General features: G+C 49.2%; 1 protein-coding gene across 1 annotated transcript; it reads right to left on the reverse strand.

Moving 5' to 3' along the window:
• Positions 1-4921: 4921 nt before the first annotated feature.
• On the reverse strand, positions 4922-54209 carry LOC115081394. The gene is made up of 11 exons (XM_029585845.1): positions 53601-54209; positions 53387-53516; positions 51230-51480; positions 49012-49146; positions 41800-41908; positions 31652-31784; positions 25036-25155; positions 24548-24702; positions 14674-14819; positions 10063-10173; positions 4922-6946 (listed from the first exon to the last, which is right to left on the reverse strand). Exons 1-11 carry the CDS (start codon positions 54207-54209, stop codon positions 6806-6808), a joined length of 2040 nt encoding a protein of 679 aa, XP_029441705.1. The 3' UTR covers positions 4922-6805.
• Between the last annotated feature and the right edge of the window lie 9258 nt (positions 54210-63467).

A 63467-nucleotide genomic window follows, 5' to 3' on the forward strand; every position in this document is an offset into this window, starting at 1 on the left:
CTCACCCATCCATTCTCCTGCACATGTACGTGACAGCGCCTGTATCCCACCTATTACCCTCACCCATCAGACATTCTCCTCACACACAGCCTTGCACATGTACGTGACAGCACCTGTACCCCTATTACCCTCACCCATCAGGACATTCTCCTCACACAACAGCCTTGCACATGTACGTGACAGCGCCTGTACCCACCTATTACCCTCACCCATCAGACATTCTCCTCACACACAGCCTTGCACATGTCCGTGACAGCGCCTGTACCCACCTATTACCCTCACCCATCAGACATTCTCCTCACACACAGCCTTGCACATGTCCGTGACAGCACCTGTACCCACCTATTACCCTCACCCATCAGACTATTCTCCTCACACACAGCCTTGGCACATGTACGTGACAGCGCCTGTTACCCACCTATTACCCTCACCCATCAGACATTCTTCCTCACACACACAGCTTGCACATGTACGTGACAGCACCTGTACCCACCTATTACCCTCACCCATCAGACATTCTCCTCACACACAGCCTTGCACATGTACGTGACAGCGTCTATACCCACCTATTACCCTCACCCATCAGACATTCTCCTCACACACAGCCTTGCACATGTCCGTGACAGCGCCTGTACCCACCTATTACCCTCACCCATCAGACATTCTCCTCACACACAGCCTTGCACATGTCCGTGACAGCGCCTGTACCCACCTATTACCCTCACCCATCAGACATTCTCCTCACAACACAGCCTTGCACATGTACGTGACAGCGCCTGTACCACCCTATTACCCTCACCCCATCAGACATTCTCCTCACACACAGCCTTGCACATGTCCGTGACCAGCGCTGTGCCCACCTATTACCCTCACCCATCAGACATTCTCCTCACACACAGCCTTGCACATGTCCGTGACAGCGCCTGTACCCACCTATTACCCTCACCCCATCAGACATTCTCCTCAAACACAGCCTTGCACATGTACGTGACAGCGCCTATACCCACCTATTACCCTCACCCATCAGACATTCTCCTCACACACAGCCTTGCACATGTACGTGACAGCGCCTGTACCCACCTATTACCCTCACCCTCAGACATTCTCCTCACACACAGCCCTTGCACATGTACGTGACAGCGCCTGTACCCACCTATTAACCCTCACCCATCAGACATTCTCCTCACACACAGCCTTGCACATGTCCGTGACAGCGCCTTGTACCCACCTATTACCCTCACCCATCAGACATTCTCCTCACACAACATGCCTTGCAACATGTCCGTGACAGCGCCTGTACCCACCTATTACCCTCACCCATCAGACATTCTCCTCACACACAGCCTTGCACATGTACGTGACAGCGCCTGTACCCACCTATTACCCTCACCCATCAGACATTCTCCTCACACACAGCCTTGCACATGTCCGTGACAGCGCCTGTAACCCACCTATTACCCTCACCCAGCAGACATTCTCCTCACACACAGCCTTGCACATGTCCGTGACAGCGCCTGTACCCACCTATTACCCTCACCCATCAGACATTCTCCTCACACACAGCCTTGCACATGTCCGTGACAGCGCCTGTACCCACCTATTACCCTCACCCATCAGACATTCTCCTCACACACAGCCTTGCACATGTCCGTGACAGCGCCCTGTACCCACCTATTACCCTCACCCATCAGACATTCTCCTCACACACAGCCTTGCACATGTACGTGACAGCGCCTGTACCCACCTATTACCCTCACCCATCAGACATTCTCCTCACACACAGCCTTGCACATGTACGTGACAGCGCCTGTACCCACCTATTACCCTCACCCATCAGACATTCTCCTCACACACAGCCTTGCACATGTACGTGACGGCGCCTGTACCCACCTATTACCCTCACCCATCAGACATTCTCCTCACACACAGCCTTGCACATGTCCGTGACAGCACCTGTACCCACCTATTACCCTCACCCATCAGACATTCTCCTCACACACAGCCTTGCACATCTGTCGTGCCGCCCTGTACCCACCTATTACCCTCACCCATCAGACATTCTCCTCACACACAGCCTTGCACATGTACGTGACAGACGCCTGTACCCACCTATTACCCTCACCCATCAGACATTCTCCTCACACACAGCCTTGCACATGTCCGTGACAGCGCCTTGTACCCACCTATTACCCTCACCCATCAGACATTCTCCTCACACACAGCCTGCACATGTACGTGACAGCGCCTGTACCCACCTATTACCCTCACCCCATCAGACATTCTCCTCACCACAGCCTTGCACATGTACCGTGACAGCGCCTGTACCCACCTATTACCCTCACCCATCAGACTTCTCCTCACACACAGCCTTGCACATGTACGTGACAGCGCCTGTAACCCACCTATTACCCTCACCCATCAGACATTCTCCTCACACACAGCCTTGCACATGTCGTGACAGCCGCCTGTAACCCACCTATTACCCTCACCCATCAGACATTCTCTCCTCACACACAGCCTTGGCACATGTACTTGACAGCGCCTATACCCACCCTATTACCCTCACCCATCAGACATTCTCCTCACACACACCCTTCACATGTACGTGACAGCACCTGTAACCCACCTATTACCCTCACCCATCAGACATGCTCCTCACCATCAAGCCTTGCACATGTACGTGACAGCGCCTGTACCCACCTATTACCCTCACCCTCAGATATTCATCCTCACACACAGCCTTGCACATGTACGGTGACAGCGCCTGTACCCACCTATTACCCTCACCCATCAGACATTCTCCTCACACACAAGCCTTGCACATGTACGTGACAGCACCTGTACCCCACCTAGTACCCTCACCCATCAGACATTCTCCTCACACACAGCCTGCACATGTACGTGACAGCAACTGTACCCACCTATTAACCCTCACCCATCAGACATTCTCCTCACACACAGCAGCTTGCACATGTCCGTGACAGCGCCTGTACCCACCTATTACCCTCACCCATCAGGACATTCTCCTCACCACAAGCCTTGCACATGTACGTTGACAGCGCCTGTACCCACCTATTACCCTCACCCATCAGACATTCTCCTCACACACAGCCTTGCACATGTCCGTGACAGCGCCTGTACCCACCTATTAACCCTCACCACCCATCAGACATTCTCCTCACACACAGCCTTGCACATGTCCGTGACAGCGCCTGGACCCACCTATTACCCTCACCCATCAGACATTCTCCTCACACAACCAGCCTTGCACATGTACGTGACAGCGCCTGTACCCACCTATTACCCTCACCCATCAGACATTCTCCTCACACACAGCCTTGCACATGTACGTGACAGCGCCTGTACCCACCTATTACCCTCACCCATCAGACATTCTCCTCACACACAGCCTTGCACATGTCCGTGACAGCGCCTGTACCCACCTATTACCCTCACCCATCAGACATTTCTCCTCACACACAGCCTTGCACATGTCCGTGACAGCGCCTGTACCCACCTATTACCCTCACCCATCAGACATTCTCCTCACACACAGCCTTGCACATGTCCGTGACAGCGCCTGTACCCACCTATTACCCTCACCCATCAGACATTCTCCTCACACACAGCCTTGCACATGTACGTGACAGCGCCTGTACCCACCTATTACCCTCACCCATCAGACATTCTCCCCACACACAGCCTTGGCACATGTCCGTGACAGCGCCTGTACCCACCTATTACCCTCACCCATCAGACATTCTCCTCACACACAGCCTTGCACATGTACGTGACAGCACCTGTACCCACCTATTACCCTCACCCATCAGATATTCTCCTCACACACAGCCTTGCACATGTCCGTGACAGCGCCTGTACCCACCTATTACCCTCACCCATCAGACATTCTCCTCACACACAGCCTTGCACATGTCCGTGACAGCGCCTGTACCCACCTATTACCCTCACCCATCAGACATTCTCCTCACACACAGCCTTGCACATGTCCGTGACAGCGTCTATACCCACCTATTACCCTCACCCATCAGACATTCTCCTCACACACAGCCTTGCACATGTCCGTGACAGCGTCTATACCCACCTATTACCCTCACCCATCAGACATTCTCCTCACACACAGCCTTGCACATGTCCGTGACAGCACCTGTACCCACCTATTACCCTCACCCATCAGACATTCTCCTCACACACAGCCTTGCACATGTATGTGACAGCGCCTATACCCACCTATTACCCTCACCCATCAGATATTCTCCTCACACACAGCCTTGCACATGTACGTGACGGCGCCTGTACCCACCTATTACCCTCACCCATCAGACATTCTCCTCACACACAGCCTTGCACATGTACGTGACGGCGCCTATACCCACCTATTACCCTCACCCATCAGACATTCTCCTCACACACAGCCTTGCACATGTACGTGACGGCGCCTATACCCACCTATTACCCTCACCCATCAGACATTCTCCTCACACACAGCCTTGCACATGTCCGTGACAGCACCTGTACCCACCTATTACCCTCACCCATCAGACATTCTCCTCACACACAGCCTTGCACATGTACGTGACAGCGCCTGTACCCACCTATTACCCTCACCCATCAGACATTCTCCTCACACACAGCCTTGCACATGTACGTGACGGCGCCTGTACCCACCTATTACCCTCACCCATCAGACATTCTCCTCACAACACAGCCTTGCACATGTACGTGACGGCGCCTATACCCACCTATTACCCTCACCCATCAGACATTCTCCTCACACACAGCCTTGCACATGTCCGTGACAGCACCTGTACCCACCTATTACCCTCACCCATCAGACATTCTCCTCACACACAGCCTTGCACATGTACGTGACAGTGCCTATACCCACCTATTACCCTCACCCATCAGATATTCTCCTCACACACAGCCTTGCACATGTACGTGACGGCGCCTGTACCCACCTATTACCCTCACCCATCAGACATTCTCCTCACACACAGCCTTGCACATGTACGTGACAGCACCTGTACCCACCTATTACCCTCACCCATCAGACATTCTCCTCACACACAGCCTTGCACATGTACGTGACAGCGCCTGTACCCACCTATTACCCTCACCCATCAGACATTCTCCTCACACACAGCCTTGCACATGTACGTGACAGCACCTGTACCCACCTATTACCCTCACCCATCAGACATTCTCCTCACACACAGCCTTGCACATGTACGTGACAGCACCTGTACCCACCTATTACCCTCACCCATCAGACATTCTCCTCACACACAGCCTTGCACATGTCCGTGACAGCGCCTGTACCCACCTATTACCCTCACCCATCAGACATTCTCCTCACACACAGCCTTGCACATGTACGTGACAGCGCCTGTACCCACCTATTACCCTCACCCATCAGACATTCTCCTCACACACAGCCTTGCACATGTACGTGACAGCGCCTGTACCCACCTATTACCCTCACCCATCAGATATTCTCCTCACACACAGCCTTGCACATGTACGTGACAGCGTCTATACCCACCTATTACCCTCACCCATCAGACATTCTCCTCACACACAGCCTTGCACATGTACGTGACAGCACCTGTACCCACCTATTACCCTCACCCATCAGACATTCTCCTCACACACAGCCTTGCACATGTACGTGACAGCGCCTGTACCCACCTATTACCCTCACCCATCAGACATTCTCCTCACACACAGCCTTGCACATGTACGTGACAGCGTCTATACCCACCTATTACCCTCACCCATCAGACATTCTCCTCACACACAGCCTTGCACATGTACGTGACAGCACCTGTACCCACCTATTACCCTCACCCATCAGATATTCTCCTCACACACAGCCTTGCACATGTCCGTGACAGCACCTGTACCCACCTATTACCCTCACCCATCAGACATTCTCCTCACACACAGCCTTGCACATGTACGTGACAGCGCCTGTACCCACCTATTACCCTCACCCATCAGATATTCTCCTCACACACAGCCTTGCACATGTACGTGACAGCGCCTGTACCCACCTATTACCCTCACCCATCAGACATTCTCCTCACACACAGCCTTGCACATGTCCGTGACAGCACCTGTACCCACCTATTACCCTCACCCATCAGACATTCTCCTCACACACAGCCTTGCACATGTACGTGACAGCGTCTATACCCACCTATTACCCTCACCCATCAGACATTCTCCTCACACACAGCCTTGCACATGTCCGTGACAGCGTCTATACCCACCTATTACCCTCACCCATCAGACATTCTCCTCACACACAGCCTTGCACATGTACGTGACAGCGCCTGTACCCACCTATTACCCTCACCCATCAGACATTCTCCTCACACACAGCCTTGCACATGTACGTGACAGCGCCTGTACCCACCTATTACCCTCACCCATCAGACATTCTCCTCACACACAGCCTTGCACATGTCCGTGACAGCACCTGTACCCACCTATTACCCTCACCCATCAGACATTCTCCTCACACACAGCCTTGCACATGTCCGTGACAGCGCCTGTACCCACCTATTACCCTCACCCATCAGACATTCTCCTCACACACAGCCTTGCACATGTCCGTGACAGCGCCTGTACCCACCTATTACCCTCACCCATCAGACATTCTCCTCACACACAGCCTTGCACATGTACGTGACAGCACCTGTACCCACCTATTACCCTCACCCATCAGACATTCTCCTCACACACAGCCTTGCACATGTCCGTGACAGAGCCATCTCTTATCTCACCTCTTTCTGCTCTGTGTAGGAGGAGGCTTGTCAATGCTTACCTTGATGGGCTCGTACTCTGTCACTGATGTATGATCTTGAAGGTTTCTGTAAAACAGAGGAACCAACAACTGGGAAATCTCTGGGCGCATCCGGTGCTGAGGAGACCAAAAGAGAGGGTACAAGTTTACCATGGCTCCCCCTGTGCCGCTTCACTCACCTGGGCACCTGAAGAGACTCTGAGCAGTGGCACAGGCAGGCCCTAGAGAGGGCACTACCCAGAGAAGGCCTTAAGTCAGGGGGCAGTCAGAATGCAGAGAATACGCTTTGGTTTTCTGACATATATTTCAGCTTTCCATCATCCCTGTACGTGCACACTCAACCAGGAAGGCAGCACCTCAGGAGCCCTGCTGGGCTGGCCATGACCAGTGCCTCTGTGCGGGACACTGTGCGTTACAGTACGACACTGCCGTACAATGTGCACTACATGTTCCACGCCGTAAATCAATCTGCAGCCTGGTCGCCTCTCAGGAAATGGAGAAATAGTTCAGCTTTGGGATCCCAGCCAAGAAGAACATTGACTCTCCACCACCCAGCCCCCTCTTAACCTTCCCTGCCTGGCTGGCTGACATGACCCACGCTGGCTGATTAAATTGTTTATATCTTGTACTATTGCAGCCCCCTCGATGGCTCCCTCTAGGCACCTGAGGCTTATTCTTTATTTGTTGTATTATTTTCTATAATATCATTGCATTCCTACCTTTATTAATCAATGCTAGCGTGAGATGTACTCTTGTGTGCTTTGTGTCTGGTTTGTGTAATCCTGTAACCTCCTGCGTCCAAACTCTGACGACCGCTGTGGCCCCTGTACACCCTGTAAAAGTCCTCGTCTGCTGTAACAGACTTCCAAGTCCATGGCTGAAAAGCAGGAAATAAACAGCGCGTCCTGTCCCTGTCACGGGCGTTCCTGCTCAGGCAGAGTCTCCAGCTGGAAGAGAGCCCTGTAACAGGGACATAGGGAGTGTTGCCAGAAATTAAAAGGGCTTTATAGCGACTGCCAGAAGAAGAGCCCATCCACACCAGCTACCACCTCCGAGGTCACCTGTGCTTGTCCCAGGTTTTCCAGGATTCAGGCACGGTCCATGTCACCCCCCGCCTCTCCTGGGAGGCCGTTCCATGCATCCAGCGTCCTCTCTGTAATCACATATTTCCTTAGAGTACTCCTGAGTTTATCCCCTTTCACCCTCGTCCCGTGACCTCTCGTTCTAGAGCCTCCTTTCCATTGAAAGAGACCTTGGAGGTACTTAAATGTCTATCTCTTGTCTCCCCAATCTCCATCCCATGTGGGTCTTCACCTGGATACTGCCCCTGCTGTATAGGTCCCTGGTGAGCCCTCACTCTGAATACTGAGTACAGTTCTGGAGACCCCACCTTCAGAAGGATAGAAACAGGATGGAGTCGCTCCAGAGGGAGGCTGCTGAAACGGGCAGCGGTCTTCATCGTAAAGCACATGGGCATAGAGTTAAAGATCTGAACGTGTACAGCCTGCAGGCAAGGCGGGGTGCGGAGATGTGATGGAGATACATAAATGCGTAGGAGGTAGGTCTTGTTCAATAGAACGGAGGCTCTGGGACGAGGGTGAAAAGGAGTGGATTTGGGATTAATGTAAGGAAATATTTCTTTTTCAGAGAGCGTAGTGGATGCACGGAGCGGACGAGGACAGGATCTGAATTTAAGAAAGCCCCGGGGAAAGCACAGGGGAGCTGTGAGGGGTTGAAGAGCTGAGGTATCGGGTGTGGATGGCAGCCTGGACAGGCCGTACGGTCATTCTGCCCTCTTGTTTCTGGAATGAGGCTGCAGATCCAGTCCTGTGAGATGATACTTAAGGCCCTTTGAGGCCAACATTCAGCGCTACGCAACCAGACAGGTTCGAACGTATCCGGCTGAGCGGCGCTTTCTGAGGGGGTGTTCGTGCACAGCCGTGTGCCGCTGAATACCCCACGCACGTTAGCCGGAGAGAAGTCTTAGCTGAACGCTCGGCTTTCAATACTGTGTGTGTACACCCTGGGGAACAGGAGAGGCAGGGGCTAGGACAGAGACATAGCTCAGCGGTATCCGTGAAATGCAAGAGGCAAGCCGTTTCCTCTACCACGGGAGGCTACGGTGAGAGGCTGAACGAGGGCAGGCACATGGAGAGCATTTCTTCACGGGAAGAGCGTGGTGGTGGAGGTGAAGACGGGAAGCGAGGGCCTGCGAACAACTGGGATCTATGGTAACGCAGCAGAAATTACACCGGGCAGATCAGATGCGCCTGACGAGCCTTATCTACGCGCTCGCTCTCCCCCTCTGTCTATAGATAGATATATATATATGTATAATTTTATATCCATCACCTTCCCGGGTGCGTATGACCGTACAAAGTCGTGAGGAAGTGCAGTTAAGCTGCCTGCGGCCTGGCACAGGAAGGCTGGTGGGTGCACGGCAGAGCCTCCCAGCGGCCGCGGTGCAGGAAGGCCGGGGAGAAGCACAGAGGATCCCTGGATGCAGACAGTCGGGGGGACAGGGCAGGGATGAGCAGGCTGCACGGGCCTTCAGACTGGAAATGGGGGGGTGCATCGCTACGGACCATTCCGTATTTATCTTGCAACGTGGGAGCCGCCTCCCCCCCCCCCCCCCCCCCCGGGGTAAAGAACCTGGAGGGCGGGTCTCGGTGCTGGGGCCCCCAGACTCGTAAAGAGTCTCCAAACGGCCGAAAGAAGGGCCACAGCCCTGATACAGGGCCCGTGGGGGCCGGGATCTGCTGAATGATTCTTCACATTGGAGCTGTTCACATGTGGAAGAACACGTTTAAGAGGAAATTTAACTGTTGAACTATATCAAAGGACCCTACACGGGGTCTGGCAGGCGACCCACGAACAAACTCTTCAGGTCGGCAATGAAATTACGGAATATTTCTCCAACAGACGTTGTGTTGTGGCTGTGACTCTCTCCATTCATAAGCAAGCGCTTAAGGAGAAGACATGGGCGGACGTGACGATACCGTGAGGGAAAGGCGCTAATCCAGGAATTCTGAGCCGACCGCCAGGTTTGGTGTCAGGAAGGGGATATTTTTCTGTGCTTGCAGAATTGTTTCCCCCACCCCCCCTTTTCCCAGGGTTTGAGACCTCTTATCGGCCCAACCAACGATGTCACTGGAGGATGTCATGAAACAGCTGCCTCCCTGCCAGCCTCTCTCTAGGATGCAGGATCGGCTCGCTGCACGAGAGCCACTTACCTGATACTGAAGCTGCACGAAGGGGATTTTATTGTTAACCATTCGCTCAAACAAGGAGATGCCGAGGTGGTACTTCTTCTCCAAGGTGTAATCTGCAGGCTTCGGTCTCAGCTGGAAGACAATGATCCATTTCAGGGACATGGGTTACTCAGCGCTGTTCTGAGAGCATTAAGAACATAAGAACATGCCATACTGGGTCAGACCAAGGGTCCATCAAGCCCAGCATCCTGTTTCCAACAGAGGCCAATCCAGGCCATAAGAACCTGGCAAGTACCCAAAAACTAAGTCTATTCCATGTAACCATTGCTAATGGCAGTGGCTATTCTCTAAGTGAACTTAATAGCAGGTAATGGACTTCTCCTCCAAGAACTTATCCAATCCTTTTTTAAACACAGCTATACTAACTGCACTAACCACATCCTCTGGCAACAAATTCCAGAGTTTAATTGTGCGTTGAGTAAAAAAGAACTTTCTCCGATTAGTTTTAAATGTGGCCCATGCTAACTTCATGGAGTGCCCCCAAGTCTTTCTACTATCCGAAAGAGTAAATAACCGATTCACATCTACCCGTTCTAGACCTCTCATGATTTTAAACACCTCTATCATATCCCCCTCAGCCGTCTCTTCTCCAAGCTGAAAAGTCCTAACCTCTTTAGTCTTTCCTCATAGGGGAGCTGTTCCATTCCCCTTTATCATTTTGGTCGCCCTTCTCTGTACCTTCTCCATCACAATTATTTATTTATTTATTTATTTATTTAAATAATTTATATACCGGAGGTTCCTGTATAATATACATATCTCCCCGGTTTACAAGGAACAGTAACTATCGCTACATTTAGCGGTTTACATAGAACAGAATAAAAAAATGAAGTTTTTACATTGAACAAATGAAGTAAACAAGTATTTTACATTGAACAAACTAAGTAAACAAATTTTACATTGAGCAAATTAAGCAAATTAAACTAAGTAAGCAAAAAGAGAATTATATTAAACCGTTAATAAACATGTAGTTAATAAATCCATAAATTAAACCGTTAATAAACATGTGGTTAATAAGTCAATAAATAACATGAGTATGTGTGTGTCGTATGTATGTGGTCAGCATGAATATGTAAATTTCTGAATTGACTAAAGGAAGAATATACAAGATCTGAATATATCGTTGTGGGAGTGAAAAGACTTTTCTTCCTGTTCTTGGCTCTAGGGGAAAGCTTGTTTGAACAGCCAAGTCTTAAGTTTCTTTTTAAATGTAGTGTGGCATGGTTCCAGCCGTAGGTCTGGAGGGAGCGAGATTGCCGCAGCACACTGAGCCGACGATTTCAATGTGTTATCCACTATGACACCTAGATCTCTTTCTTGAGTTGTAGCACCTAATATGGAACCCAACATTGTGTAATTATAGCATGGGTTATTTTTCCCTATATGCATCACCTTGCACTTGTCCACATTAAATTTCATCTGCCATTTGGATGCCCAATTTTCCAGTCTCACAAGGTCTTCCTGCAATTTATCACAATCTGCTTGTGATTTAACTACTCTGAACAATTTTATATCATCTGCAAATTTGATTATCTCACTCGTCGTATTTCTTTCCAGATCATTTATAAATATATTGAAAAGTAAGGGTCCCAATACAGATCCCTGAGGCACTCCACTGTCCACTCCCTTCCACTGAGAAAATTGTCCATTTAATCCTACTCTCTGTTTCCTGTCTTTTAGCCAGTTTGCAATCCATGAAAGGACATCGCCACCTATCCCATGACTTTTTACTTTTCCTAGAAGCCTTTCATGAGGAACTTTGTCAAACGCCTTCTGAAAATCCAAGTATACTATATCTACCGGTTCACCTTTATCCACATGTTTATTAACTCCTTCAAAAAAGTGAAGCAGATTTGTGAGGCAAGACTTGCCCTGGGTAAAGCCATGCTGACTTTGTTCCATTAAATCGTGTCTTTCTATATGTTCTGTGATTTTGATGTTTAGAACACTTTCCACTATTTTTCCTGGCACTGAAGTCAGGCTAACCGGTCTGTAGTTTCCCGGATCGCCCCTGGAAGACGCGTGTCTGCACCCTCCCGCAGCGTTTTGTACGAGGGAATCCAGGGCCATCGGTCAGGGATGTATTTGAGACTTGCTGGAGCCCTTATGTAATGGTTGCAGTCCGGTACCCCATGGCCTCCCCTCCAGCCACTTTCAGTGTCGGGGCGGAGGGTGGCACTGAGATGAGCACAGGATGCAGTGTGAGGTGCAGCGCAAGCTTTTTCCTGTTGGACAGGAAAATGTTTACATTTTGTCTCAATAAACTTTAAATTGAAAAAAGAAAATTGCTTGGAGGGAAAGAGCCGGGTTTGAGGGAGGAGGAGGGGGAATAACAGGGAAGGGGAAGCTTGGGGGTAGAAGAGCCGGGGACGCAGGGACTGGAGGGGAGCGCAGAATTTGGGGGAGAGCAGGGACTTGGGCTATTGCGGTCAGGGGGCAGGGGGCAGAGTAAGGACCTGAGCCAAGACTCAGGGGATCAATGGGGACTTGGCAATTGGCTTAGGTATTAGCGGGGGGGGGGTATTAGATTGGCCGGGGGTGGGGGGAGAATGACTCAGGGTGTGAGATGGGGGTAGGAGAAGGGAAGGATTGAGAGGTGGTGCGAATGGCCTGGAGGGCTAGGGAAAGAGTGAAAGGCAGTGGGGAGGGATTTGGGAGCTGTGGAGAGATGTGAGAGGATGGGTCTGTGAAAGGGGTGAGGGAAGGTGGGAATGTGGCTGGGGAAGTAGAGCGAGGGGGTAAGAGACAGAAGAATGGACAGGAGGCCAGGGAGGGAATGAATGACAGGGAAGGAGTAAGAGCGGGTGGGCGTGAGGATCGCCTGGTAACCTGACTGCCTGGTGAGAAGGTGGAGGACCTCACGCGTCACCTAGATAGGATTTTAGACAGTGCAGGGGAGGAGCCGGCTGTCGTGGTACATGTGGGCACCAACGACATAGGAAAATGTGGAAGGGAGACTCTGGAAGCCAAATTTAGGCTCTTAGGTAGAAAGCTTAAATCCAGAACCTCCAGGGTAGCATTCTCTGAAATGCTTCCTGTTCCATGCACAGGTCACCAGAGGCAGGCAGAGCTCCGGAGTCTCAATGCGTGGATGAGACGATGGTGCAAGGAAGAGGGATTCAGTTTTGTTAGGAACTGGGGAACCTTTTGGGGAAGGGGGAGTCTCTTCCGAAGGGATGGGCTCCACTTTAACCAAGGTGGAACCAGACTGCTGGCGCTAACTTTTAAAAAGGAGACAGAGCAGCTTTTAAACTAGAACAAAGGGGAAAGCCGACAGTCGCTCAGCAGTGCATGGTTCGGAGAGAGGTATCTTCAAAGGATACTAATGATGCATTAGAATTAGGGCATCCCGACAGTGAGGTTCCAATAATTAGAAAAGTAGTCCATGTACACTGTGGGGGATATGATAGAGGTCTGTAGAGTCATGACAGGACTAGAACAGGTAAATGTGAATCGGTTATTTACTCTCCCAGATAATACAAGGACGAAGGGGCACTACTTCACCTTAGCAAGTAGCACATTTACAATTAATTGGAGGAAATTCTTTTTCACTCATGGCACAATTAAGCTCTAGAATTCATTAACAGAGGATGTGGTTAGTGCAGTCAGTGTAGCTGGGTTTAAGAAAGGATTGGATAAGTTCCTGAAGGAGAAGTCCATTACCTGCTGTTTATCAATAGGGAATAGTCACTGCTTGTTGTCATCATCAGTAACATGGGATAGACTTAGTTTTTGGGTAATTGCCAGGTACTTGTGGCCTGGATTGGCCACTGTTGGAAACAGGATGCTGGGCTTGATGGACCCTCGGTCTGACCCTGTATGGCATTTCTTATGTTCTTGTGAGAGTGAGAGTGTGAGAGTGAGAGTGAGAGAGTGAGAGTGAAAAGGTGGTAGAAATGCGGACTAAGGAATGGTAAAAGACAGAGAGGGGGAATAGGATGCTGGGGAAGGACTGAGAGATGGAAGCTGATAGAAGAGAGGTGAAAGAGTGAGACAGGACTGGAGGGTTAGAGAGAGGGAGAAGGGGGGTGAAATATATGAGTGGATAGAAAGGTAAAGAAGAGAGAAATGGAGAAAAAGATGAAAGGGAAGGATCGATGTCTGGGACAGATGTAGGGATGGAAGGGAAGCAGACAGGAGGAGAGAAGAAATGCAAAGTGGGAAAGAGACTTTGGAAAAAAAAACCTTTGGAGAAGATTGAAAAGAGACCCAGTATTAACTCAGCCACAAAAATGAAAGGCTTGAATAAGAAAGGTAGAAGAGATTTTACTTTCAGTTTTTAGAGAGTGGATTATGGGTCGGTTTGTGTTCTGTGTGTCTGAGACGGAGGTGAGGGGCTCTGCTAGCTTGTACCGTCGGGCTTGTTCTGGTTTTCAGAGGAGGTGTATTGGTGTTCTAGGGCCTGTAGTTATACATGCAGATGAGTACTGAGAGTTATTGTGTTATGGGGGGGCAGGTTTGTTGTACGGGTTGTGAGTGTCTCTCCTGCACGGTTTCTGACAGCGGAAGGCGTTTTGTGCGGCTGCTGCGGAGGCGACCTCAGGGGGGGCGCCTGGGAGCATGGCTGTTTACCTGTTGGTGATCTCCGATCATGATTAAGTGCTGACAGGATGTGGTGAGCGTGGTGAGCACGTGAGCCTCCAGCACCTCCGCGGCTTCCTCCACCACCACTATCCTCGGCTTGATCTTCTGAAGCAGCCTCCGGTACTTGGCGGCCCCTGCGTAACAAGAGGAAAGGAACGCAGCCGTTGGCCTCTTCATCTTAGCGTGGTTTCTCCATTGTTATAAAGCAGTGGCTGTCATCCAACAGCGCCAACATATTAAATAAAAGCCTTTCCCAGATGCCAGCAAAGCCTCGGCAGCTTTTCTGAGTGCGCACTCATATTCCCAGGCAGCCAACACTACCCAAAACCCCTGTAGTCTTTTTTTTTTTTTGTCTGCTCATGTGAGACAGGAAAATTGGTCCTTACCTGCTAATTTTCGTTCCTGTAGTACCAACGGATCAGTCCAGGACAGCTGGGGTTCTGCCTCCCTTCCAGCAGATGGAGACAGAGAAAAACCTCGAGAGCGCTCCCCTCTTAAGGCTTAAGTGGTACCTGCGTCCCTTCGGTATAAAAGTATCAGAGCAAATAAAATACGTAGAACATTGAACGGTCTAAGAACAGATCAGCAACGGACAAGAATAACTAACATGTGTAAATGTATACATTATAAAAGAATTACCCTGAAAGGGAGAAACCTAAACCCTTCAACAACCAGTAAAGCATCTGCTTATCCAAAAAAAAAAACAGCAAACGCGGATCAGAACGAGTGGATGCTCCAGAGCAATTTATCCTGGGCGGGCGTCTGGACCGATCCGTTGTACTACAGGAATGAAAATTAGCAGGTAAGAACCAATTTTCCTTTCCCTGTACGTACCCGGATCAGTCCAGGACAGCTGGGACGTACCAAAGCTTTCCTAACTCGGGTGGCACCTACAGAGTCCCGGTCGGATGACGGCATCCCCGAACGGGGCATCCGGGGACTGAACATCCAACTCGCAGTGCTTGCCAAAGGTAAGCAAGGCCTTCCAGGTAGCTGCCCTGCAAATCTCCAGCGGAGAGAGGAGCTGGCATTCTGCCCATGAGGAAGCCAGAGAACAAGTGGAATGGGCGTTTTCATGCCCTCCAGGACAGGGCGACCACGACCAATGTAAGCAGAAGCAATAGCCTCTTTCAACCACCAAGCAATAGTTGCCTTGGACGCCATACTTCCTTGTTTGGGGCCACTCCACAAAACAAATAGATGGTCCGACAATCGGAACGGATTAGTAACCTCAAGATAGTGACCTCTTAATGTCCAAACGTCTGAGTTCTTTGGCATGAGGATCATCCTTCTCAAGGTTAGGAAAAGCCAGGAGCTCAACCGACTGGTTCACGTGAAAAGTAGGAACTACCTTGGGCAGAAAAGAGGGCACCATTCTTAAAGAAAGCCCCGAATCGGAGATCCGCAGAAATGGTTCCCTGCACAAAAGGGCTTGTAGGCCGGAAACCCTCCTGGCCGAACAGATCGCTACCAAAAACACCGTCTTCACAGGATGAGGTCCTTCAGGGTGGACCTCTTGAGTGGTTCAAACGGCGCGTCACACACAGAACCTTGAGGACCAAATTCAGAGTCCAAGAAGGACGTACCGGACAGACAGGAGGATTCAAGTGTTTAGCCCCCCCGGAGGAAACGTACCACTTCTGGGTGAGACGCCAGATTCGCACCCAGAATCTTCCCTCTCAGGCATCCCAATGCCGAAACCCTTACTAAGACCGCCTTGCAAAAAGGCAAGGATTTGCGGCACGGAGGTGCGTCTGGGGAAGACACCGTGGGTACGACACCATGACCCGAAGACCTGCCAGACCCGGACATAAGTCATAGAAGTCGAGGTCTTCCAAGATTGGAGCAGAGTGGCAATTACGCTTTCTGAGTATCCCTTTTTTCTCAAGTGAGACGTACGAAGCAGATCATTATAAGGCATCTGCCCATAAGCCACCGCCACCGCCAGGCATTCGGCTTGCGCTGCCTCCTGCGGTGGGAGATCTTCTGCGCTCAGCAATTGCTGCACTCACCTTAAGTTTGGAAGCATATAGCTACTGCAGACAGCTGCCCGGATACCAAGGGCGGAAACCTCAAAAATCCTCTTCAGAGGTACCTCTAGCTTTCGGTCTTGGAGGTCCTTCAGCACCACCGCACCCGCCACCGGGGATGGTGGTCCCCTTGGTGACTGGAGACACCGCGGAACCCCTTTGGGTACTTCCAAAAGTTCCACAATCTCTTCTGGCAGAGGGTATAACTTAGCCATGGCTCGACCCACTCTGAGACCCGCCATAAGTTGTTGAAGCATCTGATAGAAACATAGAAATGACGGCAGAAGAAGACCAATCGGCCCATCCAGTCTGCCCAGCAAGCTTCACACTTCTTTTTTCTCATACTTATCTGTTTCTCTTGGCTCTTAGTAACCTTTGGAGTGGGAAAGTCCTCGTCAGACCCTGCAAGCCGGCCAGAACCGGATCCACTGCGTCTGGAGGCGCATCCGCCTGTGGCAGGACGAGACCAAGCTCTTCCAACACATAGGGAATGAGGGGGCTCTAGCTCTGCCCTATGAAACAAACCGACTACCTGCGGGTCATCCCCATCCAAGATCGGGGGCTTTTCCGGATCCTCATCCAAGTCCACCCCCCGGGAGGGGGGGTTGGTGTTCAGTCCGGGGTCAGAGCATCCACGAGGGAGACCTGGATTTTGCAATGTCCCCAGGGTCTCCTGTATTGAGGGGTTGCTGCGGGAGAAAGCAGCGGTGGGAGATCCCCTCCCCCAACCGGTCAGATCTGAAAGTCTTTAAAATGGCCGCCCTTCCCGCGCTGACAGGGAACGGATCAGCCTCGCAGAGACGCAAAAGAGGACGCTTAGCCACACCGCGGGTGCTCGAGGAAAATGACGGCGCTGCGTTTGAAGAACCCTCCCCGCCGGGGAGGCAACGCGAACGCATACCCCCCCCCCCCCCCCGAACGCGAGAGACGCGATGCGGTCTCTCCACAGGCAGAGAAGTGGGTATCACGTGGCACGGCTGCCGCGTGCAGGAGCCGGGCCGACGGGTGCCCCGAAGAAACCCCACCCCCCCCCACTCTGGAGCCGGTGGCACAAGTAAAGCCAGGAAAACAAATAAAAACCCGACCTGCACACTGCGTCTCCACTGTCGAGCTTTGCCTGGTAGCTCTTTCTTTGTTTTTTTATTTAAAGTTACAATACCGGATTGAAGGTAGGCTGCACCAATTACCCTACAAAAGGGAATGGGGGTGGAGGGTGGGGGAGGGACCGGACCACCGATATCACCCTGTGCGCCTCACAAATGGAGGCAGCACAGTGGGCTTTCCCAGCATCACCTACTACCTGGGGGGGGGGTCCGGGTCCCACTGGAACCTACCGACCCCCCGGGAGGAAGCTGCTTCTTCTGTCCTGCTCTTATTCCAAGACTGTTCTGTTTTCTTTCTTTCTTTTTTTTTAAACCCCAACCAGGTCAGGACCGCAGGTTTTGCACCACCTCCATCTGCTGGAGACAGAGAAATACTGAAGAGACGCAGGTACCACTTAGCCTTAAGAGGGGGTGCTCTCGAAGTTTTTCCATGAAGTTAGCATGTGGCACATTTAAAACTAATCGGAGAAAGTTCTTTTTCACTCAACGCACAATTAAACTCTGAAATTTGTTGCCAGAGGATGTGGTTAGTGCAGTTAGTATAGCTGTGTTTAAAAAAGGATTGGATAAGTTCTTGGAGGAGAAGTCCATTACCTGCTGTTAATTAAGTTGACTTAGATAATAACCACTTCTATTACTAGCAACGGTAACATGGAATAGACTTAGTTTTTGGGTACTTGCCAGGTTCTTATGGCCTGGATTGACCACTGTTGGAAACAGGATGCTGGGCTTGATGGACCCTTGCTCTGACCCAGTATGGCATGTTCTTATGTTCTTATGTTCTTCTTATGTTCTCTGTCTCCATCTGCTGGAAGGGAGGCAGAACCCAGTTGTCCTGGACTGATCCCGGTACGTACAGGGAATCCCTCTTGTTTTCTGGCATTGTTTTTTTCTGAATTTCTTGTTGACAGTTCTCTTTTTTTGCTGCATGTCTCTTCAGTCACTCTTTTAGATTAATTAAGGGGGTTTTTTTTGGCATTTTTATTTTCGATGCTGCCACTTTCAACCATGACATTTCCGAACACTCGGAGACGCTGTTTAATATCTTCGCTGATGGGGTTGATGCACATGTGACGTACATTGCCGCGCTTCACCATTAGAATAGCACAGAAACAGAAAACATAATAATACATAAGGACCCATCGAGTCTGCCCAGTTCACTTCCTGCTGCAGTGCCGCGGACTCCAGTAAATCTCTGGCTTTCTCCGCATTTCTTTGCAATTAATGATCCTCTGTCCTGTCCCTTGCTTTCTGGGGGGGGGGGGGAGGGGAGGTGGAAGTTTAATTTAATGATCCGCACACACATGGGAAAATAGAGATATAAAAATAATCATACTCAAGATTCTGCAAAGTAAAAGCACAGAGCATTCATAGCTCATACAAGTCATGTACAATGTCTAACAATTTGCCCAGGACGAGTCAGAGATCTCCCACATCTCTCCCAGTAGCTGCAGAACCTACCCCATAACCTCATCGTAATTATGTATTTCCCCTCGAACAGAATGGGTAGGTTTCTCAAGACCTGCGATGTCAGCCAGTTGTCTTTTCCGTTGTGAGAAAGAAGGCGCTCTTTCCAAAACAATGCTACGGTACGTCGAGCTGCTGACAAACATGGTGAGATAACAGCTCTCCCTGTGCCGGAAACCGACACCACAACATCGCTCCCCAGACCCAACCATCCCAACGGTGGAGCATTTACAAATCATCTTTACCTGCTTCTCTGAATCCCCCCCCCCCCAAAATGACAAGCCCGGCCAACGTGAATATAGCTCCCTGATAAACCACAGCCCCGCCAACAAAACGGTGAGGCAGACGTGGGAAAGGCAATGTGGAAGGTGGGCCGGCCTGCGAGTGGGGTGAAGAAATTTCATCACAGCCTCAACCCCTTTGGACAGACAGAGACAGAGTGAGCAGACTGCCAGATGTTATCCAGAGATGCATTCCCATTCTCTGATCAAAGACTGTAACCTATCAGAAAGCTGATCCGAATCTGTAATACTGTTGTGCATACGAGAAATGGCTCCACCAGGCAGGTTCGGATCATAATGAACCTTTCTAGGGAGCCTGGGAGATGGAGAGGGCCGTCCCTATGCATATGCTTTACCAAAACATTCCTTAATTCTGCAGTAAAAGAAACACCTCACATATAGATATAGATATGTAAGGAGTTTTCCAACAATAAGGCAAGAGTCCATGAGCTCCTCTTCACATCTGCCAAATGAATCTCAACCTGTGTGTCTGCCAGTCCCACATAATCTGGAAAAAAGGAGCAACAGCAAAGGGTCAGGTTCTCAGCTAAAGGCATGGCTGGAGAAAAATAGGCATTGGAAACCACCAGATATTTGCATGCCTTCCTCCAAATTTACACACCGTGTGCGATAATGGAGCTACTACGCCAAAATTCTTCTAACCGTCGAAGAGCGAGTTCAATGCCCTCCATCTGTGCTCTTTCCAACTGAACCCTTCGGCAGGAGGTATCGGGGTTCAATCATTCCCTCAGACACAGCAGTCTGCCTGTACAGTAGAGGCGTCGCAAATCCAGCAAACTCTTGGGCTTACAAATGGGGGCTTCGCAACCCTCACTAGACGTTTTCGCTGGACATAGCTTTTGGAGACTTTTGCATTTTTGGAGGATCCTTCCCCCTGTTTTGACCTCCCCTTTTTGGGATGGGCTCAGGGGACATATGTTCTGGATATGAATATTTCTTCTGAGCATGCTCAAGAGGGTTGTGTGATGGGGCCTTGCCAGCTACTGATTTTCTCCCCATGTTTATTTTTCTAGCTATGGGCAGAGGAATTCCTCCCCGGCTGTAACCCCAGGGAGTATAAAGTCCCCTGCAGCAAACTCATTACTCAGTTGGAAGGAAGGAATGAGAAAGAAGAGAAGAGCTTGAGATTCACCCAGGGTCTCAAAACAGAGGACAGAGATATTTTGGTGGCTTCCGCTCATCAGACTTATTTTGGATTCGAGTGATTGGACTATTTAGGGAATTTTTCCATCTGACTAATCTAGAGGGAAGGGCAATACCCCACTATGTCAAAGGATTGGGTCAAGAGATCTTTTTGGCCAAGCGACCAGCAAAGCAAGGGTGAAGAGAAAATTAGAGGTCCTTGAGAAAAATGATAAAGGGGATGGAACAGCTCCCCTATGAGGAAAGGCTGAAGAGGTTAGGGCTTTTCAGCTTGGAGAAGAGACGGCTGAGGGGGGATATGATAGAGATGTTTAAAGTCATGAGAGGTCTAGAACGAGTAGATGTGACTCGGTTATTTACTCTTTCGGATAATAGAAGGACTGGGGGGCACTCCATGAAGTTAGCAAGTAGCACATTTAAAACTAATCAGAGAAAATTCTTTTTCACTCAACGCACAATAAAGCTCTGGAATTTGTTGCCAGAGGATGTGGTTAGTGCAGTTAGTGTAGCTGGGTTCAAAAAAGGTTTGGATAAGTTCTTGGAAGAGAAGTCCATTAACTGCTATTAATCAAGTTTACTTAGGGAATAGCCACTGCTATTAATTGCATCAGTAGCATGGGATCTTCTTAGTTTTTGGGTACTTGCCAGGTTCTTATGGCCTGGATTGGCCACTGTTGGAAACAGGATGCTGGGCTTGATGGACCCTTGGTCTGACCCAGCATGGCAATTTCTTATGTTCTTATGTTCTTAATCAAGAGACTCGACATTTGGAGAACTGGATTACAATTTGAAGTGTGGGATAGTTTGGAACCTATTTTGATATCTTTTTGGGCTTGGGGACATCTTTCCACTAGAACTGGCTGATGTTGGAGTTACACTCTAGCAACCCAACCCTTACTGGTGAGGACATGTTTTCGACGGATGAAGGTGCAAAGAGCAGGGCAGGAAGTGAGAAGGGCAAGAACGGACAAAGAAAACATTTGTTTTGTTTTGATCTTCTGATTCTGATTTTTGTGATCTTGGCGTGGATCCTCTTCTTTAAGTTACAGTAAAGATGATCTTTTATTTGAACGCCAGTTTTGGACTCTGGCAGTTTTCCTTTTAGATCTGTACCCTACCCTGGGTGTGAAAGGGATGGACGGACCCTGGTTTGCTTCATGGTTTCTGCCTGTGCTGCTGCTTTTGGCTTCCCCGCCCTTATCCTTTACCATATGGCAGGCACCTTCTAGAGATTTCTAAAGTAGGCTGTGACTTTGTTACAGAGATTGTGATTGACCAGGGGCCCCAGAATTCAGCTGAGTGGAAACCTGTCTGAAAGGAGTATGCAAGCATTGATTCAGAGCCTGTATTGGGGAGTGGATTAGCGCCTATTTATCCCGCGTCCGACCGCGGGTTATACGGTGTGCTCAGCTGAGCGCACTGTATTGCATCAGCCCCTAAGTAATTAATTTAAAATCTAATATAGAAAAATGTTATTACTTAAATATGCAGAGTTTTAAATATGTTGAGCAGAATTTCCCTAGAAGTTCATTGAAAGAGGGTAATTTCCACCCTCTCGTCCTACTCCCCTGGCCAGTCTCCTTTCACTAAGCCCTCTCAGGCCCCAACTCTTCCACCTGCCACTATCTCTCCACTCCCACTCTAGGCTCAATTCCTTCCACTCTATCCCCACTGCTCTTTACACAGGCTCCCTCTGTCCCTCTCTCTCTCATACACACACCCAAACAGGCTCCCTCTCTCTAGTGCACATACATACTCTCTCACACAGGCTCCCTCTCTCTGTTTCTCTCTCATGCACACATATATTCCCTCATTTAGACTCCATCTCTCTCTCATGCACACACATACACACACACACATAGACATACACACACCCTCATACAATCTCCCCCCTCTCTCGCACACACTCACACCCTCATACAGGCTTCCTCTCTCTGTTTCTCTCTCTCTCTCACACACACACATCCCTTCATTTAGATGCCATCTCTCTCTCATGCACCCACATACACACACACAGAGAGAGACACACACACACCCTCATACAGACTCCCTCCTCTCTTGTGCACACACACACACACACCCTAAAAAAGGCTCCCTCTCTCTGTCTTGCACACACACATCCTCATACAGGCTCTCTCTCTCTCTCTCTCTTGCAAACACACTCACATAGGCTCTCTTTCTATTTCATACATAAACCCTCACACAGGCTACCTATGTCTCTCTCTCATACAACCCTGCACATTGGCTCCCTCTCTCGCTCACCGCCCCACAAACACATAGGCTCTCTTTCTTAAACACTTCCCTTCACACAGGCTCTCTTTCTTACACATACACACACCCTCACACAGGCTCCCTCTCTCACAAACAAGCAGCCTCACATACACACAATCCCTTTTTCACAAACACCAGCTCCCAGTCTCTCACACATATACACTTCTTCACAATCTCCTCACATAGGCTCTCTCTCTCTGGCACCAACACCATGCACCCTCACGCATGCTCTGTCTCAACCCCAGGCTCGCAGTCTTACATACATATGTGTGCACGCACACACACACACACACTAACTGGGGCCTGCGTCTCATTTGCTGCAAGTTGGACTCCCTCCACTGGCAGCACGCTGGGGCCTGCCAATTTCTGCACCGCTGCACAAGAGGGGAATTCTGCACCAATGTTTTAACGACGGCTGGAACATTTAAAAGCAGTCACAAGTTTACGGTAACAGGCTATTAAAACTACCTTATGGTTTCAGGGATAGCTCTGATTTAGACCGGGGCTCACTGAGATTATAGAACAGTGAATTGTTGTGGCCAATGCCAGGTTTAAAATCAGACTGAGGTCAATGGAAATGTTATAAAGTTGTGTGATGATGTATCTTGTCTCTATTATGAAATATATTTTGTTTATTGTCAGGAAACGTTGTTAATAAATCTGGGAGACTTCTTATACATTTTTCTACCCAACAGTGTGGTTACTTTTCTTGTATTTGTGAGGGCTGGGGCCTTGAGGTAAAAACAAGGAGATGTTTATCAGGGTAGTCTCTAGGGATGTGCAGCCGGAAAGCATACATTGGATTCGGGATACATATTCGTCGGGGCCTAGATACGTTGCATTCGGAGAAGGGGGGAAAGCCCGATTCATTAATTCGTTGAATTCGGCATTTGTTCCCTTTAAATTCAATTAACTACAACTCCCCACCCTCCTGACCCCCCCCCCCAAGACTTGCCTAAAGTCCCTGGTGGTCTAGCGGGGGTCCTGGATCATCTCCTGCACTCGCGCCATCGGCTGCCAGTATTCAAAATGACACCGAAAGCCTTTGACCTTACTATGTCACAGGGCCTACCGGTGCCATTGGTCGGCCCCTGTCACATGGTAGGAGCAATGGATGGCCGGCGCCATCTTGTGCTCCCTGTCACATGGTAGGAGCCGACCGGCAGCCGATGGCACGAGTGCAGGAGATCGATCCAGGACCCCCACTGGACCACCAGGGACTTTAGGCAAGTCATGGGGGGTCAGGAGGGTGGGGGGGGGGTTATTCGTTCAGGATTCGTTGCATTCGTGGGGATTCACCATACATTTTGCGAACCCACGACTGCAACGAATAGGGACCTATACGTTGCAGATTGTGCATTCGTTCACAATGAATGCACATCCCTAGTAGTCTCACACCAAATTACTGGAAGAGCTTTGGAGGGGTGGATTTAAGACAATTCACCGGGGTTTCTTCCCTAATAGAGAATGAGGAATAAGAAGAGACAGAATATAGAGAGAGTTGTAAATACGGTGGTAAGAATGGTACATAATATAACCTTCTCACCTGTTGTTGTCATTCCAATGATGAGGGCTCTTTGTAAGATGAGCTGGTTCTCCTGCAAGGTCAGATTAGCCCTGGCCTTTATCTGCTCTTCATATTCCTCAAGCTTATTGACCAATGCCTGTTGCAGTTTTCTCTCATAGGACTGCATCCATTTCCTAAAGACGACAAGAAAAAAATTCATTTCTATGAACATCGAGTACAAAATTGTAACCCCCATCGAACACTGAGGATTTGTCAGAACATAAAATGTTAAGAGTTCCCGGTGATGCATGCTGGTTACACGACAGCGCTGGAAACTGATCGGGAGACGCCTCCTGAGCAGCTGAAAAGGTTTTCTCTCGGCAGCCCTCCGCGCCATTCGCGTACACGTTTCCAGGAAGCAGCACGTCCTGCGAGGGGTGCAGGAAACACGTAGGGGGGGTTGGCTGGGAGTCAGAGCGGCGGTCCTGTCGGGTGTGCCTGGGGGAAATCAGAAAGTAGTGATGGACCTGTACAGTCGCCAGCGATCTCTTGCATCCATGTTCCAAAGCCGGCGGATTTCTCTCAGTTCTTCCTCGTTTATAATGTCATCCTCTCCCAGCTGTGACAGTATCCAGGAATCTGCATCGCTGAGAATAAAAAGGACCATTAACGCTGCTGCCCTGCATCAACAGCTCTGGCTTCTTTCTTTCAGTTGGGTTGTGATACAAAAGCAATTTACAGAACAGAGAAACCACTGGAGACGGCACGAGGGCTTCCTGATGAGTTATGGAAGAAAATATACATGATGGTTCCCTAACTAGCGCTAGACAGGAGTCAGGGAGAGAAGAGGGCGTGGAAAAAGGTTAGGGCTGTTCAGCTTGGAGAAGAGACGACTGAGGGGGGATATAATAGAGGTGTTTAAGATCATGAGAGGTCTAGAACGGGTAGATGTGACTCAGTTATTTACTCTTTCGGATAGTAGAAAGACTAGGGGGCACTCCATGAAGTTAGCAAGCATGGGTAAGACAATTAGCTTAGCTGGGTTTAAAAAAGGTTTGGATAAGTTCCTGGAGGAGAAGTCCATAAAGTATTAGTGAAGTTGACTTAGGGAATAGCCACTGCTATTGCTGGAATTAGTAGCAGGGGATCTTCTTAGTGTTTGGGTGCTTGCCAGGCACTTGTAACCTGCATTGGCCTCTGTTGGAAACCCTCGGTCTGACCCAGCATGGCAACTTCCTATGTTCTTAACAAAAAGAGATGTATCGGTGTCTTTGGTACTGATGTTTATACATTGAGCACTGCGGAAAGAAATACAAGTGCCAGCGTTTTGTTTCTTATGATTTTTAACTACATAACAAAAAGGAACATTAGGGCTGATGATTATACTGAAGGCTTAAGACAGATCGCATCTGAAGCGGAGAACGCCAGAGAAACCCTCGGGTCACCTTAGAGGACCAGTCCAAGAGCTCTGGTCCCAGTCCACCTTAAGGCAAGGCTCAGAGGAGAGTGAGGGAGGTCCTGGGAAGACGTGCAGAAGGCAGCTCCGGTTAAACACTGCTCTGTGAAGTACTGCACGCGTGTGGCCTCTGGCAGGCTGTAAACCCGCTCGTGCTGCACCACCTATGCTGGCAGGTCGGGGATCTTCTGCACTAAGCGACTGCACAGGCGGAAGCCCAAGCCTCCAGGAAGAGAACCGAGAGGGAGAGAAATTTTTTTTTCCAGTGTGTGAAAACCTGTTTGCTGTAAAACAGTCATACAGAGCAGAGACCGGTGTTACAGGAATCTCTGAGCGCTGCAGCAGCCCAGAGCACTGCTCTACCCAGGAAAGATGAAAGGAGAGAGGCTATTTTTATTCTAAGCTGAGAAATCTGGGCCACCTGAGGCACTGGCCGGATAAGCACGGTGTGGAAATTCTGCACAGAGAAGAGAATTTCCCCGGGGCCTGGCTGCAGTCACAACCTAAGGGCTTGGAATTATAATGAGCTGAGGAAGGAAGTTAGCAAACAAAAGTCAGTATGTGCTGGACAAGCAAGGTTTTTTTTTTTGTGTGTGCGTGTTGACTTTTCCCTTTGTGGGAAAATAAAAGGGAGAAAAGATTTTGCTGCGGTGCATTTCTGAACAGGGTGGAGCCCTTAAGACAGCTTCTGTGCTGCCTTACTGCTTCCCCTGAAGGAAAGGGGAAAAGTTTGTACCTGCGAGAGAAGACAGGGCAGCTGGCTCGGCGCTAGAATTAAAAATGGATGTCTGCCTTAAAATCTTCCTGGAAGGATAAAGGCAGTTAGAAGAGAGCCTGAGGAAGCACCAGCTTTCCTGCGCTACGGATGAAAAGAAGCTGGAAGCACAGTTTGCTCTCATAGCCTCCTGCGCAGAGGAGAGTTAGTGCCGCCTGGAAGTGCAGCAAACCCTGTGAGTCTCCTGACCGGGATTACACTCGTCAGGAACACAAAGACAGGGAGATACATAAAGAGGAAGAGGAGGGACAGCGTGACCAAGGCTGACCAGGATTATCCCAGAGACGGGACCAACGAAGGTGACGCTGGGAGCCCTGGCAAGGGGCCAGAGAGAGCCACTTCACAGAAACCAGCAGGAGGCGCTGCAGGGAGCGCAGGGAGCCCTGAGAGAAGCAGCACGCAGAGCCCGGGGGTGGGGGTCAGCCCTGGAGGCCCTGAGAGCAGGGCAGCGCAAGTTACAGATGGCGCTACTGCGACAGCAGCTAGGAAAGGCTGAAGGATTAAGGAAGCGAGAGGCGAGGGTGAGTGCCCATCGTGGGGATGTTGGTAGCGGTCTTCATTCTGGTCTGGGAGCTTATGTGGTGCCGATAAAGAGGAACAGGACTCAGATGCAGACAGTACTTAAAAGAGAGCCTGAGCAAACCTTCTGGAAGAGGGAGCACGCGGCTCAAGAACCTCCGGCCACGCTGACCTGCGTTCAGGGGGTCCAGCAGCGGTTCTCCAACCTGGATGAGCCACTCCCAAAGGAACAGATGGCAGACATTACGGATGATGACTCCCCTGGTGGGGAGGATGGAGAAGTCCACAGCGCTACCAAGGGACTGGGACTGGCTGTACGTCCACGGGGGCAGAACCCATGGAAGTCAAATTACAGGATGGGACTTCAGATCTGAGCAGTGTTGAGAGACTCTGGGAGGTCCTAAGGCTGAAAAGGAGTCTTGGTGGGAGGTCTTCCCGAGGAGAAGCCCAGAAAAAATCAAAAACACAGAAAATGCAAAAGAAATATCCACAGGAGGAAGCGAGGCATGCTTGTTTCCCAATAAGAAATTGCCATACTGGGTCAGACCAAGGGTCCATCAAGCCCCCACCAAGCTGATCCTCCCTATCATTGCGATATAATTTGTACCCTGATATAGCACTGTCCCAATGGTTATCCTTCTTCCACCAGGTCTCGGTGATGCCAATTATGTCAAAGTCATCATTTACTGCTATAGACTCTAACTCTCCCATCTTACTTTCAAAAGGGAAACTTTGATAAAATGAGAAAAATTGTTAGAAAAAAACTGAAAGGAGCAGCTACAAAAGTAAAAAATGTCCAATGTTAAAAAATACCATTCTAGAAGCACAGTCCAGATGTATTCCACACATTAAGAAAGGTGGAAAGAAGGCAAAACGATTACCGGCATGGTTAAAAGGGGAGGTGAAAGAAGCTATTTTAGCCAAAAGATCTTCATTCAAAAATTGGAAGAAGGATCCAACAGAAGAAAATAGGATCAAGCATAAACATTGGCAAGTTAAATGTAAGACATTGATAAGACAGGCTAAGAGAGAATTTGAAAAGAAGTTGGCTGTAGAGGCAAAAACTCACAGTAAAAACTTTTTAAAATATATCCGAAGCAGAAAGCCTGTGAGGGAGTCAGTTGGACCGTTAGATGATCGAGGGGTTAAAGGGGCACTTAGAGAAGATAAGGCCATCGCGGAAAGATTAAATGATTTCTTTGCTTCGGTGTTTACTGAAGAGGATGTTGGGGAGGTACCCGTAATGGAGAAGGTTTTCATGGGTAATGATTCAGATGGACTGAATCAAATCACGGTGAACCTAGAAGATGTGGTAGGCCTGATTGACAAACTGAAAAAAAAAAAAAAAAAGATTGTGATAAATTGCAGGAAGACCTTGTGAGACTGGAAAATTGGGCATCCAAATGGCAGATGAAATTTAATGTGGATAAGTGCAAGGTGATGCATATAGGGAAAAATAACCCATGCTATAATTACACAATGTTGGGTTCCATATTAGGTGCTACAACCCAAGAAAGAGATCTAGGCGTCATAGTGGATAACACATTGAAATCGTCGGTTCAGTGTGCTGCGGCAGTCAAAAAAGCAAACAGAATGTTGGGAATTATTAGAAAGGGAATGGTGAATAAAACGGAAAATGTCATAATGCCTCTGTATCGCTCCATGGTGAGACCGCACCTTGAATACTGTGTACAATTCTGGTCGCCGCATCTCAAAAAAGATATAATTGCGATGGAGAAGGTACAGAGAAGGGCAACCAAAATGATAAGGGGAATGGAACAACTCCCCTATGAGGAAAGACTAAAGAGGTTAGGACTTTTCAGCTTGGAGAAGAGACGGCTGAGGGGGGATATGATAGAGGTGTTTAAAATCATGAGAGGTCTAGAACGGGTAGATGTGAATCGGTTATTTACTCTTTCGGATAATAGAAAGACTAGGGGACACTCCATGAAGTTAGCATGGGGCACATTTAAAACTAATCGGAGAAAGTTCTTTTTTACTCAACGCACAATTAAACTCTGGAATTTGTTGCCAGAGGATGTGGTTAGTGCAGTTAGTATAGCTGTGTTTAAAAAAGGATTGGATAAGTTCTTGGAGGAGAAGTCCATTACCTGCTATTAAGTTCACTTAGAGAATAGCCACTGCCATTAGCAATGGTTACATGGAATAGACTTAGTTTTTGGGTAATTGCCAGGTTCTTATGGCCTGGATTGGCCACTGTTGGAAACAGGATGCTGAGCTGGATGGACCCTTGGTCTGACCCAGTATGGCATTTTCTTATGTTCTTATGTTCTTAGACTTCTGGCATTGGCATACAGACATTTCAAAGTGTGTTTTTTGTTTGTATTTTCATTCTGCTTTTTAATTGATAGGGATAAGTTAGAATTTTTTAGCTCAGGTGAGTTTTTAGTTACAGGCACTTGGGCTACTTTTCTAATTATTGGAACCTCACTGTCGGGATGCCCTAATTCTAATGCATCATTAGTAACCTTTAAAGATACCTCTCTCCGAACCATGCGCTGCTGAGCGACTGTCGGCTTTCCCCTTTGTTCTAGTTTAAAAGCTGCTCTATCTCCTTTTTAAAGGTTAGCGCCAGCAGTCTGGTTCCACCCTGGTTAAGGTGGAGCCCATCCCTTCGGAAGAGACTCTCCCTTCCCCAAAAGGTTCCCCAGTTCCTAACAAAACTGAATCCCTCTTCCTTGCACCATCGTCTCATCCACGCATTGAGACTCCGGAGCTCTGCCTGCCTCTGGTGACCTGCGCGTGGAACAGGGAGCATTTCAGAGAATGCTACCCTGGAGGTTCTGGATTTAAGCTTTCTACCTAAGAGCCTAAATTTGGCTTCCAGAACCACCCTCCCACATTTTCCTATATCGTTGGTGCCCACGTGTACCACGACAGCCGGCTCCTCCCCAGCACTGTCTAAAATCCTATCTAGGTGACGCGTGAGGCCCGCCACCTTTGCACCAGGTAGGCATGTTACCAGGCGATCCTCACGCCCACCAGCCACCCAGCTATCTACATTCCTAATAATCGAATCACCAACTATGACGGCCGACCTAACCCTTCCCTCCTGGGCAGTAGGCCTTGGGGAGATATCCTCAGTGCGAAAGGACAATGCATCACCTGGAGAGCAGGTCCTTGCTACAGGATCACTTCCTGCTACTCCAGAGTGATGTTCTCCTACTGGGAGATCTTTCTGATCCAAGGCAGCACCAGGGCTGCCAGTCTGAAGTTGGGACTTGGCTACTATGTCCCTGAAGGTCTCATCTATATACCTCTCTGTCTGCCTCAGCTCCTCCAGGTCTGCCACATCGGACTCGTTCTCTGAGAGCCAGGATCTCTTTGCATCGCATGCACATGTACAACTTCTCACTGGTGGGTAAAAAATCATACATGTGACACTCGAGGCAAAATACTGGGAGGCCCCCCTTTTGCTGCTGGCCCAGAGAATTAGGGTGGGTTTGGATAAAAGAGAAACTGCAAAGTTCCCAAAAGATCAATAAAGGGCTTAAAGCATGAGATACCTTATGCATTAGGGGCTCAGAACAAGAGCGAGAAGTTCCTATCTAGAGATATAGACCGAGTGGGAGCAGTCACTCAACCAAAAAGGATTCAGCTGAGGGGGAGAGCGTGCCAGAGAAACCCTCGGGACACCTTACAGGACCAGCTCCAGAGCTCTGCTCGTGCTCCACCTTAAGGCAAGGCATTCTGGGTGCAGGGCGGCTCCTCCAAGCACAGGCTCAGAGGAGAGCATGAGAGGCCCTGGGAAGACATGGAGGAGGCAAGCTCCAGCTAAATATTGCTATGTTGACGTTGTGTTTGTGAAGTCTACAAGGTAAGCAGACCAAACTGTGAAGAATAGAAATTTATGCATAGAAGAGCCACAGTCGTTCCTGTGTTTGGCTTTTGGCAGGCTGTAAACTGCCCGTGCCTTATATCGCTAAGGGCCAGTGTGAAATAATACACATATTTATGAAGGGCCTATATGCAAGGTAAAGGACACAAGATTTAATGAAGAGAGAAAGTGATATTCATTTGAATTAATTTTTATTCTCCCTGCCGGACTGGAGTTCTGAACGCCTCAGTCTTTCCCATTTGAGCTTCCAATCATGACTACAGAATATTTGACTGAAAGTAGTTTGCTCCCTATGTATTATTTATATTCTTGAGGTACTTGAATGTCTATCATTACCTTCCTTCCTCACCTGTAGGGTGCACCTATATAGTTTCTTAAGTCTCCGCATCATTTCGTTGGCCTCCTTTGGATTATTTGTAACCTCTCAAAATCCTAGAGATGCGACTTCAGAATTGTACACAACACTTTAGATGTGGTCTCATCAATGAAAAATACAAAGAAATGATTACCCGCTTTTCATCCAGATGTACTGACCTGGATTCTGGGGGAACAATATAAGCAAACTTGGACTTCACCCAATTCTCCTGGGTCTCATAGAATTCATCATATTCATTGTCGTCCAGATAACGCTCGTTGGTCTCATGCTGGAACACATCCCAGTCCAGCTCTAGAGAAGACACAATGCCAGTTAATGCGATTCTGTACGGAAAACCATTCATTCACTCCCGATAGATTAGCCTCATGCAAACGTGCCCCACCACATGCTCTCCCACCCTACCAACCAATAAGACTAGAACAGAATGATAGAGCTTTATAATGTAAATCTAAGGCTATCCCCAAGGATACTTAAAACTGAATGATAGAGCTCTATAATGCACATCTAAATCTGTTTCCTAGAATTGAATGTTAGAGCTTTATAATGCATATTTAATCTGTCCCCAACAATTCCTAGAATTTAATGATAGAGCTTTATAATGCAATTCTAAATTTGTCCCCAGCGATCCCCAGAACTGAATGATAGAGCTTTATAATGTGTATCTAAGGCTGGCCATGAGGATCCCAGGAACTGAATGATAAAAACTTTATAGGGGATAATTTTTAGACTCCCCAGGCAGCTTATAGGTCTGTAGGTCATTAAAGAATCAGGGTGTAGTGCCTTGAGTATATGGAGTCATTACAGAATGGTTAGGATTGATACTATGTGTAATGTCTTGAGTATATGGGATCATTACAGAATATATGATTTGCATTTTAATGTAAGAATGTCGGTATATAAAAATTATAAATAAATAAATAAAATATGGAGTCATTACAGGATGGTTAGGATTGATTCTGTGTGTAGTGCCTTGAGTATATGGGATCATTACAGAATACATGGAGTCATTACAGAATGGTTAGGATTGATTCTGTGTGTAGTGCCTTGAGTATATGGGATCATTACAGAGTATATGGAGTCATTACAGAATAGTTAGGATTGATTCTGTGTGTAGTGCCTTGAGTATATGGAGTCATTACAGAATGGTTAGGATTGATTCTGTGTGTAGTGCCTTGAGTATATGGAGTCATTATAGAATGTTTAGGGTTGAATCTTGATGTAGTGCCTTAGGTTTATGGGATTCATTACAGAATGGTAAGGACAAATTCTGTATGTAGTGCCTTCAGTATATGGGATCATTACAGAGTATATGAGGTCATTACAGAATGGTTAGGATTGAATCTGGGTGTAGTGCCTTTAGTATATGGGATTCACTACAGAATGGTAATAACAGAATCTGTATGTAGTGCCTTGAGTATATGGGATTCACTACAGAACGGTAAGGACAGATTCTGTGTGTAGTGCCTTGAGTATATGGGTTCATTACAGAATGGTTAGGATTGATTCTGGGTGTAGTGCCTTGAGTATATGGGTTCATTACAGAATGGTTAGGATTGATTCTGGGTGTAGTGCCTTGAGTATATGAGGTCATTACAATGGTTAGGACTGATTCTGGGTGTAGTGCCTTTAGTATATGGGGTCATTACCGAATGTTTAGGATTGAATCTAGGTATAATGCCTTGAGTATATGAGGTTATTACAGAATGGTTACCATTGAATCTGGGTGTATTGCCTTGAGTATATGAGGTCATTACAGAATGGTTACCATTGAATCTGGGTGTATTGCCTTGAGTATATGAGGTCATTACAGAATGGTTAGGATTGATTCTGGGTATAGTGCCTTGAGTATATGAGGTCATTACAATGGTTAGGACTGTTTCTGGGTGTAGTGCCTTGAGTATATAGGGTCATTACAGAATGGTTAGATTTGAATCTGTGTGTATTGCCTTGAGTATATGGGGTCATTACTGAATGGTTAGGATTGATTCTGTGTGCAGTGCCTTGAGTATATGGGATTCACTACAGAATGGTAAGGACAGATTCTGTGTATAGTGCCTTGAGTATATGGGCTCATTACAGAATGGTTAGGATTGATTCTGGGTGTAGTGCCTTGAGTATATGAGGTCATTACAATGGTTAGCACTGATTCTGGGTGTAGTGCCTTGAGTATATGAGGTCATTACAATGGTTAGGACTGATTCTGGGTGTAGTGCCTTGAGTATATAGGGTCATTACAGAATGGTTAGATTTGAATCTGTGTGTATTGCCTTGAGTATATGGGGTCATTACTGAATGGTTAGGATTGATTCTGTGTGCAGTGCCTTGCGTATATGGGATTCACTACAGAACGGTAATAACAGAATCTGTATGTAGTGCCTTGAGTAAATGGGATTCACTACAGAACGGTAAGGACAGATTCTGTGTGTAGTGCCTTGAGTATATGAGGTCATTACAATGGTTAGGACTGTTTCTGGGTGTAGTGCCTTGAGTATATGGGGTCATTACTGAATGGTTAGGATTGATTCTGTGTGCAGTGCCTTGAGTATATGGGATTCACTACAGAACGGTAAGGTCAGATTCTGTATGAAGTGCCTTGAGTATATGAGGACATTACAGAATGGTTAGGACTGCTTCTGGGTGTAGTTCTTTGAGTATATGGGGTTATTACAGAATGGTTAGGACTGCTTCTGGGTGTAATTCTTTGAGTATATGGGGTTATTACAGAATGGTTAGGACTGCTTCTGGGTGTAGTTCTTGAGTATATGGGGTTATTACAGAATGGTTAGGACTGCTTCTGGGTGTAGTTCTTGAGTATATGGGGTTATTACAGAATGGTTAGGACTCCTTCTGGGTGTAGTTCTTTGAGTATACGGGGTTATTACAAAATGGTTAGGACTGCTTCTGGGTGTAGTTCTTTGAGTATATGGGGTTATTACAGAATGGTTAGGACTGCTTCTGGGTGTAGTTCTTGAGTATATGGGGTTATTACAGAATGGTTAGGACTCCTTCTGGATGTAGTTCTTTGAGTATATGGGGTTATTACAGAATGGTTAGGACTGCTTCTGGGTGTAGTTCTTTGAGTATACGGGGTTATTACAGAATGGTTAGGACTGCTTCTGGGTGTAGTTCTTTGAGTATATGGGGTTATTACAGAACGGTTAGGACTGCTTCTGGGTGTAGTTCTTGAGTATATGGGGTTATTATAGAATGGTTAGGACTCCTTCTGGATGTAGTTCTTTGAGTATATGGGGTTATTATAGAATGGTTAAGACTGCTTCTGGGTGTAGGTCCTTGAATATATGGGGTTACTAGCTGAACCCTGCCACGCGTTGCTGTGGCTGAGCCTGGTTAAGTTGAAAATAGAGCAACCCACGCTACAGCCTCCCTCTCGGGAGATGTGGAGAATGACTGCCCCCCCCCCCCAGTGAAAAACACGCGGCGGAAAATAAGAACGGTCCCCCACCGTGCTCCTCCCCGGCTACCTGTGTAAACTGCCAGCCGGTGGCGAGGGTGTGTGCTAGGGTTTGTTCCGCCGGCTGCCATGTCGCAAAACTTCACCGGTGAAAGGGATGCGTCAGGATTCCTGACCTAGTAAGGGCAAATGTCCGCTGAGGATATGGCGCCGACGGGCTCTTGCCCTTACTATGTCACATGGTGTACCGACGTCATTGTTGTCTCCGTATAGCATAGTAAGGGCAAGGTCCGCCGGCGCCATTTTGGTTGCTGGCATCCGACGGCCCTGCTGAATGCGATGTGTCCCGGACCGTTCCTGTGGTGCCGGCGGAGAAGCACGGAGTTGTTTCAGGTGTAGTGTGTGATCGGAGTGCAGTGCGTGGGTGGGTGGAAGAGGGTACTTTAATTTAAATTTGGAGGGTGTGTGAAATGCGTGGCTTCCCAATGTAGCAGCCAGGAATTCGTGTTTTGGTGTGTTTTGGGAGGGTGGGTGAAGTAAGTGACATTGGCAGGCGGGTGGGTGGGGGTGTGTGGTGTGATGAGTGTGGATTTCTGTGTGTTATGAGGGAGTGTGAATGAAAGACAATAGCCCTGTGTGGGGGTGGGGTGTGGTGTGTGAGTGTGTGTGAAAGGTGTAAGAGGTTGCGCTTGCGCCGACGGCCACCAGATGTCGCTGTTTTGTGTAAGCAATTTTTAAACTTGTATTACCTGTCACAGGTGTGACCTATATGTAATGTAAGTGTATAAGATCCTTCCTGTATGGAAAGTGAACGTTGTATGCAAATTTGAACGCATTCGGTTAAGCAGTTGGCGAGATTAGCGACGACGTACAAACTATTTAACATTTTTATTTATATAGAATGCAGAATAGTTAGGACTGCTTTGGGGTGTAGGTCCTTGAATATATGGGGTTATCGCAGAATGGTTAGGACTGCTTCTGGGTATAGTTCTTTGAGTATACGGGGTTATGGCAGAATGGTTAGGACTCCTGGATGTAGTTCTTTGAGTATATGGGGTTATTACAGAATGGTTAGGACTGCTTCTGGGTGTAGTTCTTTGAGTATATGGGGTTATTGCAGAATGGTTAGGACTGCTTCTGGATGTAGTTCTTTGAGTATATGGGGTTATTACAGAATGGTTAGGACTGCTTCTGGGTGTAGTTCTTTGAGTATATGGGGTTATTACAGAATGGTTAGGACTGCTTCTGGATGTAGTTCTTTGAGTATATGGGGTTATTACAGAATGGTTAGGACTGCTTCTGGGTGTAGTTCTTTGACTATATGGGGTTATTACAGAATGGTTAGGACTGCTTCTGGGTGTAGTTCTTTGAGTATATGGGGTTATTGCAGAATGGTTAGGACTGCTTCTGGGTGTAGTTCTTTGAGTATATGGGGTTATTACAGAATGGTTAGGACTGCTTCTGGGTGTAGTTCTTTAAGTATATGGGGTTATTGCAGAATGGTTAGGACTGCTTCTGGGTGTAGTTCCTTGAGTATATGGGGTTATTACAGAATGGTTAGGACTGCTTCTGGGTGTAGTTCTTTGAGTATATGGGGTTATTACAGAATGGTTAGGACTGCTTCTGGGTGTAGTTCCTTGAGTATATGGGGTTATTACAGAATGGTTAGGACTACTTCTGGGTGTAGTTCTTTAAGTATATGGGGTTATCATAGAATGGTTAGGACTGCTTCTGGGTGTAGTTCTTTGAGTATATGGGGTTATTACAGAATGGTTAGGACTGCTTCTGGGTGTAGTTCTTTGAGTATATGGGGTTATTACAGAATGGTTAGGACTGCTTCTGGGTGTAGTTCTTTGAGTATATGGGGTTATCATAGAATGGTTAGGACTGCTTCTGGGTATAGTTCTTTGAGTATATGGAGTTATTACAGAATGGTTAGGACTGCTTCTGGGTATAGTTCTTTGAGTATATGGAGTTATTACAGAATGGTTAGGACTGCTTCTGGGTGTAGTTCTTTGAGTATATGGGGTTATTACAGAATGGTTAGGACTGCTTCTGGGTGTAGTTCTTTGAGTATATGGGGTTATTACAGAATGGTTAGGACTGCTTCTGGGTGTAGTTCTTTAAGTATATAGGGTTATCATAGAATGGTTAAGACTGCTTCTGGGTGTAGTTCTTGAGTATATGGGGTTATTATAGAATGGTTAGGACTCCTTCTGGATGTAGTTCTTTGAGTATATGGGGTTATTACAGAATGGTTAGGACTCCTTCTGGGTATAGTTCTTTGAGTATATGGAGTTATTACAGAATGGTTAGGACTGCTTCTGGGTGTAGTTCTTTGAGTATATGGGGTTATTACAGAATGGTTAGGACTGCTTCTGGGTGTAGTTCTTTGAGTATATGGGGTTATTACAGAATGGTTAGGACTGCTTCTGGGTGTAGTTCTTTAAGTATATAGGGTTATCATAGAATGGTTAAGACTGCTTCTGGGTGTAGTTCTTGAGTATATGGGGTTATTACAGAATGGTTAGGACTGCTTCTGGGTGTAGTTCTTTGAGTATATGGGGTTATTATAGAATGGTTAGGACTGCTTCTGGGTGTAGTTCTTGAGTATATGGGGTTATTACAGAATGGTTAGGACTCCTTCTGGGTGTAGTTCTTTGAGTATATGGGGTTATTACAGAATGGTTAGGACTGCTTCTGGGTATAGTTCTTTAAGTATATGGGGTTATTACAGAACGGTTAGGACTGCTTCTGGGTGTAGTTCTTTGAGTATATGGGGTTATTACAGAATGGTTAGGATTGATTCTGTGTGCAGTGCCTTGAGTATATGGGATTCACTACAGAACGGTAAGGTCAGATTCTGTATGAAGTGCCTTGAGTATATGAGGACATTACAGAATGGTTAGGACTGCTTCTGGGTGTAGTTCTTTGAGTATATGGGGTTATTACAGAATGGTTAGGACTGCTTCTGGGTGTAGTTCTTGAGTATATGGGGTTATTACAGAATGGTTAGGACTCCTTCTGGGTGTAGTTCTTTGAGTATATGGGGTTATTACAGAATGGTTAGGACTGCTTCTGGGTGTAGTTCTTTGAGTATATGGGGTTATTACAGAATGGTTAGGACTGCTTCTGGGTGTAGTTCTTTGAGTATATGGGGTTATTACAGAATGGTTAGGACTGCTTCTGGGTGTAGTTCTTTGAGTATATGGAGTTATTACAGAATGGTTAGGACTGCTTCTGGGTGTAGTTCTTTGTATATGGGGTTATTATAGAATGGTTAGGACTGCTTCTGGGTGTAGTTCTTTGAGTATATGGGGTTATTACAGAATGGTTAGGACTGCTTCTGGGTATAGTTCTTTGTATATGGGGTTATTACAGAATGGTTAGGACTGCTTCTGGGTATAGTTCTTTGAGTATATGGGGTTATTAAGGAATGGTTAGGACTGCTTCTGGGTGTAGTTCTTTGTATATGGGGTTATTATAGAATGGTTAGGACTGCTTCTGGGTGTAGTTCTTTGAGTATATGGGGTTATTACAGAATGGTTAGGACTGCTTCTGGGTGTAGTTCTTTGAGTATATGGGGTTATTACAGAATGGTTAGGACTCCTTCTGGGTGTAGTTCTTTGAGTATATGGGGTTATTACAGAATGGTTAGGACTGCTTCTGGGTGTCGTTCTTTGAGTATATGAGGTTATTACAGAATGGTTAGGACTCCTTCTGGGTGTAGTTCTTTGAGTATATGGGGTTATTACAGAATGGTTAGGACTGCTTCTGGGTGTCGTTCTTTGAGTATATGGGGTTATTACAGAATGGTTAGGACTGCTTCTGGGTGTCGTTCTTTGAGTATATGGAGTCATTACAGAATGATAAGGACAGATTCTGTGTGTGGTGCACTGAGATGCCAGTACAACAGCCATTATGGATAAGTGTACTGGGTAGCCTGACTTCAGTGCCAGGAAAAATAATGGAAAGTGTTCTAAACATCAAAATCACAGAACATATAGAAAGACATGGTTTAATGGAACAAAGTCAGCATGGCTTTCCCCAGGGCAAGTCTTGCCTCACAAATCTGCTTCACTTTTTTGAAGGAGTTAATAAACATGTGGATAAAGGTGAACCGGTAGATATAGTATACTTGGATTTTCAGAAGGCGTTTGACAAAGTTCCTCATGAGAGGCTTCTAGGAAAAGTAAAAAGTCATGGGATAGGAGGCGATGTCCTTTCGTGGATTGCAAACTGGCTAAAAGGCAGGAAACAGAGAGTAGGATTGAATGGGCAATTTTCTCAGTGGAAGGGAGTGGACAGTGGAGTAGGGGTGTGCATTCGGATTGACCGCATTAGTAAAACGCAACTCATATTTTTTTTTTACTTAAAAAATTGATTCGACATAAACGATCGGATTTCCCACATATCGAACATAGATATGTTCGATATGTGGGAAATCGCGATTGTTGAGCCAAAATAAAAATATAAACCCCCTCACCCTCCTTAATCCCCCCCCCCCGACTTACCACAACTCCCTGGTGATGGAGCGAGGAGTGAGGACGCCATTTCTGCAATCCTTGGCGAGAAGCATGTGACGTCGGCGGCACGTCGAGTGACGCCGGCGTCACGTGATTCCCGGCTCGTTCGCGCCGGATGGCTCGTTCGGCCCAAAAAGAACTTTTGGCCAGCTTGGGGGGGTCAGGAGGCCCCCCCAAGCTGGCCAAAAGTTCTTTTTGGGCCGAACGAGCCGTCCGGCGCGAACGAGCCGGGAATCACGTGACGCCGCGTCACTCGACGTGCCACCGACGTCACATGCTTCTCGCCAAGGATTGCAGAAATGACGTCCTCACTCCTCGCTCCATCACCAGGGAGTTGTGGTAAGTCTGGGGGGGGGATTAAGGAGGGTGAGGGGGTTTAAATTTTTTTTTTGCACATATGTACATATACCCAACTCATTGGATTTTTTTTATGTCCATATTGGCCGCAAGTGGGACCCCCTTTCGGACATAAAAAATATGAACATAAAATTTTGCTCTGCACATCCCTACAGTGGAGTGCCTCAGGGATCTGTATTGGGACCCTTACTTTTCAATATATTTATAAATGATCTGGAAAGAAATATGACGAGTGAGAAAATCAAATTTGCAGATGACACAAAATTGTTCAGAGTAGTTAAATCACAAGCAGATTGTGATAAATTGCAGGAAGACCTTGTGAGACTGGAAAATTGGGCATCCAAATGGCAGATGAAATTTAATGTGGATAAGTGCAAGGTGATGCATATAGGGAAAAATAACCCATGCTATAATTACACAATGTTGGGTTCCATATTAGGTGCTACAACCCAAGAAAGAGATCTAGGCGTCATAGTGGATAACACATTGAAATCGTCGGTTCAGTGTGCTGAGGCAGTCAAAAAAGCAAACAGAATGTTGGGAATTATTAGAAAGGGAATGGTGAACAAAATGGAAAATGTCATAATGCCTCTGTATCGCTCCATGGTGAGACCCCCACCTTGAATACTGTGTACAATTCTGGTCGCCACATCTCAAAAAAGATATAATTGCGATGGAGAAGGTACAGAGAAGGGCTACCAAAATGATAAGGGGAATGGAACAGCTCCCCTATGAGGAAAGACTAAAGAGGTTAGGACTTTTCAGCTTGGAGAAGAGACGACTGAGGGGGGATATGATAGAGGTGTTTAAAATCATGAGAGGTCTAGAATGGGTAGATGTGAATCGGTTATTTACTCTTTCGGATAGTAGAAAGACTAGGGGGCACTCCATGAAGTTAGCATGTGGCACATTTAAAACTAATCGGAGAAAGTTCTTTTTTATTCAACGCACAATTAAACTCTGGAATTTGTTGCCAGAGGATGTGGTTAGTGCAGTTAGTGTAGCTGTGTTTAAAAAAGGATTGGATAAGTTCTTGGAGGAGAAGTCCATTACCTGCTATTAAGTTCACTTAGGGGTAGATTTTAAAAGAAGCGCGATCAGCCTACTTTTGCTTGCGCATCAGACTCAAGCAAAAGTACGCTGGATTTTAGTAGATACGCGCGGAGCTGTGCGTATCCACTAAAATCCCTGGATCGGCGCGCGCAAGGCTATCGATTTTGTATAGCCTGCGCGCGCCGAGCCGCGCTGCCTAACCCGTTCCCTCCAAGGCCGCTCCGAAATCGGAGCGGCCTCGGAGGGAACTTTCCTTTGCCCTCCCCTCACCTTCCCCTCCCTTCCCCTACCTAACCCACCCGCCCGGCCCTGTCTACACCCCCCCCTTACCTTTGTCGGGGGATTTACGCCTCCCGGAGGGAGACGTAAATCCCCGCGCGCCAGCGGGCCTCCTGCGCGCCGGGCCGCGACCTGGGGGCGGGTACGGAGGGCGCGGCCACGCCCCCGGACCGCCCCGGGCCGTAGCCACGCCTCCGTACCTGCCCCCAAAACGCTCCCGACACGCCCCCGAAACGCCGCGACGACCGGGCCCGCCCCCCGACACGCCCCCGACACGCCCCCCTCCGAAAACCCCGGGACGTACGCGAGTCCCGGGGTCTGCGCGCGCCGGTAGGCCTATGTAAAATAGGCTTACCGGCGCGCAGGGCCCTGCTCGCGTAAATCCGGGCGGATTTACGCGAGCAGGGCTCTTAAAATCCGCCCCTTAGAGAATAGCCACTGCCATTAGCAATGGTAACATGGAATAGACTTAGTTTTTGGGTACTTGTCAGGTTCTTATGGCCTGGAGTGGCCTCTGCTGGAAACAGGATGCTGGGCTTGATGGACCCTTGGTCTGACCCAGTATGGCATGTTCTTATGTTCTTATGATGTAAATGCGTTCCCTTCGTGGCTTTTCTAACCCTTTCTGTGTTGGGAGGAGATGTAGGGTTTTTGCTTCTGATATTTTAGCTCAACTCACTTGAGTTCTTGGCTTTGTTATTCGCTGTGGCAGTTTTCCGTGGTGTCTCCTTTTTCTCACAGGTGGGGTTGATGTTCAGCCAGCTCAGCATCTGTGAGTGTCCTGTTCCCTATGTTAAGTCCAATAAAGAAACCTCTGAGAGAGGATCTCTCTCTACAATCCCAAGAGTGTTCTCCTCAACTCCGGGGCACACCACAACCTGTATTTCAGACCGATTGCATTTCATCATCCCACATCCCACCGCATACACCCGCCGATCAATGCAAACTTTCGGCATTCTTCCCCTCCACAAATCATGCCATGGCCCTTGCACGTGACATCGCTCCCAAGCACAGACAGACCCATCTTCCCTGCCAGAGTAACCTCCCCGTCATACCCAGGCCCAGCACGCTGCTCTCTCACATACACTTCATAACTCCCCACTGCATTCAGTACTTCACCCCAGCAAATCGCACAAAACTACCAAACCCCCAACATCCTTCACCGCTCTAAGCACCACAGTAAAACGTTTAAAAAACCTCATCAAATTTCTTTAGATTTATTTATATAACCACCATTCCCACAAGGGTGGCATACAGAAAAAAAATAAAGCAGAGGAAAGACAGTAATTACCTACACAAAATACAGAAATCAGACAAATGCCTTAGGAAAAAAAAAGCCAAGTTTTATAAAATGTACGGAAATCGGTGAAGTCTTCTGCAAGCTTCAGATCTAAGGTTGCGGCTCTGCATAAAACGGGGCTCACACAGGAAAATGCTCACTGTTTCGTTCCCTGCAGTTTAACAGCTGGGACTTTAAGCAAGGCCTGCTGTGATGACCGGAGAGCTCAGGTCGGCTGATGAGAGCCAACAATATCCATCAGACAGAGAGGGGAAGAATCGTGCATGATATGAAAATTTAAAATCTGTTCTGTAGGAGACAGGTAGCCAGTGGAGGGAAGGGAGTACTGGTTGTATATGGTCATGGGTTTTTCAGTGCTTCCATTACGCAGACTAGGCAGTCGCAAAACCCTGCCAGCACAAGACCCAAATACTGCCAAAGAGAGGCGTGCTGCTGTGCTGCAGCGGCTGCTGCCGCCAACAGGAGGCAGCACTGTGCTGGAGGAAGGGGCTGCATGACTGAAGGGTCACCTAGGCTGCCCAATGCTCTTCTACCTGCGCTACGCCTGAGATTAAGGGCCTCATTTTCTAAAGCAGTGGTTCTCAACCTTTTTTCTGTCGGGACACACCTGACAGATGGTTCTCACATGCGTGACACACTGACCCATGATCGTCACGGGACTAGATGTAAAAGTACACTTTGCATCCACGGGAACCCCCCTGACCCACAATAATGGATGTAAAGCAGAATGATGACATTCCCCATACAACTCACCCTACAAAAAAGATATTCTGGTTCTGGTGTCATCGCAGTAACAGCAACTCAAACTCCTTCTACTTCCAGGCTCAATAGCCCTACTTATGAAAAGACAGCAGTTTACCACCAATGCATGTCCTCTTGAGAAAACACAACAAATAAGACCGATACAAACGCTTACATGCTAGCAAAATATCTCATCTCCGTAACAGACACAGAACCGACCTAACATACTCCCAGGATCTGTAGTAATGCACATAAACTAATCCGCACACAGTTACACCTGTATTATGGAATACACTCAAACAGGAGCAACCCTATCTATGAAAAGGCAACACTACAAATATTAAATCAGGTCCTAAAAACCAATACACCTCTTATTAGGAAAACAGAACTAGCAAGCAGCTATAGATCCCCACACAGAAATAATTGTAAAACTATACTAATAAGCAGAATAAATGTTTCAAAACAACTATGAACAGAATAACATCCAACAATTAAAAATTCATAAAAACTATTAAAAATTCTCCAAACACCAATAAAATATTTCAAAAAAGCAGACATCACACAATTAAAATGGCAGTCAAGAAAAATAAACTTAAAAAGCCACCTTTACTTACCCCCTCCAGCAGCTCTCCTACTCCTCTTCCATGCAGGCCATACTACACAGCAGAAGCAGCAGTAGAGGCTAAGCTCTATACTCATGGTCCTCTTCCTTAGTCCCATGTCTCTCACACACACCATACCAGTCATGCCTCCATGACCAGTTTCTGTCTCTCACACACCAATCATCTCCCAAACAGTCTTTGACACACACACCAGTCACCTTCCTGAACAGTTTCTCTCATGCCATACACATACACATACACAGGCTTCCCACTCCTGTGTTCTACTTACATATACGGGCTTCTCACTCTCATAATCAATTTCTCTGTCTCTCACACACACACACACACACACTCACCAGTCTCTCACTCCCATGCTTGTTCTCTCCAAATGCACAGGCTTCTCATTCCCATAATCACTTTCTTTCTCTCACAGACACACACAAACACACACCAGTCACCTGATCTCTCTCATGCATACACCCACACAGGCTTCCCACTCCCATGTTCTCTTTCAGATATACAGGCTTCTCACTCCCATGCTGTGTCTCACACACACCCAGGTTTCTCTCTCCCATGCTCAGTCACATCCCTGACTGTCTCACACTCTCACAAACACATCAGTCATCTCCTTGAGCAGTCACTTTCATTGTCTCTCACATATACACACACATCAGCTCTCTGACCAGTTTCTCTCAATCACACACAGGCTCTCAATCAAATACATTCTCTCACTTACACACTGGCTGGCTGCTTCTCTCTCTTTCTCCCCCCCCCCCCCCCCGAGCACAAATGGTAGTTGCAGCAGCCTCCTCCAGCCCCCGAAGCCAAGAAAGAAGAATCCCATCGGACCGCATCCCGCGAGCAGGCCTCCATTACTCACCTCCAGCATTGCCGCCCCAGACCCTGTCTTCGCGGCCTAGTGCCGCCACCAAAACACCACTTCATGCGGCCCCGAGCCGCCACCGATGTCGTCCCCGAGCGGCGGGGAGGCCATGGTGCCGTCACCTCCTCATGGCCTGGTGCCACGGGGCTCTGCTCCTTTCTTTGCGTCGTGGAGCCGCTGCTACTAGTCTGTTTTCCATCTATGTGGCAGGAAGTCACCGCCTTCTCTCCATCTTCATGTCCTAGTGGCCGCCTTCAGGGATCCTCTTAGTGGCCTGTGCCATTCAGGAAGCCGCCCCGGACCGCCGCTGTCTTCGCGGCCTAGTGCCACCGTTGGGGCCTGCTCCTCCGTCTGAGCTGCAGGGACGCCACTGTCCGTGGTCCTGCTCCTCCCTGGGCCATCTTCTAGGCACCGGCACGTGCCTCTTCAATCTATTTAAAGGGCCAGCGGTAGGAAAAGCCCACAGCCCCACCAGAAGCTAGCCTTCACTCTACTTCCTGCTTCCTGTAACTCAGAGCCTTCGAATCGGACATCATGGTTGTCCATATTCCTCCTTGCTTGTCCAGGTCTTCCATGGTCTTCATGTGTTTGAGATGGTTCTTTGTTCCATGTCTTCATGTTCCTGCTCTCGTTCCTCGTCAGAGCTCATACGTTGCCTAGTCCTGATGTTCCAGATGTCCTAGTTCCAGATGTTCTGTCGTTCTGAAGTCCTAATGATCCTATGTTCCAAGTTCTGAGTGTTCCAAGTTCCGAGTCTGCCAGCTCTGAGTCCTCCAGATGGCCACCCTGAGAGTAAATCCATATGGATCAGGTTCCTGTCTCCGGTCATTGGGGTCTCGTTTGGTTGGATCCCCTTCTGGCACTTGTGTTGCTCCCGCGTGGTCCGTAACCAGCCTTCCTAGGTTGTGTAGGGTGCGCAAGCAGACAGGGTGGTCACGGTGGGCTGTGTAGAGTGCCCTGAGGGACAGTGCCCACCTGTACCTTCCAAGTTCCAAGTCCTCGTCCGAGACCTTCCAAGTTCTGAGTCCGAGTCCTTCCAAGTTCTCATCTTGTTTCTGCCCTCAGCCTCAGTCTGGCCTCACGCACTCGTCATTCCCAAGCGGTGGGTCAGAAAGGGTTAACGAGTGGCCGGAGGGCTATTCTTGTGACCAGCATTGCATGGTTGGTTCACACTGCTACGTGTAGGTCCAGCGGAGGGCTGATCCTGCTTGGTTCCTGTTCTGAGTCCCTTGCCTTAGTTCCAGTCCTGCTTTGTTTCTGCTCCGCCCATGCGTGCATGCTCTCACCTCCCATGGTGTGGCTTAGGGTTCCTCCTTGAGTCGTGCTGTGGTTCAGGGGCTCACGCTCTCCCATGAGCTAGCGACCGTGCTTCTGTGTCCTCACCACCAACCATAGGCCGCGCCTGCATCAGGATCCGAAGCCCGTGATCACAACATAGATAATCTGACCCAATTGTGGTTTGTGGATTGCAAACTGGTTAAAAGACAGGAAACAGAGAGTAGAATTAAATGGTCAATTTATTCAGTGGAAAAGGGTAAACAGTGCAGTGCCTCAGGGATCTGTACTTGGACCGGTGCTTTTCAATATATTTATAAATGATCTGGAAAGGAATACAACAAGTGAGGTGTTCAAATTTGCGGATGACACTAAATTATTCAGAGTAGTTAAATCACAAGTGGATGGTGATGAATTGCAGGAGGACCTTGCGAGACTGGAAGATTGGGCATCCAAATGGAACATGGAACTTCTGGACACGGAACATCGGAACATCAGGACTTCTGGATATCAGGACCATCAGATCACCTGGACTTCTAGACATCAGGACATCTGGAACATCAGGACATCAAGACTTCTGGACACGGAACATCAGAAACAAGGAACAGGCAACGAAGCAGCTCCGATGAGGAACAAGACCAGGAACATCAGGATGACGGAGACCAGGAAAATCAAGAACATGGAATGAAAAGCCATCAAGACACTGGAAGACCACGGAGGAACTTGACCAGAAGGAGGACCATGGACGACCATGGAATCCGGTTTGAAGGCCCTGAGGAACAGAAACTGAGCCCTTCTATAGGGCTGAAGCAGGAAAAAGGCAAATGAAGACTTCCGGTGGGGTCACGGGCTTTTCTCGCCACCGGCCCTTTAAATAACATGAAGAGGTGCACACCCATGCCTAGAGGAGTCCAGGGAGGCAGAAGCCTGCAGCGTCGTCCTGCCGCATGGAGGAACAAGGCCCAGCGGCGGCACTTAGGCCGCGAAAATGGGATCTCGTCGGCAGCCTCTCCAGGGCCGCGAAGATGCAGGACAGCGGCGGCTCCTGCCGCAAAGGTGAAGAATCGGCGGCAGCTTCCAGGCCGCGTGGATGAATGCAGCGTCGGTGGCACCAAGGCCACAAAGCTGAAGATGGCGGCGGCCCCCCCTGTCGCGGAGGGCGGCATCGGGAGCGGCTCCTTGCCGCTCAGAAAGAGGAGCGGCAGTCCGGGGGCGGCGATGTCGGTAGGTGGAGGGCCTGCTGGCAGGATGGGCTCCGAGAGCAGGATCGTAACATCCCTACTTGGATGCAAGGATTGGAAGGCCAATCCTTGCATCCATTTCTAACTCTGTAACTTCAGCTACGTAGGCTCCTGTACAGGAGGTCTCACCTGGTAAAGTCAACTCCTCTCTCTCGCCTCAGATTATCTTTGGGTATAACCTTTTATTATTTTCTACCCCAGTTTATCCGATATTTTGTGATTGCCTCCTGCTGCCAGAGACTCCCGAGCCATTTCTACTGCAAACCAAGCGAAGCCCTGTTCCCCCCTCAGGTGAACGCCAGCATCGTAGCCTCCCTTTCCTGCAGGGTCGCAGGTTTCGATGCTAAAGATTTACGTCATACTCGGCAGTCACCTGCTGCCTCTCCCTGCATCCTTCCACTACAAGCCATACTATTTTCAAAGATAGACTACTGTAACGCGCTCCTCCTTGGACTTCCAGCCGCCTCAACGAAACCACTACAGATGCTTCAAAATGCCACAGCTAGGATCCTTACTAACTCTCGGCGCAAGGACCACATCACACCAATACTAAAAAACCTACATTGGCTACCTATAAACCACAGAATAATGTTCAAGACCTTAACCATCATCCATAAAAACATATATCACCGATCTACTCTACAACTCAAAATACCTCTCGAACTTCAGGTGTCCACAAGACCGATCAGATCAGCTTACAAAGGATTGCTCCATGCCCCCCCTAATGAATCCACTAATCACACTTCCATCCAGAAACGAACCTTGTCCACGGCTAGACCGTATTATTGGAATCTCCTCCCCCCGGAACTTCGACAGGAACAATGCCCGTTTTCTTTCAGAAAGAAACTAAAAACGTGGCTGTTCACCCAAGCCTTCCCTTGATGGACACCATACTAACAGCACAGCTATGCAATCCTTTCCCACTTATCCCCTCCCTCATTCGTGACTGCAGTGTTATAGACCTGAAGACTAATCTATTGTCTAAGCTTGCTACATTCGTTCCTAAGTGAAACTTCGTTATGTAAAACTTAGTTATTTATAACTTATTATGTTAATCGTATGCTTTGCTCTCTACTCTCCCACTCTGTAAACCCCCTGTTCATTGTAACTTTATCTTCATAGTTAATTGGTTACCCCTTGTTTCAATGTAAACCGGTACGATAAGACACTAGTCTGGAGTATCGGTATATCAAAAGTATTTTAAATAATAAATAAATAAATAAATAAATACTGCGCAGTTTCCCCATCGCAATTCATTTTCCACGTATTTTGCGCTCCTGCGTATTCCTCCTGCAGCTGCTCGCTCTGGGCTTCTACCTCAAACAGAGCCATTCTTTAATGGTCACCCTAAGCCTTCATTTCCAAGGGTCCTGGGGCATTCCCCTATTTTATAAAACAACCCCCCTCCCCCCCGCCACCTAACACAGCCGCTGCAGCGACTTAGGGGCCGTAGACGGTGGCTCCCTCTGCGCCCTAATTCCAGCCAGTAACCCCCCTCTCCCTGCAGGGACAGTCAGCCCTACCTGCACAGCATCCCCATCCCGGCCGGACCCGGGGAATGGAAACCCGACCCACGTCCCGTGAATAGCAACGTGCAGCCTAAACGCCCGGCCGCTCCCCCCCGCGGGCTTCCCCATTCCTCCATCACCCCTCGCAGCGATTCCACTCTGCTCGAGCGCAGCCGCATCTATTTACAAAACCACAGCCAGCAAAGCGCAGTAACCGCCCCCTGACCGGCAAGAGGAGAGTCCCCTCCGGCCCCCGCGCACACGCCGTGACGAAGGCCTGCTTCTCCTTCTGAGCTCCTGCCCCACTCCTGGGGGCCTCTCGGCTCAGGGAGGAGCCTTACCTTGGGAAACTTGAGCTGGTCTGCACTGATTTCTGGCTCCAGTTCCTCCTCCGTCAGAATTCCCCTGCGAAGAAGCTCCAGGGCTGCCGAACAGTCCGGTATCTCTGCCTTCAGGCGGTGTAAGGCCTCCATGATCTGTTACACAAATAGAAGAGACACTCCTCAGGCAGAGCGGCAGAGGGAACAGGGAGCCCGCTGCATGTAGGGAACGCTCAGCCGTTATCTGACTGAGCAAGTTAGCCGGATAAGTTATCTGATACTCAGCAGCACACTGCGCCACCGAACATGCTCGCCCATCTCATACCTAGCCAGATAAACGTATCCAGCTAACTACAGGAGAGTCAAATAGCTATCTTAGACTTAAGAAGCAGGCACTGAGAGTAAGAAAAAAAAGTCTGTTTGACTTGTGCTGTGAGACTGCGTCAGGCTATTCTACGTATTTTTCACCCAGCTATTCTTTTGGTCATGGTTGCATGTGTATTTGTGCACTGTTTTGGATTTTTGTCCTGGCTACCCCCAGCCATGATGAAAGTTTCATACAAACTGACTTTATGAAACGAGACTGGTGCTTAAGCAGCAGCTCAGTGACTGCTAGTCACTTTCACTCCTGCTCTGAAGGCTGGCAAGCGGGAAAGGGATAGCTGGATGCTTCTAGTGACAGCAGTATTAACATTAGCTCCTTCTTGCTTATAGGAAAATCGGTTCTTCCCTGCTAATTTTCGTTCCTGGAATAGCACAGATCAGTCCAGACTCCTGTGTTTTGCCTCCCTGCCAGCAGATGGAGACAGACAAGAAAAGCTTTACCAACACTGCTACTTAACCTAGAGTGCCACCTGAAGTCCCTCAGTATGACCTGCACCCAAATTCTTCTGCCCAAACAAATCGCCACAAAAAAACACTTCCAGGGTTAAATCATTTAGAGTCGTCCTCCTCGATGACTCAAATGCAGCCTCCCACAACACATTCATCACTAAATTGAAATTCCCCGAGGGACACACCTTCCACACTGGGAACTGCAGAAAACGAATCACAGCCAGATGCAAGGTCAGGGACCTTTTGTAAAAAGGTCAAGGTATGGGAAATTGAAACCCAAGTAGGCTGCACGCCCTGTTCAACATATCAAGCCTCAAAAGTTCTCCACACCCTAACATAAGCCAAGCATGTGGACATCTATCCAGCCTGCAGTAAGGTGGAAATGACATCTTCAGAATACCCCTTCTATCTCAAGCGGTTCTTCTCAAAAATGAAGCTGCGGAACAGAATTCAATCCTCCTGCTCTGCAAATATGGGACCCTGGTGCAACCATCTTGGAAGGTGACTGAACCTTAATGGACCATCTACTGCCAAGTTTACTAGGTCTGCAAACCGTGGTCGACATGGCCATTCAAGAGCCATGAGAATCACTTCTATGCGCCGTAGCACCCTGCCCAGCATCAGCCATGGGGGAAATACCTAAAGAAGAATCTCAGGTGGCCACGGTAGCTCCAGAGCACTAATTCCTTCTGCTCCATGTTCTTGTCTGCGACTGTATAAGCATGCCACCTTGGTGTTTTGTCTCAACGCCATCAAGTGTTTTCAAAGCGTTCCCCATCTGGCCCAAATGAGGAGCATTGCTTCCTCTGACAGCTCCCATTCTCTGGAGCCTGCTGAGAAAATCAGCCTGTACGTTGTCCACCTCAGCTATGTGCCAGGTGCTGATCCACCTAGTGAACCAACAACTGAGCCTCCTAATTAATCATCTGACTTTTGGTCTCTCCTTGTCTGTTGATATAAGCCACCATTGTTGCATTGTGGCAGAAAAGAAAGCAAGCACACTGTTCTCAGCTCTAACCTACTGATAGACCACAATGCCTCCTCCTTTGACCATTGACCCTATGTGGTCTGGCCCTAATACACCACTCCCCAATCAGAGAGGGTGTGGTCAGCGGTCCCTATCACCCAAAGCGGGATTTCCAGCTCCATCCCCCACTCCAGATTGACCCAACCAAGCCCCTCCCTGAGGGGAAGAGGAATTTGCAAATCCTCTGATAACGGGATCCAACAGGAGGGGAGCACTGTTTGAAGGGGCCGCGTATGCAGAAACGCCCAGGGAACCAGATCTAGCGACAGTGCCATAGACCCCTGGACCTGCAAATAATTCCAAACTCTGGGCACCTTCAGTCACAACAGGTGGCAAACGACTCTGCAGCTTCACCATTCTGCCCTCTGTGAGAAATACCTTGCCCATCCAGGTGTTGAATCGAGCCCCTAGGTACAGCAAGGATTGGGATGGCATTAGTTGGCTCTTTGCTAGGTTCACCACCCAGCCCAGAGCCCTCAGCCTCTCTAGGACCCACTGCACTGCCAGCTGAGAGAGGTCCGCTGGCTTTGCCAGAATGAGCCAGTCATCCAGATATGGGGGTACCAGCACTCTTTCCTTCTGAAGGGCTACTTTCAAGACCACCACCACTTTGGTGAAGGTACGAGGTGCTGTCACCAAAATGAAAGGAAGGGCACAAAAGTAAAAATGATCTCCAGGATCATAAACCGCAGGAAGTTCTGGAGCTCCTCCCTGCCTGGGATATGGAAGTTCGCATCTTCTCACAAAGCCCCTCTTCTGAAGCCACTGCATTTGCTCCCTATCTGCTCCCGCATACAGTTCAAGCTCCTCTTTCTCACCTACAATTGCCTTCACTCTGCTGCACCTCACTACCTCTCCTCTCTCATCGCTCTCTACACCCCTCCTCGTGCACTCCACTTGTTGGATAAGTCATTCCCCCTGGCTGCACCGTGTGCTTGGAATAGTCTTCCTGATCTGGTGCGTCCTGTTCCCTCTCTCGCCGAGTTTAGATCCATCTAAAGAGCCACCTTTTTGAAATCACTTTCAAATCTTAGGCCTGATTGTCTGCTTTTAGCCTTATTAACTAACGTTCTTTTCTTTTTAACTGTTGTCTTACCTTATGAAATGGCCCAGGTCTCTTGTCCTGTATGATTTTCTTATTAGATTGTAAGCTCTATACTGAAGGGACTGTCTTTTTGTATGTATGTACAGCTCTGCATATGTCGTGTAGCACTATAGAAATGTTAATTAGTAGTAGTAGTAGTAGGTCTATTGATGCCAGGAACTCTCTCTTATGAAATGCCGCTATGATCGAATGCAGCGTCCCCATACAAAACTGTGCTAACCTTGAGGGCCGCATTGACCTTCTTTAAATCCAAAACCACCTTGATCGTCCCTTCCTTTTATAGGACCACGAAATAAATAGAATATTGACCTTATTGCTGTTCTTCTCGGGGAACTGGCACCATCGCTTTGAGCCCCTGCATGCGGTCCAACGAGTCACGAACCACAGCCTGTTTGGCACGAGCATCGCAAGGGACGACGATGAAGGCTTTCCGCAAATCCTAACATATAGCCATCGTTTCATCACTCCCAAGACCCACCGGTCTGTTGTGATTCCAGTCCACACCGCCCCCCCTGACAGCTGAAAGAGAAGAGAGGACCGGCCATCGTTTCATCACTCCCAAGACCCACCGGTCTGTTGTGATTCCAGTCCACACCACCCCCCCTGACAGCTGGAAGAGAAGAGAGGACCGGCCATCATTTCATCACTCCCAAGACCCACCGGTCTGTTGTGATTCCAGTCCACACCGCCCCCCCCTGACAGCTGAAAGAGAAGAGAGGTCCGGCCATCGTTTCATCACTCCCAAGACCCATCGGTCTGTTGTGATTCCAGTCCACACCGCCCCCCCCTGACAGCTGGAAGAGAAGAGAGGACCGGCGGCCATCGTTTCATCACTCCCAAGACCCACCGGTCTGTTGTGATTCCAGTCCATACCGCCCCCCCTGACGGCTGGAAGAGAAGAGAGGACCGGCCTCATTTCGTTGTGAAGACTTAAACTCCCCCAGTTCCTTGACCAGGGATATCTTGGGTCAGTTTTTGCCCACCTTGAAGGGATTGGGTTTTGCCCAAGCTTTGCCGCTGTTCTGCCGATATCATCTATAGACTCTAAAACACGAACAGGTGGGAAAGGATTTCCTTACCCCTTCGGCTTGTCCTCTAGCAATACATGTCCCTTGGACTCTCTCAGAAGCTTCACCAGCTGCCCTAAATCTTCCCCAATCATTCCTTTAATCGGGAAGGCCCCCAGATGAGACTTTGATTAAACATCTGCAGACCAGTTCTTTAAACAGGGCAGCCACCTGGCCAAAACTGCTGATCTCGTAACTCTGGAGAAAGTCCTAATCAAGTCATTCAGGGCATCTGCTCATAGGCCACCGCTGCCTCCAAGCACTCCTTCGCCTGAAACTGCTGAAGCCTGCACTGAATCCAGCTCTGAAGTCACCGCAAACAAGTTCTCTGCATGAAACTGCTGCATACCGCAGCCCAGGTACTCAAAGCAGAAACCCCCAAAATCCTCTTGAGGTGAACTTCCAGCTTCTGGTCCTGTACATCTTCCAGCGCAAAGGACCCTGTCACCGGAATGGTGGTTTTCTTGGTCACCACCGAGACTGAAACATCTACCTTAGGAAGCACCAAAAGCTTGAGTGTCTGCTCCAGTCAAGGGTACAACTTCAGCACAGCCTCAAGGCTGTCCCACGCCCTAACAACCAGCAGCTTCACCGACTTGTGGAAAGGAAAAGCATTAGCTGGACTTCTCAAGCCGACCATGATGAGGTACACCACGTCCTGGTCTGACTCCACTTGAGAAACATCGATGCCTAGGAGTTTAATCACATGTGGAATCAAGGGCCAGAACTCTTCCCTGTGAAACCACCGGACCACCTTAGAGTCCTTCCTTTCGGTCATCAGAGTCTCCTCCATTTCCAGATTCAAAAGGTCCTGAGGAGACTGCGACCTCCAGAGACCCATCTGGTGGAAGACCATCGCCCTCGGAGTCTTGGAGTCCTCAGACTCCTCCATGGGGCCGCCTCGCTGCCCAGCCACACCGAGCACCCTCCGGATGGTGGGCAATGTCCTTTTGCAGGACCTGCAGTCACATCGCAGCTGATGCTGGATACGACGGTGCTTCTCGCCTGCTGCAGAAAATCCAAGGAAAAGGCATGTGAATCCTCCGAATCCTCCCTCATTAAGGCCCTCCTCGCTTTCCGAGGCTTCCAGCGCTCCGCGTGACTTCTTCACGACAGGCAATGAGGGAGGAGAGGAAAACCCCTGCCCCCCGGGAGCCTCCTGTGCTGCCGCAACTGCGCTCGGCATGGCCGCCGTTCCTGCGCTGACAGGAAAAGGATCTGCGGCAGCTCCCGACAGCCTCGTACGCCTTTCACGCGCCCAAACAGAGCCTCACCGGCCGACCTGCCTTCTCCCCCGGAGATGCAGCGTGCGCACAAACTCGCGCGGGGGGTTGAGACGAGCGGCGTGTCCCCTGCATGAGCGGAAGGGCCTTGCAGTGATCCCGGCCTGACGCCACGTACATCCGGCACGCGCTGCCTCCTGATTGCTCGCCACGGTGGCCTCGCCCACGCCGGGAGCCTCAGCTACCACCGGCTTTCACCTGTGTCCGGTGCGATCACCCACTCACAGAGCCAACTAAATTCGACAAAACCCTCTCCAAGCTGCCATGTAAAATAATCAGTACAAAAGTACTTTCCTGAATGCTGCAGCAGAGCTGGGGATTTCAGAGGGCTCTCCGGAGGGTCAAGGGAACTGCACCACCAACTAATCAAAAGGCCCTCAGTGTCCACGGACGAGCCAGCACCGAGGGTCACCAACCCCCTGCTCGTGCTCCTCAACCAGAGTGGACGGCCCCAACCAGGGACATAACAACTCCCCTAGAAGGAAGCTCCTGAAAGAAATCCATCTTCCTCTTCTTTTAATAAACTCCAGATAGCAGGTTTTAAACCTCTACCACCTGCTAGAGACAGAGAAATACTGAGGGACTGCAGGTGGCGCTCCCGGTTATCAAGCAGTGTCAGTAACCCACTTCTTCTCTGTCTCCATCTTCTGGCAGGGAGGGAAAACCCAGGAGTCTGGACTCATCTGGGGTATGAGAAAAAAACCAGGCTTTACCCCTCACAGCTAAGGATCCTCTACGCTTATCCCAGGCTTTACCCCTCACTCCCTCACAGCTAAGGATCCTCTGTGCTTATCCCAGGCTTTACCTCTCATAGCTAAGGATCCTCTACGCTTATCCCAGGCTTTACCTCTCACTCCCCCACACCTAAGGATCCTCTGTGCTTATCCCAGGCTTTACCTCTCACTCCCTCACAGCTAAGGATCCTCTGTGCTTATCCCAGGCTTTACCCCTCACTCCCTCACAGCTAAGGATCCTCTGTGCTTATCCCAGGCTTTACCTCTCACTCCCTCACAGCTAAGGATCCTCTGTGCTTATCCCAGGCTTTACCCCTCACTCCCCCACAGCTAAGGATCCTCTGTGCTTATCCCAGGCTTTACCCCTCACTCCCTCACAGCTAAGGATCCTCTGTGCTTATCCCAGGCTTTTACCTCTCACTCCCATCACAGCTAAGGATCCTCTGTGCTTATCCCAGGCTTTACCCCTCACTCCTCCACAGCTAAGGATCCTCTGTGCTTATCCCAGGCTTTACCCCTCACTCCCTCACAGCTAAGGATCCTCTGTGCTTATCCCAGGCTTTACCCCTCACTCCCTCACAGCTAAGGATCCTCTGTGCTTATCCCAGGCTTTACCTCTCACTCCCTCACAGCTAAGGATCCTCTGTGCTTATCCCAGGCTTTACCTCTCACTCCCTCACAGCTAAGGATCCTCTGTGCTTATCCCAGGCTTTACCTCTCACTCCCCCACAGCTAAGGATCCTCTGTGCTTATCCCAGGCTTTACCTCTCACTCCCTCACAGCTAAGGATCCTCTGTGCTTATCCCAGGCTTTACCTCTCACTCCCTCACAGCTAAGGATCCTCTGTGCTTATCCCAGGCTTTACCCCTCACTCCCTCACAGCTAAGGATCCTCTGTGCTTATCCCAGGCTTTACCTCTTACTCCCCCACAGCTAAGGATCCTCTGTGCTTATCCCAGGCTTTACCCCTCACTCCCTCACAGCTAAGGATCCTCTGTGCTTATCCCAGGCTTTACCCCTCACTCCCCCACAGCTAAGGATCCTCTGTGCTTATCCCAGGCTTTACCCCTCACTCCCTCACAGCTAAGGATCCTCTGTGCTTATCCCAGGCTTTACCCCTCACTCCCCCACAGCTAAGGATCCTCTGTGCTTATCCCAGGCTTTACCTCTCACTCCCCCACAGCTAAGGATCCTCTGTGCTTATCCCAGGCTTTACCCCTCACAGCTAAGGATCCTCTGTACTTATCCCAGGCTTTACCTCTCACTCCCTCACAGCTAAGGATCCTTTGTGCTTATCCCAGGCTTTACCCCTCACTCCCTCACAGCTAAGGATCCTCTGTGCTTATCCCAGGCTTTACCCCTCACTCCCTCACAGCTAAGGATCCTCTGTGCTTATCCCAGGCTTTACCCCTCACTCCCTCACAGCTAAGGATCCTCTGTGCTTATCCCAGGCTTTACCCCTCACTCCCTCACAGCTAAGGATCCTCTGTGCTTATCCCAGGCTTTACCTCTCACTCCCTCACAGCTAAGGATCCTCTGTGCTTATCCCAGGCTTTACCTCTCACTCCCTCACAGCTAAGGATCCTCTGTGCTTATCCCAGGCTTTACCCCTCACTCCTCCACAGCTAAGGATCCTCTGTGCTTATCCCAGGCTTTACCCCTCACAGCTAAGGATCCTCTGTGCTTATCCCAGGCTTTACCTCTCACTGCTCCACAGCTAAGGATCCTCTGTACTTATCCCAGGCTTTACCTCTCACTCCCTCACAGCTAAGGATCCTCTGTGCTTATCCCAGGCTTTACCCCTCACTCCCTCACAGCTAAGGATCCTCTGTGCTTATCCCAGGCTTTACCCCTCACTCCCCCAGAGCTAAGGATCCTCTGTGCTTATCCCAGGCTTTACCTCTCACTCCCTCACAGCTAAGGATCCTCTGTGCTTATCCCAGGCTTTACCTCTCACTCCCTCACAGCTAAGGATCCTCTGTGCTTATCCCAGGCTTTACCCCTCACTCCCCCACAGCTAAGGATCCTCTGTGCTTATCCCAGGCTTTACCCCTCACTCCCTCACAGCTAAGGATCCTCTGTGCTTATCCCAGGCTTTACCCCTCAACTCCCTCACAGCTAAGGATCCTCTGTGCTTATCCCAGGCTTTACCCCTCACTCCCTCACAGCTAAGGATCCCCTGTGCTTATCCCAGGCTTTACCCCTCACTCCCCCACAGCTAAGGATCCTCTGTGCTTATCCCAGGCTTTCCCCCTCACTCCCTCACAGCTAAGGATCCTCTGTGCTTATCCCAGGCTTTACCCCTCACTCCCTCACAGCTAAGGATCCTCTGTGCTTATCCCAGGCTTTACCCCTCACTCCCTCACAGCTAAGGATCCTCTGTGCTTATCCCAGGCTTTACCCCTCACTCCCTCACAGCTAAGGATCCTCTGTGCTTATCCCAGGCTTTACCCCTCACTCCCTCACAGCTAAGGATCCTCTGTGCTTATCCCAGGCTTTACCCTCACTCCCTCACAGCTAAGGATCTCCTGTGCTTATCCCAGGCTTTACCCCTCACTCCCTCACAGCTAAGGATCCTCTGTGCTTATCCCAGGCTTTACCTCTCACTCCCTCACAGCTAAGGATCCTCTGTACTTATCCCAGGCTTTACCCTTCACTCCCTCACAGCTAAGGATCCTCTGTGCTTATCCCAGGCTTTACCCCTCACTCCCCTCACAGCTAAGGATCCTCTGTACTTATCCCAGGCTTTACCTCTCACTCCCTCACAGCTAAGGATCCTCTGTGCTTATCCCAGGCTTTACCCCTCACTCCCCTCACAGCTAAGGATCCTCTGTGCTTATCCCAGGCTTTACCCTCACTCCCTCACAGCTAAGGATCCTCTGTGCTTATCCCAGGCTTACCCCCCCCCCCCCTCACAGCTAAGGATCCTCTGTGCTTATCCCAGGCTTTACCCCTCACTCCCTCACAGCTAAGGATCCTCTGTGCTTATCCCAGGCTTTACCCTCACTCCCTCACAGCTAAGGATCCTCTGTGCTTATCCCAGGCTTTACCCCTCACTCCCTCACAGCTAAGGATCCTCTGTGCTTATCCAGGCTTTACCCCTCACTCCCTCACAGCTAAGGATCCTCTGTGCTATCCCAGGCTTTACCCCTCACTCCCTCACAGCTAAGGATCCTATGTGCTTATCCCAGGCTTTACCCTCTCACTCCCTCACAGCTAAGGATCCTCTGTGCTTATCCCAGGCTTTACCCCTCACTCCCCCACAGCTAAGGATCCTCTGTGCTTATCCCAGGCTTTACCCCGCACTGCCCCAGAGCTAAGGATCCTCTGTGCTTTATCCCAGGCTTTACCCCTCACTCCCTCACAGCTAAGGATCCTCTGTGCTTATCCCAGGCTTTTACCTCTCACTCCCCTCACAGCTAAGGATCCTCTGTGCTTATCCCAGGCTTTTCCTCTCACTCCTCACGCTAAGGATCCTCTGTGCTTATCCCAGGCTTTATCCCTTCACTCCCTCCACAGTAAGGAATCACTCTGTGCTTATCCCAGGCTTTTACCTCTCACTCCCTCACAGCTAAGGATCATCGTGTGATTATCCCAGGCTTTATCCCTCACTCCCTCACAGCTAAGGATCCTCTGTGCTTATCCCAGGCTTTACCTCTCACTCCTTCACAGCTAAGGATCCTCTGTGCTTATCCCAGGCTTTACCCTTCACTCCCTCACAGCTAAGGATCCTCTGTGCCTATCCCAGGCTTTACCTCTCACTCCCCCACAGCTAAGGATCCCTGGTTATCCCAGGCTTTACCCCTCACTCCCTCACAGCTAAGGATCCTCTGTGCTTATCCCAGGCTTTACCTCTCACTCCCTCACAGCTAAGGATCCTCTGTGCTTATCCCAGGCTTTACCTCTCACTCCCTCACAGCTAAGGATCCTCTGTGCTTATCCCAGGCTTTACCCCTCACTCCCCCACAGCTAAGGATCCTCTGTGCTTATCCCAGGCTTTACCCCTCACTCCCTCACAGCTAAGGATCCTCTGTGCTTATCCCAGGCTTTACCTCTCACTCCCTCACAGCTAAGGATCCTCTGTGCTTTATCCCAGGCTTTACCCCTCACTCCCCCACAGCTAAGGATCCTCTGTGCTTATCCCAGGCTTTACCCTCTCACTCCCTCACAGCTAAGGATCCTCTGTGCTTATCCCAGGCTTTACCCCTCACTCCCCTCACAGCTAAGGATCCTCTGTGCTTATCCCAGGCTTTACCTCTCACTCCCTCACAGCTAAGGATCCTCTGTGCTTATCCCAGGCTTTACCTCTCACTCCCCCACAGCTAAGGATCCTCTGTGCTTATCCCAGGCTTTACCTCTCACTCCCTCACAGCTAAGGATCCTCTGTGCTTATCCCAGGCTTTACCTCTCACTCCCCTCACAGCTAAGGATCCTCTGTGCTTATCCCAGGCTTTACCCCTCACTCCCTCACAGCTAAGGATCCTCTGTGCTTATCCCAGGCTTTACCCTCTTACTCCCCCACAGCTAAGGATCCTCTGTGCTTATCCCAGGCTTTTACCCCTCACTCCCTCACAGCTAAGGATTCCTCTGTGCTTATCCCAGGCTTTACCCCTCACTCCCCCACAGCTAAGGATCCTCTGTGCTTATCCCAGGCTTTACCTCTCACTCCCCTCACAGCTAAGGATCCTCTGTGCTTATCCCAGGCTTTACCCCTCACTCCCCCACAGCTAAGGATCCTCTGTGCTTATCCCAGGCTTTACCCTCTCACTCCCCCACAGCTAAGGATCCTCTGTGCTTATCCCAGGCTTTACCCCTCACAGCTAAGGATCCTCTGTGCTTATCCCAGGCTTTACCTCTCACTCCCTCACAGCTAAGGATCCTCTGTGCTTATCCCAGCTTACCCCTCACTCCCTCACAGCTAAGGATCCTCTGTGCTTATCCCAGGCTTTACCTCCACTCCCTCACAGCTAAGGATCCTCTGTGCTTATCCCAGGCTTTACCCTACTCCCTCACAGCTAAGGATCCTCTGTGCTTATCCCAGGTTACCCTCACTCCCTCACAGCTAAGGATCCTCTGTGCTTATCCCAGGCTTTACCCCTCACAGCTAAGGATCCTCTGTGCTTATCCCAGGCTTTACCTCTCACTCCCTCACAGCTAAGGATCCTCTGTGTATCCCAGGCTTTACCTCTCACTCCCTCACAGCTAAGGATCCTCTGTGCTTATCCAGGCTTTACCTCTCACTCCTCAGCTAAGGATCCTCTGTGCTTATCCCAGGCTTTTACCCTCACAGCTAAGGATCCTCTGTGCTTATCCCAGGCTTTACCTCTCACTGCTCCACAGCTAAGGATCCTCTGTACTTATCCCAGGCTTTTACCTCTCACTCCCTCACAGCTAAGTGATCCTCTGTGGCTTATCCCAGGCTTTACCCTCACTCCCTCACAGCTAAGGATCCTCTGTGCTTATCCCAGGCTTTACCCCTCACTCCCCCAGGCTAAGGATCCTCTGTGCTTATCCCAGGCTTTACTCTCACTCCCTCACAGCTAAGGATCCTCTGTGCTTATCCCAGGCTTTACCCCTCACTCCCTTCACAGCTAAGGATCCTCTGTGCTTATCCCAGGCTTTACCCCTCACTCCCCCACAGCTAAGGATCCTCTGTGCTTATCCCAGGCTTTACCCCTCACTCCCTCACAGCTAAGGATCCTCTGTGCTTATCCCAGGCTTTACCTCTCACTCCCTCACAGCTAAGGATCCTCGTGCTTATCCCAGGCTTTACCCCTCACTCCCCCACAGCTAAGGATCCTCTGTGCTTATCCCAGGCTTTACCCTCTCACTCCCCCACAGCTAAGGATCCTCTGTGCTTATCCCAGGCTTTACCTCTCACTCCCTCACAGCTAAGGATCCTCTGTGCTTATCCCAGGCTTTACCCCTCACTCCCCCACAGCTAAGGATCCTCTGTGCTTATCCCAGGCTTACCTCTCACTCCCCTCACAGCTAAGGATCCTCTGTGCTTATCCCAGGCTTTACCCCTCACTCCCTCACAGCTAAGGATCCTCTGTGCTTATCCCAGGCTTTACCCCTCACTTCCCTCACAGCTAAGGATCCCTCTGTGCTTATCCCAGGCTTTACCCCTCACTCCCCCACAGCTAAGGATCCTCTGTGCTTATCCCAGGCTTTACCCCTCACTCCCTCACAGCTAAGGATCCTCTGTGCTTATCCCAGGCTTTACCCCTCACTCCCCTCACAGCTAAGGATCCTCTGTGCTTATCCCAGGCTTTACCCCTCACTCCCTCACAGCTAAGGATCCTCTGTGCTTATCCCAGGCTTTACCCCTCACTCCCTCACAGCTAAGGATCCTCTGTGCTTATCCCAGGCTTTACCCCTCACTCCCTCACAGCTAAGGATCCTCTGTGCTTATCCCAGGCTTTACCCCTCACTCCCTCACAGCTAAGGATCCTCTGTGCTTATCCCAGGCTTTACCCCTCACTCCCTCACAGCTAAGGATCCTCTGTGCTTATCCCAGGCTTTACCTCTCACTCCCTCACAGCTAAGGATCCTCTGTGCTTATCCCAGGCTTTACCCCTCACTCCCCTCACAGCTAAGGATCCTCTGTGCTTATCCCAGGCTTTACCCCTCACTCCCTCACAGCTAAGGATCCTCTGTAGCTTATCCCAGGCTTTACCCTCTCACTCCCTCACAGCTAAGGATCCTCTGTGCTTATCCCAGGCTTTACCCCTCACTCCCTCACAGCTAAGGATCCTCTGTGCTTATCCCAGGCTTTCCCTCTCACTCCCTCACAGCTAAGGATCCTCTGTGCTTATCCCAGGCTTTACCCCTCACCTCCCTCACAGCTAAGGATCCTCTGTGCTTATCCCAGGCTTTACCCCTCACTCCCCTCACAGCTAAGGATCTCTGTGCTTATCCCAGGCTTTACCCCTCACTCCCTCACAGCTAAGGATCCTCTGTGCTTATCCCAGGCTTTACCTCTCACTCCCTCACAGCTAAGGATCCTCTGTGCTTATCCCAGGCTTTACCCTTCACTCCCTCACAGCTAAGGATCCTCTGTGCTTATCCCAGGCTTTACCCCTCACTCCCTCACAGCTAAGGATCCTCTGTGCTTTATCCCAGGCTTTACCCTCTCACTCCCCTCATAAGCTAAGGATCCTCTGTGCTTATCCCAGGCTTTACCCCTCACTCCCCCACAGCTAAGGATCCTCTGTGCTTATCCCAGGCTTTACCCCTCACTCCCTCACAGCTAAGGATCCTCTGTGCTTATCCCAGGCTTTACCCTCTCACTCCCTCACAGCTAAGGATCCTCTGTGCTTATCCCAGGCTTTACCTCTCACTCCCTCACAGCTAAGGATCCTCTGTGCTTATCCAGGCTTTACCTCTCACTCCCTCACAGCTAAGGATCCTCTGTGCTTATCCCAGGCTTTACCTCTCACTCCCTCACAGCTAAGGATCCTCTGTGCTTATCCCAGGCTTTACCCTCTCACCCCCTCACAGCTAAGGATCCTCTGTGCTTATCCCAGGCTTTACCCCTCACTCCCTCACAGCTAAGGATCCTCTGTGCTTATCCCAGGCTTTACCCTCTCACTCCCCTCACAGCTAAGGATCCTCTGTGCTTATCCCAGGCTTTACCCTCTCACTCCCTCACAGCTAAGGATCCTCTGTGCTTATCCCAGGCTTTACCCCTCACTCCCTCACAGCTAAGGATCCTCTGTGCTTATCCCAGGCTTTACCCTCTCACTCCCCTCACAGCTAAGGATCCTCTGTGCTTATCCCAGGCTTTACCCTCACTCCCTCACAGCTAAGGATCCTCTGTGCTTATCCCAGGCTTTACCTCCTCACTCCCTCACAGCTAAGGATCCTCTGTGCTTATCCCAGGCTTTACCCCTCACTCCCTCACAGCTAAGGATCCTCTGTGCTTATCCCAGGCTTTACCCTCTCACTCCCTCACAGCTAAGGATCATCTGTGCTTATCCCAGGCTTTACCCTCACTCCCTCACAGCTAAGGATCCTCTGTGCTTATCCCAGGCTTTACCCCTCCACTCCCCCACAGCTAAGGATCCTCTGTGCTTATCCAGGCTTTTACCTCTCACTCCCCCACAGCTAAGGTATCCTCTGTGCTTATCCAGGCTTTACCTCCACTCCCCTCACAGCTAAGGAATCCTCTGTGCTGATCCCAGGCTTTACCAATCACTCTCACTTCCCTCAGCTTAAGGATCCTCTGTGCTTATCCAGGCTTTACCCCTCATCCCTCACAGCTAAGGATCCTCTGTGCTTATCCCAGGCTTTACCCCCTCACTTCTCCCTCACAGCTAAGGATCCTCTGTGCTTATCCCAGGCTTTACCTCTTCACTCCCTCACAGCTAAGGATCCTCTGTGCTTATCCCAGGCTTTACCTCTCACTCCCCCACAGCTAAGGATC

Source organism: Rhinatrema bivittatum, unplaced genomic scaffold, assembly GCF_901001135.1.
Source record: "Rhinatrema bivittatum unplaced genomic scaffold, aRhiBiv1.1, whole genome shotgun sequence".
Lineage (NCBI taxonomy): Eukaryota > Metazoa > Chordata > Amphibia > Gymnophiona > Rhinatrematidae > Rhinatrema > Rhinatrema bivittatum.

Coding starts and splice junctions, on each gene's coding strand:
- LOC115081394 (XM_029585845.1), bottom strand. CDS start 54,209: ATGCCGAGCGCAGTTGCGGCAGCACAGGAGGCTCCCGGGGGGCAGGGG. Junction 53,517..53,600: donor AGTCGGTGAAGCTGCTGGTT/GTTAGGGCGTGG, acceptor GTGCTTCCTAAG/GTAGATGTTTCAGTCTCGGT. Junction 41,909..49,011: donor ACCAGCTCAAGTTTCCCAAG/GTAAGGCTCCTC, acceptor GACTTAACATAG/GGAACAGGACACTCACAGAT.